Source organism: Humulus lupulus, chromosome 9 (assembly GCF_963169125.1).
Source record: "Humulus lupulus chromosome 9, drHumLupu1.1, whole genome shotgun sequence".
Classification (NCBI taxonomy): Eukaryota; Viridiplantae; Streptophyta; class Magnoliopsida; order Rosales; family Cannabaceae; genus Humulus; species Humulus lupulus.
In genome coordinates, this window is record NC_084801.1 from 178640123 (window position 1) to 178712211 (window position 72089).

At 40.7% G+C, this 72089-nt stretch overlaps 4 protein-coding genes across 6 annotated transcripts in view; 2 read left to right on the forward strand and 2 right to left on the reverse strand.

The window, feature by feature from the left end:
• Positions 1–20016: 20016 nt before the first annotated feature.
• LOC133801329 (CASP-like protein 5B2) lies at positions 20017–22729 on the forward strand. The gene is made up of 3 exons (XM_062239497.1): positions 20017–20366; positions 21436–21568; positions 22101–22729. The coding sequence occupies exons 1-3, from the start codon at positions 20236–20238 to the stop codon at positions 22302–22304; spliced, it is 468 nt and encodes a 155-aa protein (XP_062095481.1). The 5' UTR covers positions 20017–20235; the 3' UTR covers positions 22305–22729.
• Positions 22730–22966: 237 nt separating this feature from the next.
• LOC133801327 (mannose-1-phosphate guanylyltransferase 1-like) lies at positions 22967–25506 on the reverse strand. 3 transcript variants are annotated; one of them, XM_062239494.1, is made up of 5 exons: positions 25353–25506; positions 24742–24892; positions 24270–24332; positions 23926–24165; positions 22967–23837 (listed from the first exon to the last, which is right to left on the reverse strand). In XM_062239494.1, exons 2-5 carry the CDS (start codon positions 24850–24852, stop codon positions 23166–23168), a joined length of 1086 nt encoding a protein of 361 aa, XP_062095478.1. In that variant the 5' UTR covers positions 24853–24892; positions 25353–25506; the 3' UTR covers positions 22967–23165. The 3 variants fall into 3 exon arrangements, with proteins under 3 accessions (XP_062095478.1, XP_062095479.1, XP_062095480.1); XM_062239495.1 differs by having other exon boundaries at positions 24742–24935; positions 25353–25503; XM_062239496.1 differs by having other exon boundaries at positions 24742–24900; positions 25353–25495.
• An 18494-nt stretch (positions 25507–44000) lies between these two features.
• LOC133801330 (inorganic pyrophosphatase 1-like) lies at positions 44001–45736 on the forward strand. The gene is made up of 4 exons (XM_062239499.1): positions 44001–44265; positions 44382–44503; positions 44606–44813; positions 45116–45736. The coding sequence occupies exons 1-4, from the start codon at positions 44125–44127 to the stop codon at positions 45464–45466; spliced, it is 822 nt and encodes a 273-aa protein (XP_062095483.1). The 5' UTR covers positions 44001–44124; the 3' UTR covers positions 45467–45736.
• A 22237-nt stretch (positions 45737–67973) lies between these two features.
• LOC133800366 (wall-associated receptor kinase-like 20) overlaps positions 67974–72089 on the reverse strand; it is a 4203-nt gene continuing 87 nt past the window's right edge. The window contains exons 1-3 of the mRNA XM_062238325.1: positions 71355–72089; positions 70650–70719; positions 67974–69238 (exon numbers count right to left, since the gene is read on the reverse strand). The exon at positions 71355–72089 is cut by the window's right edge and continues 87 nt beyond it. Coding sequence (XP_062094309.1) covers positions 68124–69238; positions 70650–70719; positions 71355–72089 — 1920 coding nt within the window. The 3' untranslated portion in view covers positions 67974–68123. The remainder of the gene's footprint in view (positions 69239–70649; positions 70720–71354) is intronic.

Here is a 72089-nt window from a genome sequence, read left to right on the forward strand (position 1 = left end):
CTCTTCGAGGACGCCCTACCAAACACGGGGACTCCCGGGGCTAGCGTATCGGGGCGAGGTAACTCCCCTTTAATCTTGACTTATGCTCCCCAAGTCGGGGACTTAGCTAAGGATAGGCTAGTACTCCGAGGCCCCGCGTTTGGGGCTGACGGGGAGACGAGACCTTCGTCTCCCGTCCCCGTAGGCTTGGAGGTTCTTATGTTCTTATCCGGGTTCCTTTAGTACGGGAATTTCCTGAACCCGGATGACATGGGGGATCGAGTCCATTCCTTCGCTTTAGAGGAGTTGAGTCGCGCCCGGGGCATAGATGAGGGTTCGTCCCGGGTCATTATTTTTTTTATGTTGATTATTTTGGTTTGCCATACTAATTCTCTTTTCTGTGCTTTTGCAGGAGACTCCGTCATGTCTACCCCCGCAAGCGAAATGAAGCAGCTCCTCAAGGACAGGGCGGCCAGGAAAGCTGCCAGAAAGGCAAACGAGGCAGCGGGCCCGGACCCAAACCTCAACAAGGAAGCACCCGGGGTGGAACTTCGACCCGGCGAGGGAGCCCTTGCCGTGGTCCCCATTCAGGCCGTGGACCCGGCTGCAATCTCCGGCTCCGCCCAACACCCAGTGATTGACTTGAAGACGGGTGCAGCGACCAGCCAAAGTTCTGGGAAAAGAGGCTTGGACGCTGGCGCCGAGGAGGCCAACACCGGGAAGAAGAGGCCCCGGACGAGGTGGGCTGGCTCGGCCGACGAGTCGCACAGCGAGAGTCGGCTTGTCGCGAAAGAGATTCCCGCACCGCCGGTTCTCCCCATACGACCGGCACTACTCGAGGAGGGGGAAGCCGTTGTGCGGAATGAGCAGTCTCGGCTGATTAACCAGATCTGGGAGAATGGTCGGGACTGGAGAGACGAAACATACAAGGCCCTGACGATCCGCCGTCAGGTCGAGTTCGCGGAGCATCCAGCAGCATTCAGCGCCCCTCAGCCGATCGTGGATCGGCCAGCTGCCGAGACGGGCTTCCGTCCTAAGCTTGGGCAGGACACGGCCCCCCTGGCGGCGGACCTGTTGGACCAGGTGGGGAACACCATGTCCAACCTCCAACTCAAACGGTACGCCACAATAGCCAATCCGGACGTGCTGTTTATCTCCCAGGCTCTCCGTCACCAGGCCACCGCGGTAAGTTTTACTTGTCTTTTTCTTCCCTCTTCTTATTTGTCAATAAGGATTTCTCCTAACTTTTCCTTGCTCCAGGTTGATTTGCTGTCTCATCGGAGTGCCGATCTGGTGGCCGAGCTGGCCATGAAGATGGAAACAGTTAAGCTGGAGCTGGAGGCAGCTGTGAACCAGAGGGAGGCCTCCAAGGAGGCCCTTACCAGGGAGACGGCCCAGGCTCGGGTGGACCGTGAGGAGTTCGACCGTGTCAAGGCCGGGCTGGAAGAGGCTTTGTCCCGGAAGGGAAACAAGGCCAATGAGAGGGCAACCCTTCTGGAGGCGGCCGCGGCTCAGTCTGCCCGGGACAAGGAGGAGATCTAGACCTTGACGGCACGGGTCCGTGAACTGGACGATTCTCTCCGCGAGGAGAAGATGGCACATGAAGAGGCCCGCTGCGAGAAGGAGGAGGCGGACGGCATGCTGGAGGTCACCTTCGAGGAGGCCATTTACATGGCTTGGCGTAAGGACAAGAGCATGAACCTCCTGGTCTTCCCTGATCCGGAATCGAAGAGAGCTAACTTCGAGGCCAAGGAAAAGGAAGACGCGGAGCTTCTGGCGGATGAAGCCTAGGCCCGGATCTTCACCTTGTCTCTTCTCTATCTTTTTGTTGTAATTTTGTAATAACTTTTCCGGACGCGTAATCATCCAAAACACTTTATATTACTTTCTCCGGTATCTATATATATATATTTGTTATTCCTTGAGTAGAAATTTCATTTTATTACCGTGTCTGACTGATTCAGAGGGTTTGGTCCCGGTTCCAACGGCTTGGACTAGACCAACTGACTAGCTTGTCGAGTTTCCAATCCCGGCTCCAACGGCCCGGGCCAATCGTGGTTGAAATAGTTTATTTTGGAACCTTGTTCTCCCTTTACCAGTTGTAGGCCACGACTTTGCCCTGGGGCATACCGGATGCTTCTCTCTCCCGAACATTGCTCGTCCGGAGTGGGACCAGCCTTGGGCTCGGTCCTTTTAACTTATACCCCTGGACATCGTTCGTCCGGGGTGGGACCAGCCTTGGGCTCGGTCCTATTTACTTTATACCCCCAGACATCGCTCGTCCGGGGTGGGACCGGACTTGGGCTCGGTCCTCTTTACTTTATACCCCCGGACATCGCTCGTCCGGGGTGGGACCAGCCTTGGGCTTGGTCCTCTTTAATGTATACCCCCGGACATCGCTCGTCCGGGGTGGGACCAGCCTTGGGCTTGGTCATCTTTAATGTATACCCCCGGACATCGCTCGTCCGGGGTAGGACCAGCCTTGGGCTTGGTCCTCTTTAATGTATACCTTCGAACATCGTTCGTCCGGGGTGGGACCGGCCTTAGGCTCGGTCCGCATTGATTTATACCCCCGGACATCGTTCGTCTCGGGTGGGACCGGCCTTAGGCTCGGTCCTCTTTAATTTATACCCCCGGACATCGCTCATCCGGGGTGGGACCAGCCTTGGGCTCGGTCCTCATTAATTTATACCCCCGGACATCGCTCGTCCGGGGTGGGACTAGCCTTAGGCTTGGTCCCACGGGGTTTGTATCACCCTGACATCGTTGGTCCGAGCCGGGACTAGCCTAAGCTTGCGCCCCGCCAGGTATTTGCTCATACCCAAGATACCCCCCGCAAGTGAGCGGAGACTGGTCTGGGGTCACTTGAGGAAGATTCTCACTGTTCGACAATATTTTTTTATGACATTTTGTACACGCCATTTTTATTATTCGAAGGGGGTCGCCCTAAGGCATTCATTGTTTACAATGAAAATACAAAATTGGAACACGCTCTTCTGACTACTGATAGTATTAACAGAGATGTTCCATGTTCCAGGCTCGCGGGACTTCCGAGCCATCGAGCCGCTTCAGGCGGTATGTCCCGGGGCACACTTCATGCTGGATTTCGTACGACCTTTCCCAATTCGGGCCCAGAACCCCCACTCCCGGATCTTGAGTAGCAGGGAAGACTCTGCGCAAAACCAAGTCATCGGTTCCAAACTTTCGGCTTTTTACTTTGGAGTTGAAATGCCGTGCAATCTTGCCTTGGTACATCTTCAGCTGCACTTGCGACTCCTCCCGGATCTCCTCGATGAGATCCAGTGATTCCTGGAGTAAGGCGTGGTTCTGGGCGGGGTCATATGTGTCTCTTCGGTGAGACGTGATGGTCGTTTCGATGGGGATGACGGCTTCGCATCCATAGACCATGGAGTAAGGAGTATGGCCGATTGATGTCCTCTCGGTCGTCCGATAAGCCCACAGCACGCGGGGCAGCTCTTCGGGCCATTTTCTCTTGCAGGCCTGGAGCTTTTTCTTTAGCGTCCCTTTTAGGATTTTGTTCACGGCTTCTGCCTGCCCGTTTGCTTAGGGCCTGGCGACCGTGGAGAAGCTCTTGACGATACCATGTCTCTCACAAAAATCCGTGAAGTGGACGCTGTCGAACTGCTTCCCGTTATCAGATACAATTTTGTAGGGGAGCCCATACCGACACACTATGTTGTTGATGACGAAATCCAAGGCCTTCTTCGAAGTGATTGTGTTCATGGGCTCCGCCTCAACCCACTTGGTGTAGTAGCCAACGGTCACGATGGCATACTTCACTCCTCCTTTCCCGGTTGGGAGCGATCCTACCAGATTGATCCCCCACACCGAGAAGGTCCAGGGGTTAGTCATCAAGGTTATTTATGTCGGGGGGGCCTGTGGGACCTTTGCGTATCTCTAGCACTTGCGGACGTAATCGATGCAATCTTTTTTCATGGTCGGCCAGAAGTATCCTTGGCGCAGGATCTTTTTGGATAGACTGGGCCCGGCTGTATGATCTCCGCAAAAGCCTTCGTGCACTTCATGCATGATGGCGCTTAGCTTGGTCCCGGACACACACCTGAGGTAAGGCATGGACAACCCCCGGCGATAGATTTTTCTGTCCATCATGACATATCGGTGGACCTGGTATTGAAGCTTCTTGGCCGCGACCCTGTCTGCTGGCACTTCCCCGGCTGTCAGATAGCGGATAAGTGGTCCCATCCAAGACGTGGAGTGGTCGACGGTGTGGACCGCGGGGGCCCTGATGCTTGGGACGGGGAGATGGTTGACGGGGACTAGCCTAGCCAGTTCTGCTTCGGCGTCGGTGGCCAGCTTTGCTAGTGTGTCTGCAAAGACATTTTGCTCTCTGGGGATCTGGCAGATGGAGTGCTTTGTGAACGCCTGCAACATCTCTCTCGCCTGGGTCACGTAAGCCGCCATTCTCTCTCCTTTAGTTTGATATTCCCCCGAGATTTTCCTGACAACCAACTGGGAATCGCTGTAGATTTCCAGGTTCGCTGCCCCTACTTCCTGGGCCAAACGCAACCCGGCTAAGACAGCTTCATGCTCTGCTTCGTTGTTCGATGCCTTGAACTGGAAACGAAGGGAATTTTGTAACTGGTGTCCCTGTGGTGATACCAAGATGATCCCGGCCCCGGCCCTGTTCTCATTCGAGGCCCCGTCCACGAAGACCTTCCATACGGGCGCCGCGGGGATCTTGGGATCATCGTCTTCCTAAGATACCCTGGAACACTCAACGATGAAATTGGCCAGGGCTTGCCCCTTGATGGACACTCTAGGGACGTAGGATATATCGAACTGACTTAGTTCCATGGCCCACTTTAGGAGTCTTCCCGAGGACTCGAGATTATGTAACACTTGCCGCAGGGGGTGGTTGGTCAGGACCTTTATGGCGTGGGCCTGGAAGTAAGGCCGGAGCTTCTGGGATGCCATCAGCAGGCAAAAGGTCAGCTTCTCGATTAGTGGATACCGAGACTCAGTGTCCAACAATTGCTTACTCACGTAGTACACCGGGAGCTGCGTCCTCTCCTCCTCCCGTACCAGCGCGGCGCTGATCGCGTGCTCGGTCACTGCCAGATAGAGGTACAGAGGCTCCCCGTCCACCGACTTTGCTAGGATCGGAGCTAGGGCCAGGCGTTCTTTCAGTTTACGAAAGGCTTCTTCGCACTCGACTGACTATTCAAACCGCTGGCTTCCCCGAAGGACGTTAAAGAACGGGATGCACTTGTCCGTGGCTTTGGAAACGAAACGGCTTAAGGCGGCTATCCGCCCGGTCAAGCTTTGCACGTCCTTATGCTTCCGGGGAGAGGCATATCAATCAGTGCCTTGATCTTATCCGGATTGTCCACTATTCCCCGGAAGCTCACTATGAAGCCCAAGAACTTCCCGGAGGCCACGCCAAAAGTGCATTTCTTGGGATTCAGCTTCATCCCGTACTTCCGAATAACTGTGAAAGCTTCAGCCAGGTCGTCTGAATGCTTCCTGGACGTCTTGGACTTGACCAGCATGTCATCAATATAGACTTCCATGTTTCGTCCTAGCTGGGCCCGTAACATTCGATTGACAAGCCTTTGATAGGTTGCCCCGGCATTTTTCAGTCCGAAGGGCATGACTTCTAGCTGTATACCCCTTTGTCGGTTTGGAAACTGGTGTGCTCCTGATCTGCCACATGCATAAAGATCTGATTGTAGCCGGAGTAAGCGTCCATGAAGCTTAAGATCTTGTACCCGGACGTAGCATCCACCATTTGGTCGATCCTGGGCAGCGGAAAGCAATCCTTCGGACAATCTTTGTTGAGATCCGTGAAGTCGATGCACGTTCTCCATGTCCCGTTTGGTTTTGGCACCAGAACGGGATTGGCCAGCCACATGGGGTATACAGCCTCACGTATGAAGTTGATTGAAGACAGCTTCTCAACTTCCAGCTTAAGAGCCTCGGCCCTCTTCGTCCCCAAAGGCCTGCGTTTCTGGCGGACCAGGGTCGTGTTTGGGTCAATACTCACCGCATGGCAGATGATGTTGCGGTCGATCCCCATCATGTCCGAGTGAGACCAGGCTAGGATATCCTGGTTCTCCTTAACTTGGGCGATGATGGCGGCCCGAACATCTGCCGACAGATTTTTCCCGACTTGGATGACCCGGGTCGGATTGGTGTCTTTGATGCACACCTCCTCTATCTCGTCCATTGGCTCTAGGATGCGGTCGTCCCCTATCCTTGGGTCTAGGTCATCTTCTTCCTGGATCACCATCTCAGCAGGTGGGGGAGGAATCGGGTCGATGAAGTCCTCAACTGGCTCGTCCCGGACCATATATATTGGCCGGGCGGACACATGGTAGCACTTTCGGGCGCTCTTCTGATCTCCCCGGATAGTCCCCACCCCTCCGTTATCGTAAGGGAACTTCATGCAAAGATGACGGATAAAGGTGATGGCCCCGAATTCTACTAATGCGGGCCGACCAAAAATGACATTGTAAGCGGTGGGGCAGTCCACCACTACAAAGGTGCAGAACTTGAACGTCACTTCCCAACGTAACGGGCAACTGGACCTTCCCCATGGGGAGTAGTGTATCTCTGTTGAAGCCGTAAATCTGGGTCGGGCACGATGCCAGATCCGCTTCGGTCAAGCCAATGACAGTGAAGGCGGGCTTGAATAAGAGGTTGATGGAGCTCCCGTCATCCACCAACACGTGGGACACCAACTTGTTGGCGATTTGCACACCTATGACCAGCGGGTCATGGTGCGGGAAATGGACGTTGCGGGCGTCGTCCTCCATGAAGGTGATGGGGAGGTTCATCAACTTCGGGCGCTGAGTCGGGGCCTGAACAAGGGCGCATACCTCCTGATCATGGTCCAATACGCTCAGATAGCGCTTTTGGTCGTTCCTAGACGGTCCTCCCAGGTGAGGTCCGCTCGAGATGGTGGCCACATGCCCGTCCACTTTAGGGGGTGCGGCCCCAGATGGGTAAGGCATTTTAGGGCTGGGAGCTGGTGCGACGGGGGCCCCCTGAAGGGCCTGTGCCATCGGTCCCTGTGCATACCCTCCCTGAGGCGGGTATGCCCTGGGTGCTCCCGGGACCGTGGGTTGTCCGGGGCCTGCTGACAGGCCTGGGACTCCCACGGGCATCCTAACCCATTGGTGGAGATGCCCCAGCTTGATGAGATTTTTGATCTTGTCTTTGAGCTGCCGACATTCTTTGGTAGTGTGGCCTACATCCTTATGATAGGCGCGCCTCTTGATGGTATCCCTCAGATTCCTTCCCCCCTTGAACATGGGGCCAGGCTTCCGGTAGTGAACCGCCCCTTCTGTGGCCAAGTAGATGTTCTCCCTGGTGTCCACTAGATTGATGTATTCTAAATATTGGGGCTCGTAGCCCCTTTTTCCCTTCTTGACCGGCTCGGGCCGGTTCTGGCCTTTGCCAGATCGCTTCCCCCGGGAGGGGTTCACGCTCGCTTCTGTCACTCCCGCCTGTGACTGCTGGGCCCCGACGGGGGCGACGCTGTGACCCGCCGGCGCGGCCCCATATCCGGAGAAGTGGGCGGATTGGGCCGGGACATATCCCGAAGAGGCAGGACCATACACCGTAGGGGTGTAGCTGATTCCAGGAGTAACGGCCGGTCCCAGGGCTACTGGGGGCGCGACGTAGGACTGCGCTGGGAACGAGGCCCCGTACCCCGGGAACGCTTGGGCGCTGGGCTGTGGTGTCGGAGGCCACCCGAAAGCCTGGATCTGGGCCTCTTCCCAATTGATAAATCCTTGGGCCCTCCTGATGAACTCTTCCAGGGTAGTCGCCTTGTTACGCTGCATGTCGTCCCAGAGAGGAGACCTAGCTCGGATTCCAGATTGCAACGCAACCAAGCGCTGTCCGTCGTCCACCTATGTCTTGGAGGCTTCTTCAGTGAAGCGTTGGATGTAGGCCCTCAGTGTCTCCGTGGGGAGCTGTTTGATATTTGCGAGGGCGCTGATCTGCATGTCCATCCTCATGGCGACCACAAACTGCTTGTGAAACGCTGACTGCAGTCCGGACCAGGATTGGATGGATCCCGGCTTAAGTCTTTTCCACCACTCCTCGGCGGGACCACCTAGAGTGATCGAGAAACAAAGGCACTTGTCGTCGTCATTGACGTGGGCCACTGTCAGGAGCCGGTTGTATCGGGACAGATGGTCCCTGATGTCGATGTTTCCAGTATAGGCGGTGAGGCTTGGCATCTTGAACCCCTTGGGGAGTACAGCGTCCAGGATGTGCCTCGTGCAAGGCTTTTTATCCTCTTCATCGGAGTCAGTATCCGCTCATTCTTGCTTGCGGACCAAACGGTCCGTGACCTTTTTCAAAGCAGCCAGCTGCTCCATGAGCTGCCTGGCCGTGCCGTCCTCCAGGGGGATTCTCTCGTTCCTCCTGTTATTGATGTTGTTCCTAAGGTCGCCACCTCGGGGGAGAATCTTTTCCTTATGGGCCCGCTCTTTCCGAGCGTTCAGTCCGTTGTGTAGGTCTATCCGGGACGTGTCATCCCCTGAACTAAAGGCATGACGCTCTTCGCTACGCAGCCGCTCCCGACAGTTTTTGTTTACCGAGGCACTTGGGTGCAAAGACCTTTCCCGTTCGTCTCGCCCTGGGGCGTGCCGGGGCCGTGCGTTCCGCAGCCGTGTCCCCTGCGGATCGATTAGGTGGCCTCGTCCTGGGACGGGGCGCACCTTCTCTTTCCTAGGGAGTGGCCGGGAACGGGTCCCGACTTTCGTGGCGAGGGTGCTCTTTTCTCGGGTCTTTCCACTGGCCTTATTTTTCTCCTTGTCCGGGTTTCCAGGGGCTGGCTCAGGAAACTGCTCTGGGGGAGAGGTCGGCCTTGCTTCTTCGTGGACCCCGGCTCGGGCTTGCGGAGCGGGCTGTTGCGCTCCCGGAAGTGAGCCAGCCGGGGGATGGGTCGCCGGACCCTGTGCGGCTATGAACGCCTCCAGGGCTTGGAGAGACTCTTGCATCCGCCGGTGCGCCTCTACCTGCTCAACAATCCTGGCTTCCTGGTCCAGGACTTGCTGCCTCAATCTAGTCACCTTCAGGTCCTGCTGGTTGAGCTCTCCTTCTGGGATCTCGGGATCCGCAGCTTCGTCGTGGTACTCCCCCTCGTTTTCCTCTTCATAATATTCCTCCTCGTTCTCCTCTTCCTACTCTGTCCCACCCTCATAGTCTTGTGACTCGTCAAGGTGAGATGTTTGAGGAGGAGCGTTCCCAGGCGGATTCTGAGGAAGATGCTGGGAAGGCAATGGATCTCCATTGCCCTGCTCTGGATTACTAGGGTCAAATGTTGTGTGTCGTGTGTTCACCATTGTAGTAAAGGCTTGGTTTAGCACTAGCTTTCTCAGGCTCTCAATGAAAGCACCAAAATGTTTACCGAGATTTTCGGAAACTACACTAATGAATATTAGCTAAGACTAATGACATGGATTTTAGAAGATTAACACAGGATTTTTACGTGGTTGGGGCGTTAATAAGCCTTAGTCCACGAGTTAGTTGTATTAGAGCTTGGAAAGTCTTTTACAATGGAGTTTCTCTCTATGTTTTTACAGTATACCAGTCGAAGAGAGATCCATTTTTCCAGTGCTCTATCGCCTGTATTTATAGGCTCATAGGAACACTGGACCTGGGCCGGGTATGACCCGGGCCCATCAAAGATGTGGATACTCTTGGCTTCTCTGGCGGAAGCCTAATACAAAAGATAAAAATACACAGGTCCAAGAATAATTAAGGCCCAATAGGGTGGCCCAAGAACTATATTTTGCCCGAAAAAATGGTGCTTTTGGTCTGGGCACTTCGAGTTACGAGGCAGATTCAGGGGACAAAGCCAGTCAGAGTACTTGGCAGCGCAGGTCTAAAACAGCGGCGTGCAATCCCTAGGTGGCCTTTTCCGCAGGTGAAAAGTGGGGACAACTAGGGCTGTGTAGAAATTTTTACAACCCGCCCAACCCGAATAATCCGCCCAAACCAACCCGAAAAAACCGCCAAAAAACGCAACCCGAATAAACCGACCAAAATTTAAACCGCCCAATTGTTTCATTGGGCGGGTTGAAAATATAACCCAACCCGCCCAATATAACCCAACCCGCCCAATTAAGCATTATATATATAAATTAATTAAGTTTTGTTTTATTTTTTTACTATAAATTTAAAATATTGTTTTAAGTTAAAAAAGATAAACTTCACACTATTAGTATTAGTATTTAAAAGAAAAAAATTACAAAAATTTAAAAAAATTAAAAAATAATAATAATTTGTTTGGGCGGGTTGACCCGCCCAACCCGACCAACCCGACCCTCGCCCAACCCGCCCCAAAAAATCCCATTTCGGTTTGGGCGGGTTAACCCGACCAACCCGCCCAAATTATTGGACGGTTTAAAAAAAAAAATTCTTAATTGGGCAAGTTACGGGTCATTTTTGCTAACCCGATTATGACATTGGACGGGTAAAAATACCTTGTAACCCGACCAACTCGCCCAATGCTCACCCCTAGGGACAACCCCCATGCGTCGTGGGGCGGCTTCAGGGTCACGGATGCCTTTCCTTGCCAAACCAGGAGAACCTGATCCGGGTTCGTTTACCTCTGTCCCTCTTCGTTTACCATAGGCCCGGACCGTTAACCAGGCTCTGGGATTGTTCTACGTATACTTCAACTGTAATCCCAACTGTCCATACGTCTCCTAGACGTTTGTCCTGGATCACCATCCCGGACACCATCCGGGTCCAGAATCACGCTTGGGCCATAGCCCTTGGGTACTCTTGTACCAAGCGAGCTTAGGCAGGGCCCATATCCGAACGCCCAGACCATGGGCCTGGACCATCGTCCTGGGCCCACGACAGGAAATGGGGATAACACTTCCCATTGATGGGAGATGACTCATTTGAACTGGTTGAGGCCGGCCTATATCCCATAGTCCTAGTCCCTTGGTTGAATGTAGAATGACTCCTTCATTGCTACTCCAGGCAATTGGTGTTTAAAATAGGAGTGGTTGTAAGGGAAGTCCAACATCACAATAATTTTAATAGTCCTATTTGTACAATCAAACAATTTAATGAAACTATCTTCTTTATTTCCATATAGCAGTAGATGATGACTTGGGACATGGCAGTAGTATGTTTCATTCTCTTTTTGTTCTTGTTATTTAGTGCTTTTGTGCACGTGTGATGACAGGCATTGAAACATATGGTATTCCCAGCTGAAAATTCCTCCAAATTTGTGGAAACCATTGGTGTACATTGTGACAAGTTTATATCGATCTAAGTATCCATTTGTTGTGATCGTAACTCGATTCCAAATTCCAAATGGAGGAATTTTACCAGTGTAATACCGTTTTGAAATAAGCTATATTTTGCAACATTAAATTGGCAAACAATTTATAAGTTATTAATCATATAGTAAAACGATAATAAATTAACTTTGTAACTAGCATTGTATAAATGATTAGGTAGATTTGAATTAAAAATTTAGAAGTTCAATTAATCATTTGGATTAATTTACGAATTTAAGGACTTACTGAACGTGTGAGAATATCGTATATACCACATTGTCCTTTGTCAAAAACAAAAATGGCAAGGTTTCCATCTGCATTTGTAAATTTTGAATATCTTCCTAATGGAAATGGGAGCGGTATTGGTTCTATATAACGCCTTGCAAGTGAAACATGTCGTAACAGGTGTGTTGGAATCTTGTTTTTCTGTGGGTCATAAGCACAATTCTTAGTTTTGATATTGGCAACTATTTCAATATTTTTTGTTTCCAATTCTATGTCTTGTGACTCCACCATTCGGGAGGAGAGATTGAGATTATAAACACCCTTCAAAGTTTCATTTAATGGAGTAAATGATGTAGGCAAACTACAAGCATATAATAAGGTTAATGTTAGTATTTTGAATTTTGATATTATACTTGTTGTCCATATTTTTCACCACCGACATGTGGCAACCCCCAGTGGTTGGCTAGGATGTTTGTGGACATCCTCGTGGCATGTTACTGCCTGAGGCCTATAGTCAGAGCAAGGATCTTCCTAGATGAGGCCTTATCCTTGAAGGGGACCGTAGGTGTCTTGATGAGTTACTCCCCGATGTTCGGTCTCGAAGATGGAGGTTCTCCAGCACGGACAGTTAAGGCGAGGGATCCTGTCTCTCAATCGCCTCCTAGGTCTGAGGTTCTAGTTCTCGGACCTAGGACAACGAGCAACGTGTCAATAGGTACAGGTTTTCAGAGTCAGAGGATCGTCTGACAACCTTGTGGGCGAACCGTCAACAGTGTTGTCAAGTGTACAACTCGACAATTCGCACACCCACTACGCCGCCTGACACGAAAGTACGTACATCGTGCCCTGACAGTCCAAGGGGCATGTTCCCCGTAAAGTGGTTACCTTTCTGCAGTGGGCCCCGTAAATCTCGCCTAGGTCGTGGTCTCTATTCAATGCAACCCAATGCATTGAAGTTTATTAATCCTACAAATGTAGGAATAGTGTGTATTAATTACTGATGATTAATATTAATGACCCCAGCCTCTATAAATAGGGATGGAAGTCTCATTGTAAAGGGGCAGTTTTTTGGAGAGAAAACTACTTGTACTCAGAGCAATCTAAACGCTGCCTGAGAATACATTGTAAAAGCTTGCAATGACAAGCTTGCAATCCTCATAATACTAAAGATTCGTGGACTAGGGTTCTTTTATAACTTAAACCACGTCCCGCGCCCTGAATAGATGACTATTAAGTTACTCTGGGGTCCTGTGCCCTGAATAGATGACTATTAAGTCGCTTTGGGGTCCTGTGCCCTGAATAGATGACTATTAAGTCTCTATGGGGTCATGCGCCCTTAATAGATGACTAATAAGTCTCTTTGGGGTCCTGCACCTTGAATAGATGACTATTAAGTCTCTATGGGGTCCTGCGCCTTGAATAGATGACTACGAAGTCTCTCTGGGGTCCTGCGCCCTGAATAGATGACTAATAAGTCAGTGCGTAGCTCAGATAAACAATGTATTCCAGCATTCACAATGCAACATATATTCAAATATAGAGCACTCGACATGCTTCATCAACAATCACCAACATAATTATGACCATGCACATTTACAGAGACTCAAGCTCTTATCAATTCCATATTCCACATTCTTGCCATACCATAATCACATGCATCACATATTAGGTGCAGTTTTCTTACCTTTGGTCCAAGCACAAGTTACCATTTAACGACCCTCAAGCACGATCTTGTTTTCAAGCCCCTAGCGATCACCTAGTCACAACCATAATATAGAATCTCGTCAAAACGAGTAAATAAATACTTCTGGACCAAGTCCTAGCCTCCGGGACGTCGAATCCTACCAAACCGGGTAGTAGGATTGATCCAAGCCCTTAAAGTTAAGTTCCCATGACTAAAAACTCACTTTGGCCAAAACTGTCTTTAAGCGTCGCAGCCCCCCAGCCCTAAGCCGCGACGCGCCTCCAAACAAAGGCCAAGCCCCCTCTCTGCCTACGCCTGGCACCGTGGCTTGAAACAACAGGCCTCCTCCTTCATCAAGCCTGGGCCGCGGCCCCACCACGAACCCAGCCAAAACTTTCGTTTTCCTCATTTAAAAATCTTCCAAAAACCTATCCAAACATATCCAAATCTCAAAAACAAAGTTCCCAAACATCCCAATGGTCCAAAACCATCAAAACCCAAATCTCAAACCATCAAAAAACTCATCAAAACATAAAATCCATCAAAGCTTAAAACTCAAAACTTGGATTACCTCTGATTAAGTCGTTTCCCAGCTAAATCCTCTGGCTAATAAGCTTCTAATATTCCTTAGAATCGCTATGACTCGATCCTTTCTTGAATCCGAGTCCTAAAACTCAAGTTTCCTTCGAAAATGCGAACAGTGTCAAAAAGGGGACAAAAGAGAGAGAGAGAGAGAGAGAGAGAGAGAGAGAGAGAATGTTTTGAACAATCTTTTTATGTTTCTAACAGGTTACTTCGAGCTTAAGTAACCTTAAACAAATCCTAATGCTCGGGGTCCCAAAAACGCCCCGGGGATAAAATAGTCAAAATTCCCAGAATTCCCTCCTGATCTCACTAACTCCTAATATATCATCAAATAATCATTCTCATTACCCAATATCCCAATAATGTGCTAAATACCCAAAATACCCCTTGACTCACTCCGAGTCAAATATGGGTCTCGTTGTGACTTTCCCATTAGCTTACTCCCTAGGATCGTCTCGTGTCGAGTAACCCAAACATAACCACATAGTAAGGTAGTACCACACATATACCACATATATGACAAATATACTCATAACGGGCCAAATTACGAAAATTACCCAATTAATCATAAATAAGCCTACATGCATAATTAATACACAAAACACATGCATATCAAGTCATATTGTAATATAACTGTTAGAGAATATATTTTTATACTCAATGGAAATATGGAAAAACCAAAATACAAATCTATGCAAAAAATACAACAGACAAGATAATTGATTAGATAAATATTATAACTCAATTGCTCAAAATACAAGTAAATAGAAAGATGTAGAAGAAGAAGGTTACAAACTCAAAACAATAAGAATACAAGTAAATAAGATCAACAAGATCAAAAGAATGAAAATAAAACCAATAAAAAGAACATACTCTCACACAACCAAGGTGTAGAGTAGTGGGGATCACCAACTTGAACAATGTTCAAAACCTTTGTCTAAAAGCTTATTTCCCCCTATTCTCTAAGCACTAAGGGATATCTCTAGGATATAGCTCTCTGGAATAATCAAGCATCTATGGTGTATTTTCCAGTCAAGTGCTTTGTGGATGGAAAATAGTGTGTCTTACAAGTGAGCATTAGGCTCCTATTTATAGAGTTTTGAGACACCCTTTGAATTTCAAATTCCACCAACCCCTATGGCTGTTACCAATGATTAATTGGATGTTTATGGAATTAAAATAGAGATTTGGGAGTTACTTGGCTGTTGGAAACGTTCAAAATTGGATAAAACCGAAGTTTGGAAAATGTTGTCAGTTGCTCAAGCCGCAGCCTAAAAAACATGAGCCGCGACCCACGATGTGTTTCTGCCTCTTGGGCCGCGGCCTGAAAAACATTGGCAGCGGCCCAAGTCATTTTTTCAGCAACCAATTTTCCAAATTTGCCAAAACGTTCCAAATTCATTCCCACTTGATTTTGTAACTTCCATACACTTTATGGGAGTTAAAATCACATCTCTAACAACCATATCTCTTATGGCTTTGAGAAATTCAAATCAAAATGTGTAATATCAAATCTACACATTATTGGGTAATATTTTGAGAGTTACAATTTTGTAATTGTTTTTGTAACTCCAAAATATGTCACATTTGGGCATATACATGTGTCCAATTTTGTGACTCTCAATAATATGTTACAAGGTGTGACTAATCACATTCTGTCACATTATTTAATCTAACATTATATTATTTAAAATAAGATAACAATAACTCACATAATTACATATTGATACACATATATATATATCACATAATCACATAATTTCCATAATTTTCCATCCTGACCCCATAATCAAGGCCCTAAGCCTTATTAGGAAATTTGGGATGTTACACTCAAGCTCTGATCAATTCTATATTCAACATTCAGGCCAAACCATAATCACATGTAGCACATACTGGGTGCAATTTTCTTATCTTTAGTCCAAGCACAGGTTACCAATAAACGACCATCGAGCACAATCCCGTTTTCGAGCCCCTGGCGATAACCTAGTCACAACCATAATATAGAATCTTGTCAAAACGCGTAAATAAAGGCTTTTGAACCGAGTCCTAGCCTCTGGGACGTCGAACTCTAATAAACCGAGTAGTAGGATCGATTTCGAGCCCTTAGGTTTAAGTTCCCATCACTAAAAACTCATTTTGGTCATTTTTCCCCTTTTGGGCCGCGACCCTAAAAACCCGAGCCGCGACCTGCTCAAGAACAGGGGCTAACCCCTTCTCTGTTTGCGTCACGGGCCGCGGTTTTCCTAAATAGTGTCGCGGCCCAAGGTGCCCCAACATCCAAATCCACTTGCTTCTTCAAGCCTGGGCCGCGACACACACAAAAAGGGTCGCGGCCCAACCACGAACACAGACAAGAAATGTAACGCCCTGGTTACCCCAGAACCATTACGATGAACGGTGAATCGGAAATTTGACTCGCTACCCGAGTCCTTTGGTTAAAAACGTGCTCTAATTGTTATTAATAGGCTAAGGTGGAAAACTAATAAAAAGGAAATGATATATTTTATTAAATGCATAAAATTGTACATGGACCCATAAAAACAATATTTACAACTCAAAAAGGTCACTACTATTTCAAAATTACAAACCCACCGACCTAAGCGGCAAAAATAGGGTAAACCCCCTAGTTTCTCTGAGAACTCCTTGGCCGCGGTGGTCAAGCGGCCTCATATGTACACATCACCACCTAAGCTCTCCACTCAAGGCTGGGTGAGCTTTTCTTTCCCTTTACCTGCACCACATAGCACCCATGAGCCAAGGCCTAGCAAGAAAACACAATATAGCATGATATAATATCAACAATGATCATAATAATCATTCAGGAATTTCAGTCCAAAACAGGGGAGTGACAGTCGCAAAAGTCACTAAGGTGGGTTCCGTTCCCAATAGCCATGTGACGATAGGGTCACCGGGGATATAGATAAGTGATCCTTTCACTAGCTTAAACAGATTAGGTGCATGATGACTGGTCACCAACATAACCTACCTCATGACCATAGAGTCATAACCATGGGATTCCGCTCCCTAGCCATATGACAAACAGTCACCTAGGCCTTTGGCCCTGGCTTTGAGTAACTAGTCTTAGGGTCGGTCCAACATTAATGTCTTGGAGTCATTCAACGCTGATATCGATTAGATCTAATCTTCATTCGGCCCCGCGTTCAAGACGCTTATACCATTTCTGACTCTTAGGTCAGTGATACGCGACTAGTGCCGTCCCTGACTAGTCAGTGCCATACACAAGTAAACAACATCCGCTAGCACTTAATATGCAATCAATGTCCACATATATCAACAAACATGCCTCAACAACAATCATGCATGTCATATGTATACAGGGTGCAATTTTCTTACCTCAGGTTTGAGCAAAAATAAAACAAAAACAACTCTTGAGAACGATCGACCTTTGATTCCTTAGTGGTTACCTAATCATAACCAATTATAACCTCCATTAATGAAAATCAACAAGGAAAGGGTCTTAACCTAAACCCCACTCTTGGGCCCTCGAAACATGCCCACACGGTGAGTAGATTCGATCCTGGGCCTTAAGGATTGAAACCCCGAGCCAAAAACCCTTAAAAACACTCAAAACGGGACTTTGGAGGAACAAAGAAGCGCTACAACGCTACTCCCTAGCGCCCTAGTGCTAAACTCAGAACCCCCAAACTGCCCACATAAATCCTGTGTAGCGCTATAGCGCCCTAGGATGGGCGTTGTAGCGCTACCCCCATATTAGCACTCCCCTGAAACCTTCTTCTTCGACTCCTTCGATTCTAACCTATTTCCAATGCTTCCAAATCCCATCTTTGGTGCCAAATGAACCCAAAAACCATCCTCACATACCCCAATCATCATAACCATAAGAACCCTAGCCAAAACTCCCAACAAAACCAAGTATTCAACCTAGAAATCACAACTGAAAACCAGAACTAAAACATGGCAAACTAGAGAATTCAATGGCTAGAAACTTACCCCAAGCTCAGCTTATGATACTCTTCAATGGTGGAACACACTCCCAAACTCCCAAGGCTTACTTCCCAAGCTTGAATCCTCAAGAATGGCTCAAAAATCACAAAGGAAACTGAAGGAGAAAAGGTACGGGAAAACTCTTGAACTTATGCTTTGTTTTCACTACCTTTCTACAGCCTTCAATGGCTTAAGTCTATTCTAGGGGTAAAAATACCAAAATACCCCTAGGTCTAATAAGGGTTTCTAAAGGCTCCCGAGGGCAAAATTGGTATTTCTCACCTATCTCGTTAATCATAATTAACGCTATCCAATTCCCGCTATTCTCGATAATCTCAAACACCAATAATTCATATTCCGTTACCCTTTATTTCCCAGTAACGCTCTAATCATTAAAATCACCCCAAGATTCATCCCGAGCCCCGAACTTAAACATGTTATGACTAGACCGCTAATAAATATTCCAAGATCGTCTCATGCCGAAAGCTCGAACAAAACCACATTATAATGTGGTCCCAATAATAGGTCACCGACATGCATACAAATATACAATTACGCCTTCAATGGGCCAAATTACCAAAACATCCCTGAAATAAAATGTGGACCCACATGCATGCATTTAACATCACATTATAATATAATTCACATAAACATGCATATTATCATTTAATGGCATAATTAAATAGTTATGGCCTTCCCAGCCTACTAATCCAGCCATTAAACTGCATTAGGGAATCCGGGGCATTACAAGAAAACTCCATTTTCCCATTTTAAATCCAAAAACCTATCCAAACACCCCTAAATCTCAAAATCAAAGTTTCCAATCATCTCAATGGTACAAAATCCTTAAAACCCAAGCTTCAAATAATTCAAAAACTTCTCAAAACATAAAATCCAAATTCAAAACTTAAGAAATTTCAGGAAACGGAAACTCGGAAATTCAAAGCTTAAATTACCTCTATTTATGTCGTTTCTCACTAAATCCTCCGGTTAATAAGCTTATAATCATTCCTATAATCGTTATGACTCTATCCTTGCTTGAATCCGAGTCCTAAAACTCGAGTTTCCTTCGAAAATGCAACGAACGATAAAAAGAGATAACATGAGAGAGAGAAACAGTGTTTTGAACATATATTTTTTTCTGTCAGGTTACTTCGAGCTTAAGTAACCTTCAAGGCTTGGGGTTCCAAACACGTCCCTGGGGCCAAATAGTCAAATTCCCTAAAATTTGCTCGTGATCTCACTAACTCTCAATATTTCATCAAATAATCATTCCCTTTACCCAATATCCTGGTAATGTAATAAATACCTAAAATACCATTTGATTCATACCGAGTTAAATATGAGTCCTGTTGTGACTTTCCTACTAACTTGCTTCCTAGGATCGTCTCGTGCCAAGTAATCAAAATATACTCACATAATAATGTAGTCTCACACATATATCACATACACTCATAACAGGTCAAATTACAAAAATTGCCAATTTAATCAGAAATGGACCTACATGTATATTTAATTCATCTGAACATGCATATCAAGTCATATTATAATATAACTCAAATAATCATATAAAGATACACACATATGTATCATATAATAATATAATTTCTATAATTTATCATCCCAACCCCCTAATCAAGACCCTAAATCTTATTAAATAATTTAGGACGTTTCAGTTTTTTATAAAGCATGCGGAAAATGAAAGAGCTGCTAGAGCACTCTTTTATCATAAATTATTTATATTTTAAAGATTTCTCTATTTTACAACAGCTGGAAAAAGAAAAGAAAAAATGCTTCGGATGCTAAAATTGTCAAATTCAATTTTTCCTAGAAACTTTGTCCCGCCCAACCAATTTTATCAAATTGAATTTTGTATCATGAAAAAATCCTTGTTACATTGAATATTTTATTTGTAGGTCCCGTGCGCTATTGAATGTGATATGCGTCTTTTCTTGCATGTGAAGTACTTGCTTTAAAAGGAATGTACTTCAAATGAATGAGTTAAATCATTTTTATTGTTGATTTTTCTTTTAATAATTATTAATTAAATATATGTGCCTGGACACCACTCAGAAATTATTAAATTTAAAAAATCCACGTAGGAATGGACTATTAATAAAAAGAGATTTTCAGACAGTAATTAACAACAGCAGTCCCTCCCTAGTCCAACCGAAATCTTTACTTTACGTACAAAAAAAATTACAACTTTAATTTATTTTATTTTTTAGTCCCTAATTTATTGTTATTTAAACAAATGACCCAACAAATAAAGCTCACCAGCTAATCTTCTTTGTCTCTTTTTCCCTTTTTCTGTACTCAAAACTCTGATTTCAGCTCCGAAGATCTTCTTTCCTTGGGGATTTCGGCTGAAAATGGAGGAAGTTGGGGTTTTGGAACTCAAAATCTAGGGTTTTAGTTAGGGCATTTGTCTGGGACGAAGTGCCTTCTACTCTGTTTTGGTTAATATATTTGTAATTTTGTTGAGATTGATAGGAGGAGATGAAGCAGTTGGTAGGGAGACCGGGTTCTGGGAGTGGGTTAGTACTCCGATTAGGGCAAGTTGCTTGTGCTGCTGCTTCCATCGGAATCATGGTCTCTGCTAATGGCTTCGCTACTTTTACTGCTTTTTGGTATTTTTCTAATATTTTTTAATTATTTTAATTTGTTTGAATTTATCTGGTTCTGGGAATTTTTTCTTCTTGAGCTGTTTGTCTTGGATTTTTCTATTATGCGTGGAAGTTGGATATGAATGCGTTTTGGGTTAATCTTCTATGCTAACTAAATTGTAGTCAATATTCATGGTTGATTTCAAAATGGCCAATGCACCAATGTGTTCTATTCTAAGGTGTAATGCTGAAACTTTAGGCACACATAATCATAGTTACAGTTGTGAAAAAAGATTTTTAGTTTAATTGAAATTCATTGCAATTTGTTTGTCATCGATTCCTACTCTATACATGTTCCTAGTTGTCGTTTTAGTTGGGACACTGATGTTTTAAAGAAGTGAAAATGAGAACCCAAAAATTTAAGCATTTGGAAGTCAATTTTATGCTTTTGGACTCTTATTTTGGAGAGTTGAAAGTATACAAACGGGTTTTTTCTACTTTCTTTTCAGATAAGTTTAGTATTCGAGTTAGTGATCCTAGCAGTAGATTTTTTGTAATGACGGTGCTGTTAACTTGTTATATAATAGTTATAAGTTGGTTCATCAAATTGTACTTGCATTGGCACATGTTTTACGGGCTCCTATATATCTACCATTATAGTGGAGAAAGTCAACCAGAAAAATGAAAATCATCAAGTCTATGTTCTCTACATTGTCATAAAGGTTGTTTCATTACGGTAAAGTCTTCATAGGTTTCGTTTCATCCATGGATGGGGCACCTAACTTGAGTATTATTGGCGGAATTTTGATAATTTATATAATTTCAGGGCTTGAAGTACAGATATCAAATGCTCTTATATGACCTATTCTGCTGATTGAAAATCAGTATTGCATTTTTATCTTTTATTTCTCTTTCATGATGGCTTTCTGCTGCTTATTTTCAGGATTTAAATTGCTAACTAAACTGCTCGAAGTTAATTTTTTCTCATAGAAATGTTGAACAATGTTCTATTTGTGTGTTTCCCTCTAACTAGACTACCAAGAGCTTTTATGTTTATTGTTGTATTCAATTTTTTTTCCTTCCTTGAATTCAGCTACTTGATTGCATCAATGGGGCTTCAAGTTTTGTGGAGCTTAGGACTGGCATGTCTTGATGTTTATGCTTTGAGGAGAAAGAGGGACCTCCAAAATCCAATCCTAGTCAGCCTGTTTGTTGTTGGAGATTGGGTATCTTACTTATTTCTTACATGTCATAGCATTTCTTACATGACAATGTAGATCATGTCTTAATTTTTGTCTAAAATTTTAGAGATGATTTTGACTGTTCTGTTAAATCCTGCCAGACTTTTTATAATTACATTTGATATCTCCATTACCACAACTTTAGAGTGTTGTGCCCTTTGTTTTCATCCATTATCAGCATCTCAGTGATCATTCTTAAAAATCTGGCATTCATATCCTCACTGTGGATTGGACGACAGCTAGTCTCTACTACTGCTGTGCTTCTGGGAGGATTTTAAAAGAAACTTTTTAATCATTAGTTTGCATCACATACTGGCATTTCATTTTGTTTTCCCCTTTTAGATGGATGAATCGAAACTAGCTTCCTCCTCATTTGTCATTGTATTATTGTTGATGTGTCTCTTTTTCATTGGCTGGTTAACGAACATTGGTTATATGCTTATTTTTATGTTTACTGGCGTCATGCTCTTAAACACATAATAAGAAGGAACAATTTTGGCTATCACAAATGGTGCAGGTTACAGCTACACTATCACTGGCTGCTGCAAGCTCATCAGCAGGGATTGTAGTTCTATATGCAAAAGACATGAATTTCTGCACGTCTAAGTTTCACCTCCCATGCAATAACTTTCAGATTTCTGTTGCCTTGGCCTTCCTCACATGGGCCCTAATTGCCTTATCATCTTATGTGATGTTTTGGATCTTATTAACCTCAGTTTAAAAGATCTTTGCATACCTTCCTCACTATCAAGACTCGTACTACAGTTATCATTGATTTTCATTTGTAAGTGGTATTGTTCTATAGCAAGCAATTACTGGCTTCAACAGCCTTTGGGGATCTCTCATTCAGTTGCATCATCATTGTGTGCAAGCGCAACCTGCTGACCACACCTGAGCCGCACCCTCGTTTCATAGGGTTCCATCCCTTTATTATCAATCTCATCATTGGAGCTAGGCATGTGAATTCAAGTTGTGGCTTGCTATAGACTCTAAATTTTATATTGTTATATACTTGTTATGAAACAAAGAGGGTGAGGGAATCAAAATTTTGTCTGTAACTCTCCCAAATGTTTGCAGAAGTTGTATCCTCGCTTGAAAAGATGTATAATCAACTTGCAAATGAAATATCATTAATACTTTGTCAAACTCTCCATGAAGGCATGGAAATTAGTACAAGTTCTCCGTTCTGAAATTGTTTTATCATATTCTAGGGCCATTTGGCTTTGACTTGGCCAAAGGTGGTGGCCATTCCTTTAAGATTTAGCATTAATGTACACACCCAAAACCTCCTCTTACATAATAATAATCTTATTTACACATTAGTTCCTAAATATTGACATACAAAATTGTACGCTAATTTCTGAGTGTATAAAATTCCAGTAAAAAAAATTCCATATTATTAAGTTTATGTGAAATTACATTTGCATTATATTATTTTCTACTCACCAATAACAAATGACATAAATAAATTATTCTGGTCAACCTGGATCTAATACATACAGTCAAAAAGAAAGGAAACTAAACAAGTTGTTGCTACATGAAAACCGTTTTTAGATGTCTGTACCAAATGTCATCAGAATCATCACATAACGATCTCTGGCTTCAAAATGCTTGATTTGATCTCTTTGTGGGGGAGCACAACACCTCCATTACTATAAATTTCATCACCTATATGAACATCTTCTCCTAAGATTGTCATGTTCTCTATCCTAGCCCACCTGCCAACAGTCGAATGCCAACCAATGATACTGCCGGAAATGCAAGCATGCTTCTTGACTCGAACTCCACGCATTACGGTACAGTTTGAGAGCCTGACACCTGACTCGATTTTGCATCCTGGACCAATGGCTACATCCGGCCCAATGAGACATCCTTCTCCAATCACAGCACTCTCATGCACCAGAACATTTCCTATAATGTGTGATCCTCTGGCCAACTTAGAGGATGATTTTTTTTGCAAGGAGTCTAAGTATAGTCTTAAACCTGTTATGTAGTCCCTTGGCTGTCCAATGTCCATCCAAAACCCAGTCAGGACCATAGCAAACAGCTTCTTCTCTGCTGCAATCTTAGGGAAGACCTCTTTCTCAATTGAGGTCGGTTTCAGTTCAATCCGATCAAGAACCGATGGGTTAAGCAAGTAGATTCCAGCATTAATCTTGTTGCCTACAAATATCTTTGGTTTCTCTACAAACTTTTCAACTCTCCCTGTAGTTCCCTCCATAACTACCACACCATACTTGGATGGTTCATCTACCTAAAACAAAATGGTACTTTTCCTTTCAGTAGGAGTCAATATGCTTAATGTCAATGACTTGATAGCAGGTAAGTAGGATTTAACTTACCTTGGTTACCATAATGGAAGCCTCCCCACCATGACTCTTGTGGAATTCTATCATTTCTTTTAGCGGGTACTCGCTAATTACATCGCTGTTAAGGACAAAGAAGGGCTCCCCAGAGTCATCTATCAATTTATCCCTGGCAAGAGCCAACGGACCAGCTGTGCCAAGTGGTTCAGTTTCCTGTGAGCAGGTGATCTTGATATCGAGCTTTTCCTCAAAATCTTTCAAAAAATTAAGCATAACCTGAAACAACAGAGCGAAAAGAAGGTACATTTATCCTTCATAATCATCCATAATTGTAGCAACAAAAAATAATTTTGTATAAAATCCAATTTTGCTCATTCTACCTCTGGTTGATAATTGATGGCCAGAACCACTTCAGTTACTCCAATAGCTTTGAGAGCTTCAATCTGGTTACACAAATTCAGCAAGATGTTGAATGAGTTTATGTATGACAAGGGAACTGAATACAAGCAAACATCAGGATTTGAGCCCTGCATCACACACTCATAACTCACATACCCAACTACTTGAGTTAGCCTCAATCAGCACATTTGTCAACTCATATTTGTAGAAAGGAGAAAACAAAGAAAATCAACTTTCAAATCGTCCCCTTGACTCATATTTGTGAATTGAATGGCTCCATTGTTACAAGGACAGTGACTTACAACATAATAGCATATAATTTGGATAACAAACAACGTTGGGTAAAGATGGTCCCCTACTCTGACTAGTAAGTGCACATATTGACATAATTTAATCCCCACCCCACAAAAATAAATAAATAAGTATACAAAAATGGATAATTTAAAGTAAAACCTGATGCAATATCATGGGTTTGTTGGCAAAATCAACCAGTGGCTTTGGTACACTGAGAGTTAATGGCCGCAACCGGGTCCCAAACCCTCCAACAAGTATAAGTGCCTTCATGGATAACAGACCCCCCAAAGAAAAACCCCTCTTTTGCTGCCTGCAATGCTGTAAAAGTAAATTACCAAGGTCCACCACAGCATCTTGAAGCAAAACCAAAATCAAACACTTCAAAACATTACAAAAAAAAAAAAAAAAAAAAAAAACCCAACAATAAAAATGAGTTTGTAATTAAATTTCAACAGCATGCAACTCCTTATTGATGAGAAAAAGACACACATACACACATATTCCTGTCAAATCATTTTGGATTTTGATAATTTGGCACCATAAGAATATGCAATTATGACTAGCTACAAGAACGATAATGAAAAGAAAAATTAATGAGAACACACACTTAATTTGAAAAATAAGATGGTGAAGAAAATGGCCCAAGCCCAACACTGGATCACAATGACTAAATCAATATTATAATTGAAATTAAATTTGCAGTGAGGATATTGAACAGATCTGAATATATATATACACACACATACACAAGACGAATAACCAAAACTTACAGGCGTTAAAGCAAGAAAGTAGCTTCTCTTGCAGTTAAGCTAAGATTTTGAATGAGTCCCTTTTGAAGGCCAGAGACCTGAGACGCTCTTTATGTATTTCTTTCATTCGAACGGGTTTGGCCAATTCGATTGCTTTAGTCTTCGTCACCTTGAGTCCTTGATTGACAATACAAAAACGCCTTTTTTTTTCCTTTTTCAAATTAACGACATCAAAATATACGTCGTTTTAGTTGACAAAAGTAAAAAACGCTCTATTTTATTTTGGATAAACGACAATTTTGCAATACTTCTTTTTAATTCTTGACTGAAAATGTTTGTTTTGATTTATATATTTTAATAAATGAGATATATATTTTGGAGATTATATGAAATTGAGTTCTGTTTAATATACAGCTAAAACTAATTCATTACTTTCTCTCTCTCTGCTTCTCCTTTTTCTTTTATTGGTAGGTATTTGTATTTTTACAAAATATCATTTTGATATCTTATATTTACAAATAATGCTCATTTGATATCTGCATTTTAAAATCGTATATATTTGGTATCCTAAACTTAAATTTAATTAATAAAGTTTTACCAATTTAATTAAATTACTATCAATCATATATGCTACAAATTATATATAACTACTGACAATTTTGTCATATTGATAAAATTTTATCAATTAGGATATCAAATGTCTATATTTTCAAAATACGGGTACCATATAAGCATTATTAAAAACAGAAGGTACTGAAACGATACTTTGCAAAAACAAAGGATACCAAATAAATAAATTCCCTTCTTTTTTATAATAATTAAGTTAAACATAATGTTTATTTTATGTGTATATGTTTTCTAGCCTCTTTCGATAATTAGAAAAAAAAAAAAAAGACTACATTTTCCTATATAAATAAACTTTAAAAAGGGGAGATTTTCTTTTTAAAGATGAAACTACATGTCTTGACTTCTAAATAAACTTTTAATTATAGTGAATTATATGTACACATTCCACTAATATTATACAAACTTAAGGTGGTTAACATCATAATGAAGTTGTATTATTATTATTTTTGTTTTGAAAATGAATCTCTTTTGTTATAATTTAATGTTAGGTACACTAAACCAAACATAAAATATGTCATCTAATCTAATGTGGTATTGGACATTTATCTTGTTTATTTCGGTATTATTACTATAATTTGGTTCTCCTTTAGGTGGGGAATTAGATGTAGAGGAGTTTACGTTTTTATAGATAAACAAACTAGTGATTATGATTGTTTTAATCTTTTCTCCTTTGTTTGTATTGATAATTTATTTGCAAAAGAAAGAAAATTAGTCACGAATAGAGGATCCATGAAAATAAATGTATAATACCATTTTAATAAGAAAAATGCTGAATCATAGGATGATTAATTTTTTACGGGAAATTACTAGTTTAGTTACTGTGTTTTTCGTAAATACACGATCGATACTGTGTTTTGTTATAATAATTATTTGCGGTATAAATATCTTATGTTTTTTATTTATACTTTATATACTCAAACTTTTTTTTGTCGGCAAATATACCAAACGTTACTATTTTGTTGCATCCATCACTACGAGTAGTCAATGTGTTTTCGTAAATACACGATCGGTTACTGTGTTTTGTTATAATAATTCAGATTCTGTATTTGCGGCATAAATATCTTATGTTTTTTTATTTATACTTTATATACCCAATTTCTTTTTTTGTCGACAAATATACTAAACATTACTATTTTGTTGCATTCATCGCTGCGAGCACTGTTAAGTGCCGATTGGGATAATTAGGAGGACACGTGTCGAGTTTCTATTGGTCCACATCATATTTTATAAAAAAGAAATCTTATTAATTAATTTTAAAATGAAAAAGCTAATTAAAATATATTTTAATAATATAACAAAACAAAAATTAATTTTTTTTCATAAATATAAAAGAATATTAAAAATAGTAAAACAAATTTTCTTTTCTTTTTTCTTTCTTTCTCCCCCGGCTTCTTCTGGTATGCCTATAATCTCAAATCTCTAATATTTATCTTCCCCTTCTTCTCCTTGTTCACTTTGGAGTGGGAGTGCAGTGGATCTCCATTGAGAACCAGAAGGCTTCAGGGACGACAATGGCGGGGTTGGGCTTCAGGGACAATGACTGCTGGGCTTCAAGGACGACAACGGCGGGACGACATCTGCATATAGACGAGTTTTTCTTCTTTGTTTTTCTATTTTGATGAAATTGCATCTTGGTTATTTGCTTCAGATCTGCAAGGTTGAACATATCTGATGGACCCAAAACGGGTATGTTTTAAATATTTATACTCGCAAGTACACGAATCGTATATGGAATATAGTGTTTGTGTAAGCACGAGATCGAACCCAAAAGAGTTGTCTAAAATCGAAAAGGAAACTATTTTAAACCAAAATGAATAAATTCTAACCTAGCTCCAAAGATCGATGAGTTTTAATATTATGAATATAAAATAAAAGATTGAAAAATAAAGCTATTTAAGATAATAAAAATAAACCAATAATGATTTGAAAATAAGTGTTAAGAGAAAAGATTATTAAGATACTAGAATCCACAAAATGGAAGTTTAATAATATTTATTAGTATATTGATTCCCAAGTTTTAGTGATAGTTAAACTAAATCAAACTATCATTTTCCAAATAAATTTATAATTTTAAGCACAAATTACTTCTAAAAAGATAAGATTTTTCTTCACTTTTCAAAATTATAATTTCAAAGCATTTAGTGTAAATCAATCTAATGAAATAACAAATAAATCAATGAACATTATTTATAAGGAAAAACATAATATTTTTGTTCTAAGCATGGATGTGTACAATTTAATGACACATCTTACACAAAGAATATTATGTTTTTGCACTAATGAAGAACAAAGTGTAAATATGTTCTAACAATCTAAAATACAAGATATTTAAGATGAAAGAAATATATGAAGAAGAAAAATCCATAAACTTTGTTGCATTACAAGGGAAATCAACATACAACATAAATATTACCTAGTTACAAGTTGCTTCATCATGATCTTAATAATCTTATGAAAAAGATTAGAAGCACATAACTAGAGTAGAAATTACAAAATAAATGACATACATACTTGCAAAATGCTCTTGAAAGACCCAAAATGGAAGAGAGAATGGTAGAGAGAAAATGGGAGAAAAGAAGATGGTAACCAAAAATTAAGCACCCTAAAATGGTCTTGAAACTCCATATTTATAGCCATAGTGAGGTTATTAAAATAATCAATTTAAATTAATTAAATAAAATAAATATGGTATGTAGAGGTAAATTATAGGGTGTAATGATAATGTTGTGGTGAAAAATGTGTAGAAAAATTGGTAAAAAGTTGGCATTTTAGACAAGGGGACAATATGCAAATTTATGGGCTCAAGAGGTGGCTGATGGCAGCACTTTGGCTGCTGGCTGCTTTAGGGCCGAATTGGGCTGGGCCGAATTGGCTTGGGCCTGCAAGGGAAGTGCTGATGCTGGGAGAGCTCGGTTGTGGCATTTGGGGAAAGCTGGGTGAAGGAAATGGAAGATGTTTTGGTGCTTCGGCTGGGGCATGTGAAGGCTGAATGGTGAGAAAATTTGGGACAGGTGGCGGCTGGATGGAGGGCACGTGGGACTGCTGAAGAGGTGGTGATGCTGAGAAGTGCTGGGCCGTATGGCTGCAGGGAGGAGAGGAGATTGCTTCGTGGGCCTGGGCTAGGCGATGGAGGAAATGGTGGGTCGGCTGGGCAGGCCTCCTTGGGCCTAAGAAAAATGCCATTTTTCTTGTTATTTTCTTTCAAAACTGCCACCTTTCCTTTGATTTCCTTGCTTTTCAAGAGCCACAAATGAAATAATTTTCCTACAAAATAAATTATAAACTAAATTAAAATTAAATATTTTCATTAATAAAATATATCATATAACTCTCATGAAAACATTAATTAAAATTTAATTTACATAACATTTAATTTCAATAAAATCATATTTTTAGCATTCAAACTAACAATCCTAATTTTAAATAATTCAATTACAACATAACACAATAAAATATCTATAAAAACATATAAAAATCTAGAAAATTACATTAAGACTAATAAATATAAAATTACTTAAAAACTTAATAAATCAATTAAGAACTCAAGAACTAAGCAACAATTAGCACATAAAAAGTGGTAAAATAACTCTATTTTGTAAAGTTATCAATATGTATTGGGGAAAAATAGGTAGATGATTGTTGCTTTAGATCTGATTTGTTGCTTTGTTGGTAATTTTTTGTTGATGAAGGGGAGGAAAAAGGAATGAAGAAAGTTTAGTTTTTGTTTTTAATTAATTATATTTTTGTATTTTAAAAAAAATCAATAATTAGACTTGTTTCAGTTTTTTATTTTTATTTATTAATTGAGTTTGATTAATTACATTTTATTTTTTATTATTTAAATTTTATTTTTAACAATTTTCTTATTCTCTTATCAATTAATAAGTGTTTTTTTAAAAAAAAAATATAAGGTAGACCACTAATATGTTGACAGGTGGTATTTTAATTAGTGTGTGCTATATTTAACGAAGATGTAGTGATAGAAGTGTGTAAAAGGTAATATTTGGTATTTTTGTCGACGATTTTTTTTTTTTGGTATATAAGTGTATAAACTTGAAAACATAAGATATTAATGTTGCAAATACCTCTTTAGAAAATGAATCACACCTTAGACCTGGTTTTTTGTAAAATATTTTCAAATATAATATTTCATTCTCAATTCCTTGACTATATTCTCCAATTTTTTAAACATATCACATCGCTAAATATCTAAGAATTAATTTTATAATTGAAAATATTTTGATTAAAATCAAGTGTAGGTACTATTTTGATCAATTTTGTAAAATACACAGACCAAATATTCGAGAAAAATGCAAGAGCTAAAATAATTTTTTTTTTCATTTTTTTAATGTTACTAAGTGGTGTGAATGTGTCTAAATTAAACCAATCTGCAATACTGTTTAACGTCCAAACATGACTTCTACTTAGCGGTAGGCGTAGTATAGATCGGGCGGTCGATTCCACAAGGAGGCAAAGAAATAAAGTTAATCAATAAATAAAGTTTAAGAAATAAATAATATAAGGAAAATAGAACAAGTGATATTTTTGTTGTTTTTGAGATTTAAATATTAGAAATAAAGATAGATTAAAGTGTGATGTAACAACAAGTGTTACACCCAGATTTCGAGAGTTGAGGTTGTGACCTCGAAAGCTGGATTCGTCAGGTGTGAGTTCGCGATAGCTAAAATATATGTTCTTAATCTAGACGCCGAATCTTCAAAGCAGGTGGCAACCTCGAAGATGGGTAGCCTCGAAGTCCTTATAAGCTCGAAAAACAGAACAATCGGAGTATATCCATTGTCGGGCAGCCTCGAATCAAGTGGACCGAGCTTGGCATGAGTGTGAGCTCGGAGTAAGGCGGCCTCGGTGGTATTTACCCACTCCGAGCTGGTCTTGGGAAAATAATGCAACTCATAATTTACTCAGAGAATTAGACTGGCATGATGCTGATTGCTGATCTCGAACGGCTTAATAGGTCACTTGAGGAGACGCAGTGCATGCATTCAAGAGATATTTATTGTTGTAACTTCCCTACAATAAATAGATATTAACTAGTCAGTTATACGCCCCCTGGTCTTCAGGGGACGTTTCCTTGTATATAGGAGTTACAGGCTTTAAAGCCATTAAATTTATTAATATACAGAATAACTTCCCGAAACGTGTGGGATAGTATTCTGAGATCTCCTCTATAAATAGAGAAGTCATGTACCATTGTAAATGACCGAAATTTTGTGATCTTGAGAGAACCTCTGGAGAATTCATCCCTAAAGAATTTCCAGAAATTTCCTAAGTTCTAATAACAAAGACTCGTGGACTAGGCAGAGTTAACTGCTGAACCACGTAAAAAGCTCTCCTTGTTTTATTGTGTTATTCTTGCCATAGTTTTTACTGTTTACGTGCTCTACATTTTAAGTTGATGAAAAACGGCGTCAACAGTTTGGTGATTTCATTGAGAGCCTTAAGCAGTACGATCCCTGAACAGTTTTGGCCGCGAATGATCAAAACATTCCTGAAGGAAACTATCCAAGACGCCCTGGGAAGTAGCTAATGGTAAATCCAGAGACTGAAGAGAGAAGCGAGTCCTCCGATTCTCGGGGACCTCCAGCACCTCCAGCCCCAAGGGATGAGGACATGTACTATAATCTTGAATGGTACGTCCCCATTGTGGAACTTGAAAACCTACAGCTGAAAAAACAGTTGGCCGAGGCCAATAAGCGGAACGAGGAGTTGGCTAGGTTAGCCACAGAGGCCCAGGCGGCTCAGCCCCCACCTCCGCGTGAGAACCAAGCCCCACCTCCGAGGAATGTGCATGTTCCTCCCTGCAGGCCTCGTGGACGGCCTCAAAAAAATGCTGCCACAAGGAGACCAGAGCAACCTCTGGCACCAGCAGAGCAACCTCCGGCACCAGCAGAGCAATTCGCTCCCTTGAGACCCCGAAGAAGTACTCGAGCTAGGGCTCCAGTTAATTCAATTGCGAAGCTACCAGCGGGAACTGGGAATAATCGAGCCCCTACAGAGGCTCGGACTCAAATCCCTGGTAACACGCAGAATGTTACCGACCCAACACGGGTGAACTCAGGACCATCTAGGCCTCAAAATGGGTGGTAGCCACCGTCACCCATACGATTCCCTCCATCGCCTATAAGATACCCTTCACCGCCTCGCAGGAACGCTCAACCAGTTCAAGGTGATGAGGAAAGGCGTGCAGGGAGGAAACAAGGAAATAGAGAAGCCTTCATGGAATGGAGAGGCGCCCAGCCTACAAGAAGTCAAATGTCTCGGTCTCGCACTGCGGAGACGAGATAGCATGAAAGAGATCCGTCTAGAAATAATCATGCAACGAGCCTTGCCAGTGATGACTCGGGAGATACTAGATCAGTCAGTATGTATGATCGATGTTGAAAAAATACTGGGAACCACAGGAACCGCTTCGACCTGCGGGAACACTTGAATCAGAATCGGGATAATGGTAACCCATCGAACCCGGACCTAAGAGATCGCCTAAATGGGCGCAAAGATCCCCTGCGAAGGCGCGAACCTAGAATTGTGATCAATGATAGCCAATTTCAGGCAAGAACCCCTGCGGACCCGGTTTAAGAAAGAATTGATCAGTTGGAAAAGGCCTTTAGGCTTTTGCAAAATGAGCGAGGTCGAAGTCAGGATGAGGATTCTGACGAGGAGCTCGAACCGTTCGCTCCCCATATTTCCAACACTCCATTTCCCCAAGGGTTTTGGATCCCTCATGTCCCACCTTTTGAGGGGAAGTTCGACCCGTACAACCATCTGAGTACATTCAATACCATAATGAGAGCAAGTAATGTGGGTTACGAGCTCAGATGCATGTTATTTCCAGCATCGCTTATGGGACCAACAAAAAGATGGTTTGAAAAATATAAAAGACATTCGATCACTTCTTGGGATCAGCTATCAAAGGATTTCAAGAAACAGTTCAGAGCCATGATCGGGGTAAGACCCGAGGCATCAACCCTGACCAACATTCGACAACAGCCAGGCGAGACGTTGAAAAGCTACCTTACGAGGTTTAATTTGGAAGTTGCCCGAGCTCGAAATGTGGATGACAGTGGTCATCTAATGGCTATCCAAGCTGGAGTAATGCCGGGAAGTCCTCTCTGGGACGATATGCAGAGAAAACCGGTGAGGTCCTTAACCGAGTTTAAAAGCGAGCTCAGAGGTTTGTCAATGTAGAGGAGGCGAGGTCAACACTGAATATGACTTCTCAGCCCGTAACTACAACGATAAACGTAAACTCTGCCTCAACCTCAGTGGACCCACCAGTTTCAAAGCCTAGTGCGGAAAACCCTTCCAAAAGAAAGAAGAACGAAGGGAGTAACCCCGAGGCAAAAGGGGGAAAGAAGAAGAAGGGGGAAAGGTATTTCTCTGTGTACAAAGTGTACACTGAGCTCAACAAGTCTCGGGAGAACATATACCTGGCTAATGAAAACCAGGTCCCTTTCAGGCGTCTAGACCCCATGAGAAATCAGAAGTCCAAGAGGGACTCCAGCAAGTACGGTCGATTTCACTGAGACACTGGGCTCACTACTGATGAATGCAGGCAGTTGAAGGACGAGATCGAAGGATTGATCTCGAGAGGTTATTTCAGATAGTATGTCAAAAACCAAAGTAATAATCAGGCTTCTACCAGCCAGAGGGCAGCTGCACCGCAACCTGCCCAAAACAACAATTCCCGAGCAAGGGAAGATGATAGGTCCCTTCCAATTGATGGAGAAGACCTGATAACCATCTCAAGCAGGCCTCATCTCACAGGGATGGGCAGGAATGCCCAAAAACGATATGTGAACGAGGTAAAATCTGGGGACGGGTCTCCTTATGAACCCAAACCTAGAGCTCCAAAAAACCAGAAGATTGAATCTCAGCCGATAACCTTTACCGAGGATGACACGTCCCATGTTCAGTTTCCTCACCATGACCCACTGGTCATCACTCTCCAGCTCGCAAATAAGAGAGTTCACCGAGTTCTCATAGACAATGGGAGCTCAGTGAACATTCTCTATAAGGCCACCTTAGAAAAGATGGGACTCGCGCTTCGAGACCTAAAATCCTGTGCAACGACCTTGTACGGTTTTTCAGGAGAGAGGATTGCCTGTATGGGGTCCATCGAACTCCCGGTAACCTTGGGAGACTATCCGGTCTCGGTAACCAAGATGATGGAGTTTGTAGTAGTGGATCTGCCATCGGCCTACAACGTGCTTCTCGGGAGACCTGCCCTGGTAGGACTGGGGGTAGTCTCGTCTGTAAGGCATCTGGCCATCAAGTTCCCAACTTCTAGTGGCATCGGGACGCTGAAGGGAGACCAGTTAGCTAGAAGGGAATGCTATAGCATTTCCGTAAGAGGAAAGAAACAGGCAAGCGAACAAGCACTCGTCGTTATTCAGAATAAGGACGGGACGGTCTTGGAGATAGATGAAGAGATCAACCCGAGAGTGGAAGAAAAAGCTGATCTCGAACCATTAGAGGAGCTCGAAGAGTCAGATCCCTCGAGAACGGTAAAGGTCGGGAAACATCTACGCGAAGAAACTAAATAGCAATTAATTTGCTTTTTAAAGAGAAACCAGGATGTCTTTGCGTGGTCACATTCGGACATGGTAGGAATAAGTCCGAATATAGTGAGCCACGTGCTAAATATCGATAAAAGCTTCCCACCGAAGCAACAAAAGCGATGACAACTCGACGACGATAGAAAAAATGCACTGAAAGAAGAAGTCGATAGGTTAAAAGCAAACCGATTCATTAGGGATGCTTTTTACCCCGATTGGGTCGCCAATCCGGTACTGGTCCCGAAGCCCAATGGGACATGGCGAACCTGCATTGACTATTCAGTCCTCAACAAGGCCTGCCCAAAGGATTGCTTTCCTTTACCCCCAGACAAGATCCAGGCCCTGATTGATATGCCCTCACCTCGAAAACACAAAGATGTCCAGAGTTTGACCAGCAGAATGGCGACACTAAGTAGGTTTATCTCGAAATCTACAGACCATTGTCTTTCGTTTTTCAACCTGTTGAGGGGAGGCAAGAAATTTGAGTGGACGGAAGAATGCGAGTTGGCCTTCCAGGAGCTTAAAAAACACCTCGCAGAGCCCCCTATCTTATCAAAACCTATTACGGGAGAAGTGCTATACTTATATTTTGCCACTACCGAGCACGCCATAAGTGCAGTGCTCGTACGAGAGGAAGAAAAGGTGCAAAGGCCCGTATATTATGTCAGTAAAATGTTACTGGGGCCAGATTCGAGATACCCCTTGATGGAAAAACTAACTCTCAGCTTAATTCACTCATCTCGGAAACTTCGACCCTACTTTCAAGCGCACCCCATCCATGTACTAACTGATCAACCATTAAGACAAGTCTTGTCTAAGCTAGAAGCTTCAGGTCGACTTCTTAAATGGGCAGTTGAACTCGGGCAATTCGAGATCACCTATCATCCAAGGACGACCATTAGGGCACAAGCCTTGGCAGAATTTATAGTGGAATGTACTGGCATGACCAACGATGAAGTTATAACCCCGGCCCACGAGCTGTGGAAACTTTACGTTGATGGGTCATCTAATGAAAATGGATCGGGGGCAGGAGTAATTTTGATCACTCCTGCAGGAAGCAGATTTCATTCTGCCTTGAGATTTGACTTCAACGCATCAAATAACAAGGCCGAATACGAGGCTTTACTGGCGAGACTTCTTATAGCCAAGGAGCTCAATGCTAAAGCAATACATTGTTACAGCGACTCCCAACTAGTGGTTAACCAAATTTTGGGAGAATACCAGGCTCGTGGCACGAAAATGGCAACTTACTTAGAAAAAGCAAGGTCAGCATTGGAACATTTCAAGTTTTACGCGATCGAACAGATCCCCCGAGAACAAAACTCGAATGCAGATGCCTTAGCTCGGCTCGCTACTTCCACCGAGAATGATGAGCTAAAAGTCGTACCAATTGAACATCTCTCGGCACCTAGTATTAACGAGCCCGAGCAGGTTGATGTGTGTATGATTGATTCTGAGCCTACCTGGATGACCCCGATAGTCAAATATATCGAGACCGGCGTCCTTCCAAAGATCGGAACCAGGCTCGAAAGTTGATGTATCAAGTCCCCCATTACACCATTATGGATGGAAGGCTGTATAGAAGAGGATATTCCATGCCATTACTTCGGTGTGTGACTCCACTCGAAGCCAAGAAAATCATTGAAGAAATTCACGAAGGGTTCTGCGGAGACCATACTGGGGGGCATAGCCTGTCTAAGAAAATCATACGCCAAGGTTATTTTTGGCCTACCATCAAGTCAGATTCTTTTGAGTACGTAAAGAAGTGTGATAAGTGCCAGCGATTCGCCATGATTCCTCGAGCTCCACCGTCCGAGCTGACTATGATGACCTCCCCATGGCCATTTGCGGTATGGGGAATCGACCTCATAGGCTCTCTCCCAACTGGCAAGGGCGGAGTGAAGTACGCGATAGTCGCCGTAGACTACTTCACGAAGTGGACAGAAGCAGAACCGTTAGCAACTATAACCTCCAAAAAAGTCCTTGACTTTGTAGTGAAGAACATCATATGTCGATATGGGATACCAAGGAAAATTGTATCCGACAACGGAACCCAATTCGACAGCGATCTGTTCACTAACTTTTGTGAAAAAAATGGAAAAATAAAGAGTTTTTCGTCAGTAGCCCATCCCTAGGCGAATGGCCAGGTCAAAGTTGTAAACAAAACTCTAAAGAGTTTGCTGAAGAAAAAGTTGGAAGAAGCAAAAGGACGATGTCCCAAAGAATTGCCCCAAGTTCTATGGGGATATAGGGCTACGGTCCGAACATTGACGGGACATACCCCGTTCTCTTTGGCGTATGGTTGCGAGGCTATGTTGCCGGTTGAGGTCGAAATTCCCACAATTCGAGCCCTTGCTTACGATCAAGCCTCGAACCACACCCAGCTCGAAGAAACTCTTGACCTGATCGAAGAACGAAGGAATGAAGCTTAGCTAAAAAATGCTGCATACCAACAGCGAGCTACCAGGTACTTCAACAAGAGGGTTCGGAATCGAAAATTCGGTGTGGGAGATTTAGTGCTAAGGCGTGTATTCTTGGCAACATGAGATCCAGCAGCTGGCGTGCTTGGGCCAAATTAGGAAGGACCCTACCAGATAGAGTCAATCATCCGACCCAGTGTTTACAAGTTGACGATATTGGATGGGAGTCTAGTACCGCGAGCATGGAATGGCGAACGCCTACGACCTTACAATCAATAGTGTAGGAAGGATGTTCCTGTAACCATGTTTGTTTATTTGTATTGTTTTGTCTACCTTTGGATTTTGTCAAGTAAAGATTCATTTCGTTTAATATGATTTATTTTTGCAATCTCTCTTAATATAATAACCTATGGTCACATTCATAGGATATTAAGGGGGCATCATTGGTATATAGACCATCAACTTGAAAAATAAAATAACAAACTATCAAAAACATATAAGTGTTTGGACGTAACCAAATGCGCGAGCTAAGAAAGTTTGGACATAACCAAATTATCAAAAAACATACAAGTGTTTGGACGTAACCAAATACGCGAGCTAAGACAGTGTGGATATAACCAAACTGTCAAAAGTACACAAGTATTTGGAAATAACCAAATGCGCGAAATAAGATAAGTTTAACAATTTTCTTATTCTCTTATCAATTAATAAGTGTTTTTTTTAAAAAAAAAATTATAAGGTGGACCACTAATATGTTGATAGGTGGTGTTTAATTAGTGTGTGCTATATTTAACGAAGATGTAGTGATAGAAGTGTGTAAAAGGTAATATTTGGTATTTTTGCCGACGAATTTTTTTTTGGGTATATAAGTGTATAAACTCGAAAACATAAGATATTAATGTCGCAAATACCTCTTTAGAAAATGAATCACACCTTAGACCCAGTATTTTGTAAAATATTTTCAAATATAATATTTCATTCTCAATTCCTTGACTACATTCTCCAATTTTTTAAACATATCACATCGCTAAAGATCTAAGAATTAATTTTATAATTGAAAATATTTTGATTAAAATCAAGTGTAGGTACTATTTTGATCAATTTTGTAAAATACACAGATCGAATATTCGAGAGAAATGCAAGAGCTAAAATAATTTTTTTTTTCATTTTTTAATGTTACTAAGTGGTATGAATGTGTCTAAATTAAACCAATCTGCAATACTGTTTAACGTCCAAACGTGACTTCCACTTAGCGGTAGGCGTAGTATAGATCGGGCGGTCGATTCCACAAGGAGGCAAATAAATAAAGTTAATCAATAAATAAAGTTTAAGAAATAAATAATATGAGGAAAATAGAACAAGTGATATTTTTGTTGTTTTTGAGATTTAAAGATTAGAAATAAAGATAGATTAAAGTGTGATGTAACAATAGGTAACAAGTAGGAAGGATCAAGAGTCACCAATATGCATACTTATTTATTTGGATCTTTGATTCACAAAAATTACACAAATGGATAGTTCACATCCCAACTATTCATTTTGAAGATTTAACATTGATGCATAAATATATTTTACAAAAATGTATTCAAGTGATTATTATTCTTTACCATGGAAGGATGAGATAAATCTTATGAGAAATCTAAAAATGACATTATACCATTGGCAATAATGCAATAAAAGATTGGACTTAAAACCTAACACAAATATTACTTTTACCATTTATAAAATACATAGAAAGAGTATGACTAATTCTATATAGATTTAGCAAAAGTAAATATATATGAATGAGATGGAGAAAATGATAAAGATATTATCTATATTATTTTTACTAATTTGATAATACGTAGAAAGTGCTTGACAAAATCTATATACTATTAGTAAACATAAATAAAAATAGTAAGATGAAGAAATAGAGATGAAAGAAAATAAATCACTCAAATATATAAATTTTAAGCACATGGTGAATCAAAAATACCAAACAAAGTCATAGTGCATATAGGATCATCCTAACCTTCCTAAGAAGGTTAGCCTATTATGCTAGACATTCTCATGAAATTCTAGAGAGAAAATATGAGAAATGAGACTAAAATTTGGTAGAGTTTTGCTACTTAAAAATTACATACAAATTGTGAAGAAAGAGTCCCTATTTATAGAGGGAGAAAATGACTAAAAAGAAATTAAACAACAAAATTGTGTTTACAAAATAAATCTGAAATATTAATAATAAAATATGATTTTGAAAAATCAAATCTTATTATAAATATTAACCTAGTTATTTTGGTGTATGGTCAAAATACCCTTTTTCAAAAACACCAAAAAAAATGAGCATTAAAGCTCAAAATGACAATTTGCATGGCCCAAGGTGCATAAAAGGTTGGGCCAAATGTGGCTTGTGGCAGCTGGGCCATTGACCAATCCCAGCCAATCAGAGGAGGCCACGTAAGCAGCTGAAGTTGGGATTGAGGTTGCTGCTAGTGTTGGGCCTGGAGCTTGGGCGTATGGCTAGTGTTGGGCTGGAAGAACTGGGCCTGCGGAGGAAGCTTTGGATGGGCTTTCTGCTGGTCATGTGTTTCCTTCAGCTATGTTAAAGGAAAAAGGCTGAAGGTTGGCTTTGGGCGTGACTGTTGGAGCTATGCGAGTCAAGAAGCTGGGGTGAAGCAACTGCTTGGGACGCGTGGCAGGCGTGGAGTGCGCCATGTGGAGCTTGGGCTTCGGTGGGCTTGGGGAGGAGACAAGCTGGGCTTCTCCTCAACAAAATGCCATTTTTTCCTTTTGTTTTTCAAATTTAACTCTTTCTTTTTCTTTATGCCAAAATATCAATTAATTCCTACAAAATAAAAATAAATTAAATCATGATCAAATATTTTCATCCATAAAATATATCATATTAATTAAATGAAAATAATAATCAAAACTTAATTTATTTTGACATTTAAGATCAATAAAGGTGCACTTTTCACCTCTAATCACAACCTCTAACTAGCTTATTGCTAGTCCCTAGCAATTCAAGCGGATAAAAATTATTACCAAGATGAATTAGTGGGCTAAATTATGCAAAATCATTTAACAAAATGTTTAGTGAGAATTTAGAAAATGCTATTTAAAACTATCAAAGTTGTAATTCAAGAGTTTTGTGTGTGTGCACCAAACCATATCGTTTCTTTCCAAAATTAACACAAACAATATTGAAAAAATCACCAAAGAATAAAGTCTCAACTCCAAATCCTCACAAGGGTATTGAAAGTATTTTTATGGAAGATGGTTGACACTCTTGGAGTTGGAAATTAATCAATTAACACTCAAAAGTGGATGTTATCGTTTTAGGACAAACAATGTTAAAGAATATTGATCAAAAGATAGACTAATAAATTAATTGGAATCTAGATGACATAAGAACCTTCGAGATTTTACATAATGATATTAATAGCCAAAATAAAGAACAAAAATAAAATACACAAACTTTTTTTTTCTTTTTATGACATAAATTGAAAATAAATGTAGTAATGTTGATTTTTTTTATTTGACAATTTTTTTCCTTCAACAAAACTTCAAAAGATGAAGATGAAAAATATTGCTCTTGTTCTCCCTTTTTTTAATATATTTCTTCTTTTTTTCTTTTTTTTTTATAATTTTTTTTTATAAGAGACAACATAAGAATAAAATTACAATAAATTAAAAGGAAAATTAAAATACAACAAAGGCTCTTTAAAACAAAAATCTATCCCTCTAGTAATTGTTATGTTTTAAATCCAAAAATTAATTTTACCAACTCAAATGATCAATAGAAGTTTTCAAAGATGTTTTCTCATTCTCACATCTCACAAGAATTAAAAGTTTTAGACTTTAGGATTTTTCTCAATTGAATGTGTGAATTTTTTTTCAATGTTTGGTTGCGCATGAAATTACTCTAAAAAAAATTACTTCCCAATAGTAAAAATAACAAAAACTATCTCACCAAGATTTTGTTGTCATGAATTTTGCAAAAAATTAACTCAAAATTTCAAAATGGAGGTAATGAAAATATATTTTAACGCATGAATATGCATACTACCCCCAACTTTAAATGAGACATTGTCCTCAATGTCTAACGTTAAGCTCATTGTGCGAGAAAAATGGAATATGATAACCAACAACAAAACCCCAAAAAGTAAAATTCGTAACATAAAATAAAGACACAAATTAAAATAAAGCATACTAAAAAGAAAGATAAAACCTGATCAGTCTTTGGTAGTCAAAAGCATCGCTCTCAGGTAAGTCTACCAACTGCATATTTGCGTACTATCCTGTATCAAAAATGAATTTTCTTTGATCATGCGTCTCAAAAATAGAAGCGTTAGTAATATTTTCAGGATAAAGAAAATGTTCGGTTTCAAAATCGTGGAGGAAATTTGGTGAATGTTTCATGGAAAATATGTTTATGATTTCCTCAACGATTAAATCTATCACATCAGTATGATAACTTCCATTTTTCTTTGGAGTGGTTGGAAGAATTTCGGTATGGGAAAGAGTTTCACTCCAAATGGTAATAGCATCATCCTCATCAGATTTAGAACGGAGAGTAGGGGATGGTGTTATAACACTAAGTGGACGTAGGTCATTACCATTCTTTGGGGTCGAACCACTATAAATCCTTGCTGTTTTCTTCTTTTACATTTGTTATACCCAGATTTCGAGCCATGTTAAATGTGACCTCGAAAGTTGGATTCGCAACGAATGGACTCGTAAAGTTTGAAGTATGCTCCAGGACTAAATATCGAGCCTGCAAGACTGAGACGACCTCGAATGCGGTGGCCTCGAAATATTCACGATCTCGAAGGGTAGCTCCCAAGACGCATCTATCCTCAGGGAAGACCTCGAATCAAGGGTGCCGAGCCTGACGCGCGTATAATCTCGAAGCCATGTGACCTCGGGAGATGTCATTAGCTCGAAAGCTGATGAGAAACCTGGAAAAATAAGGGCTTGGAGATATATGATAATGACCTTGAATATCTACAAGTGTTGTCTATAAGGGACGTGTTCTGCATTTATTATTGTAAATCCCATAAAATCATGGGATATTATTTGATTAGTTATACGTCCCCTGGTCTTCAGGGGACGTTTCCTTTTATATCGGATTGCAGGCATTTAAAGCCATTTAATTTATTTACACAAAAATAGTAACTACCCAGAATATGTGGGATAGTATTTTGCATCATTCTCTATAAATAGAGAAGTCATGCACCATTGTAAAGGACCGAAATTCTGAACCTGGAGAGAAAACTCTGAAGAATTCATGCTTAAGAATTTTCAGAGATAATCTTGAGTTTAATAACAGAGACTCGTGGACTAGGCAGATTTAACTGCTGAATCACGTAAAAAATCGTGCTTTGTATTGTCATATTTTAATTGGCCATTACTAGTAATTGTTTACGTGCACTTCTTTCACTGTTGACGAAAAATGACGTCAACAACATTAGATTAAATTCTTAATTGTCGTTTTATCTTTTTTCGTATATTTGACTCTGTGTTGTTGGTCAAATCGAGGGTGAACAAGATATTTTACAATGATAATTATTTATAAATAATAAAATCATATGTTTTATAACTTAAATAAAATTGAATTAAACTTAAACTCACTTATTAGAATAATATCTTATTAAACATATAATATAATCTACTGTGAATTAGCAACAAATTGTTTTCTTTCAAAAAAACTACCAAGAAACTTAAATTTAAAATTCACGTATAATATTTAATATTACATTAAACATATAATATATAATCTCTTGTTGTCACTCCCAAATTCAAAATCTAGAACAAACATAAACTTAAACAAACATAAATAAATTATTTAATTAAAATAAGATATTCATTTCAAAATTTATATGACATTAATATAATTTAATAAAAATAATTCATAAATTGTATAAATAGAACTAAGCAAACATGCATATATTACACATTGTTTATATCTAGTATATATATATATCATTCATATAAACAAAGATGTGTATTTAACCCTTTTTTATTGATTTTAACAATTTTTTTATTAATTTTAACAGAATATTACAAATATTTATCGAAATATGCTTTTAAAATCAATTAAAAATACATATTTATTAATTATATTAATATAAATTTAATATTATAAAATATCATTATTATATTAATATTTAATACGATATTAGATATTTAATAATTAGATTAATATAAATTCAAATGTTACAAAATATAATTAGCATAATAATATATAATATATAATCTTAATTTTTATAAATTTTGGTAGAATAAATATTTAGTAATTATATTAATATAAATTTAAATATTATAAAATATAATTATTATAATAATATTAAATACAAAAGTAAATATTTAATAGTTATATTAATATAAATTTAAATGTTATAAAATATTATTATATTAATACAAATAGTACAAAAAATTAGAATAATATTTCTCAAGCTTTTTGTGATTGAAATATAATTTGAATGATATTTATATTTTAGTTTTATTATTATTTAAAAGTTAACATAAATAATAAATAATGTTTTGGTTTAATTTGTATTATAATATATTTATGTTATTCGGTTGCATGCTGGACAAAATAGTTCAGTGAACCTTTTGGAAGGTGAAAAAGAAAAAAAAAACTCGATTATCATTTAATTAAAAGAAACTTGAATTAGTCCTAATTAGAATAAGGGAGCAGGCACAGAATCATGCTCCGGACCTTCCTCCGAATATTCCTATTTCCTACCTCCTCTTCTGTCTTCTTGGGTTCAATTCAATTCTATACCTCTCGAATATTATTTTATGCCCGCGTTTTTTGCTATTCCTAACCCAACTATTAATAATAATAATAATAATAATAATACATTTCAACACATGGTCAACCTTTTCAAACTCAAAACAGTCATCAAATCTGACGACTGTACGTACATTTTTATACGAACATTGTTGGAACGTGACATTCAAAAACCTTTATTTATTCATATAATAAAATCATTCCTCTTCCAAAATACAAACCCAAATCCGTGACTATATAAACCAGTCTCCTCTACTGTTTTTTGTTCACATCTCACAAACCAAACCAACAGAGAAAAAATTCTCTATTCTTACTGTTCTTCTGCACTTTATTCTTAATTAGTTTTCTAGTCATCGTTTATCCGCAAGGTTAGTCGTTTTCTCATAAGAATGGCCAGAAATACCATTGTGATTTTTGACTTTGACAAGACCATCATCGAATGTGACAGCGATAACTGGGTCGTCGATGAATTGGGTGCCACAGATCTCTTCAATCAGCTTCTCCCAACCATGCCATGGAACTCTCTCATGGTAATAATTACACTATTTTTGTTATTGCATTTTTCTTTTGTTCTACTTTGTTTAATGTATTATTATTATTATTTGTTCTCTGAACGTTTAAAAACTTGAAAATAAAATAATTTCAGGATTGGATGATGATGGAGCTTCATGAGCAAGGAAAAACCATTGAGGATATTGCTCAAGTTCTTAATAGGATCCCCATACATCCCAGAGTTGTTCCTGCCATTAAGGCCGCTCACGCTCTTGGGTACGTATAAGAATTGTTTTTTTTTTTTCTTTCCTTAGTTTTCTCTGTTTTCGTTTTTCACATATGAATTTGTTTTCTTATTATATTTTTGATATATTTCAGGTGTGAATTGAGGATTGTGAGTGATGCAAATCTGTTCTTCATTGAGACAATGTTGAAGCATCTTGGGCTGAGGGAGTACTTTTCCGAGATCAACACAAATCCCAGCTTTGTTGATGAACAAGGAAGACTTCGGATTCAACCTTTTCATGATTTCAAAAACTCCTCACATGGCTGCACTACTGGCACCTGCCCTCCTAATATGTGCAAGGTATAAATTTTATCTAATTATGTTCAAGGCATTAAGCTTCTTAATAAGCAGTAGGTTCTTACAATTTCCTGAAATTTTTATTTAAAATACAAAGGAACAAGAAAATTTAGTTAATTTGGGTCCACTAATGCTGGAACATATTGCTCAGTTTGTTAAAATACATGTTAAACCAAACCAGCCAATTAACCTTGAATTTTGACCACTAGCTATGTGACTACGACCCCACATAATATTATGAATATATATTTTCTTAATAATTTTCCAAATCGCAATTATTGATCATATACTTTTCCAATTTGCAGGGTGCGATTATAGAAAGAATACAGGCCTCTGTGGCAGCTGAAGGCAACAAAAGAATCATCTACTTGGGTGATGGAGCTGGTGACTATTGCCCAAGCCTGAAGCTGAAAGAGAGTGACTTTGTGATGCCAAGGAAGAATTTCCCAGTATGGGACTTAATTTCCAAGAACCCACTTCTCATCAAGGCCAAAATCCATGAATGGACTGATGGTGAGGAGTTTGAGAATGTTCTACTCAGCCTTATTGACACCATTTCCATTGATGAGAAGTCTGCTTTCACTAGAACTTACTTCAAAATGCCAAGCAATATTGATGTTTCAGCCATACCTAAAGTACTCCCAGTTCAGCAGTAGACCAATACCATATATTAGATTTATAACATAATTATTATCCCAATAATGTAATCCCTATAGCCCAGATTCGGAAGCATTGATTTTTTTTATTCTTTAATTATTTTTCCCTTTTTCTTTTGGGATTTAGAGACAAAAGTTCTTACTGTTCTGTGCTGAAATTACTGACCATATTACAATCAATGTTTTAGACTTCTAAGAATTCTGTCTTTTCTTCCATCTCTCCTTTATTTAATACAACATTCCTACGGTAGAACTAACTTGACCATGATTTATTCACCTCACATCCCATGTTCATTGTTGGCTCTTTGTTAAAAATCTCGGTAATAAACTCAACTTTAGTGATTGAGTTCAAAAAGTAAGAAGGAAGAGTTAAGAGCACACCTTCTTTTTTCCAATATACAAAAAGAAAGATTTAATTGTTTGAAAGAAGAGTCCAACTATTATTAAAAAGGGATTTATTTTCTTAAGTAACCAAATACCATTAAAAAAACAAGATTTACTATTACAGTGCAATAATAACTTTTGTACGGCACACACACATTTTTTTTTTACAAAATTACTATTTGTTCTCTCCTTCACAGGCGGCAAGATGCCTCCTTCTTAGGCGACCACGACGCTAACGAGAAGCTTTGCTCCGTAATCAGCCACCACAAACCCAACAAGGAGAGAACTCCATGAACGTCGACGAGAAACCTCCATGGACGCTGACGCGAACTACTTGCTCTCTCCTTCGTAGGTGGCAAGACCACTCCTTCTTAGGCGACCCACGACGCCGATTACAACCAATCTCGACCTGAAACAACACGGCAACTACAACCGATCTCGATCTGGTTTCACTTATATGTTTGTTTGTTGATGTGCAGTCAACGTAAGCTCACCACAAAAGGCAACGATAAATCAATAGTGATCTCTGATGTCATGTTGTTTTTGTGTTGCGGCCACTAATGACGTGTTGTTTTTATGTTGCAGTCTCTGATGTCGTGTTGTTTTTGTGTTGCAAGATCACCACAAAATCAACAGTGGTCTTGGATTGTTGTGTTGTTGATAAAATCCGAAGAAGAAGACGATGAATAAAATAAATAAAAAAAGAATGAAAGAAAGATATAGAGAGAGAGATGTGTTGGGCACAAAAAAAGAAAAAAGAAAGATAATGAGTACTAAGCATCGAAAAAGAAAAAAAAAAGATAAGAAGAAATAAAGTAAAAAAAAAAAACACAAGTTCTTAAAAACTCATAAATGCCTAACAAACTTTATGCAACTTGTTTTTATTGAAAGAAACAAATATTAATAATACTTTTTAACTGTACCACCCATCTCCCACTTTTTTAAAAAAAAATCGAACTTTTATCTCTCTTTTTATTTGCATCACGCACTTCCATTTCCTCAATATTATATTATTATTTTACAATCATTTACAGTTGTTTGCAAGTACTCCTCGAGACTTATAATTAGTTTTTAAATTTTTAAATCATTTCTCATATAGTTTATGCCTTGTTGTTGTACCGTTTCCGTCACTTATAAATATCATCTACATTTCGTTCTATTATGTTGCTCTTAAGATGCTTTGGTGTTGTTTTTATATATAAAAAAAACATTACTAATTTGTTTTTTAAAAACAACTTAACGTTGATAATAAAACTTGTCTACAATCACGTATGCATTACCTAACTAAAAGATTAATATATATATATATTTATATATTCTTACATAATCCATAATTTAAAAACACAAAAACAAAAAATGCATTCATATGATGCATATCACTATAAACAAAATTAAAAAAAACACACACAACAAAACAAAATTCAACAAATACACTACAATAACAGACAAACTACAAAACAACTCCAACATTTGAAGATTCACAGTCATTCCTGAAATGTGACTTCAAAGCTACTCCATGCTTGGTACTCCTCTTTTCAATATTAGGAGTAACTATAATCTCAGGAACAAATCGGACAACATCTAACTCAGGAACATCAATACCCATCACAACTTGACTGCAACATCCAAACAACTAATAAATAAAAACACCACAATCACTATCAACATTACCACTTGCTTCTTCAACAAAAGTACTTGTAGTGGCCAAAAATTTCACCAGGCCCAAATCATTCATGTCATCAGCCCACAACCCATTAAACATTAAAAATCCCGTCAAGTCCAGTCTGTAAGAAGCTACTTTGAACAACTAGGCCAAACCTCAGCACCAAACAAACTTGGGCCCACATGTCAAGAATAACGTTGAGCTATGACCATGCCCTAAGCCCAAAAATACTATTCAAACATACCCCCAGAACATGTCAAACATGTGGGAGAAATGCTATCAGCTGAAGCAGTCTCTAACTCGCCCAAAAGAATCGGTCTTCCTCCTAAAAAGGAGGAGGATCACTTCTCACATCCATCCTTCAGGAGCTAGGCAACTGACCACTAAGGCTTCTATAAATAAAAAGGACGAGTTGACTAACAGTGGTCCCAGGAAACATTCATTAAAAAGCTCTCAATCTCTCTCTGATACTATCGGACCGATCACTTAGATCATCCCCTCACCGCCACTCTACGGTGTATTTGTTTACTTATTTTTTACTTTCTTTACATTTCTTTAGTCTATACTTGAATTTCTTACTGACTTGACCGTTGGAGTCCCTTCGACTGGCACCACCCCGGTGTCCCAAGGCTTTCACGGTCTTTCTTCCTTTGTTCTACAGGTTGTTAGTGCTCGCGATCCATCCTTTCCGATCATTGTAGATTTCCCCCTCTACAATTTGACGCCCACTGTGGGACCCTCATACTGAATGAGGAGTAAGGGACGCACATCCATCACCATGGAAAACTTGGAAGAAGGAGAGATCAACGTTCAAGCTCAGCTAGCTGCCCTGATGGCCCAGATGAGAGATAATAACGAAAGCCTCAGAACGGTGCAACAAGAGAACATAACAATCAGGGAGGAGAATGCCTTGTTGAAGTAAAAAATGGAGATGTTGGAATCCGCTCAACGTAGCGCAGATGAGTCCCAGATAAGGTTCCCAACTCCAATTCCACCCATGCAACCGTTCGATGCTACCCCAAGAGCGACGTCCAACCAAGCCTCAGGCCAGCAATCGACGATCATAGAAAGACCACAAGATCAGACAACAAGCCAGCAGTCGACCCCAATGTTTAACGCCCAAACGTGACTTCCACTTAGCGGTTGTCGTAGTATAGATCGGGCGGTCGATTCCACAAGGAGGCAAATAAATAAAGTTAATCAATAAATAAATGTTAGAGATAAATAATGTGAGGAAAATAGAACAAGTGATATTTTTGTTGTTTTTGAAATTTAAAGATTAGAAATAAAGATAGAATAAAGTGTTAACATGTAATATCCAACATTTTCATAATACATTTATTTATTATAAATCAGAGTTTTAATACATAAAATGTATAAGTTTATAAATTTAAGAAATAGTAATGGAAAAATAGTGTTTAAAATATGATTTTATGTTTTTAATGAGATTAAAGAGAGAGAAACTTGAGTAGTCAAGTATTGGACCCAAATGTCATATAATTTTAATTGTGGATTTTTATAAAATTAAGAAAGTTTTGCTAAAGGGCTTATTTGAAAAGAATTTTAGTATTTTGGGTCCAAGTGTAATTTTTAAAAATAAATTTAAAAAAAAAGAAAAGAAAAGGCTTCAGCCTTTCTTTTTTTACCCGAACCCCTCTCTCTCTCTCCTCAGAAAATCTCTCTCTCTCTCTCTCTCTCTCTCTCTCTCTCTCTCTCTCTCTCGCGTGCGTGCGTCTGCCCGACCACCGAACGTCCACCGGCGGTCACCGTTTATAGCCACGCGCTGGACCGTTGGATTCATAGGCCTCCGAACTATCGACCTACGCGGGAATCTAGAGCTCACTCGCCGATTAAACACCTCAACTGGTCGATTTAAGTTCGGCCACCCCGCGACTTCAAAGTTGCGATTCAGCCACCTCGGGCATCCGTTTGCCGATCCGTCACCACCATCGTGTTCCTCGTGTTGTGGGCTTCAAAACCCAATAACTGGTTCCTACATCTACCATAGTTGGGTGGTGGGCCCACCACGAGCCACCGCGATCCACCGTAGACCGACGGTCGAAACTTAGTGTTCGAGGTTCCGAAGTACGTTTTGACTTGTTGTGGAACCCGATCACTTTGGTATAATTTCTTTGACCTATATATTGTGATTTAATTGTGATTGATTAGAATAATTGTTATTATGTGTATTTATAGTATATAATTATATATTCTTGATATATGGAATATTTTTCTGTAATTATACTGGCTGTCTGGGATTATATGTATTTTTGATACAGGTTTTGATTTTGGAATTGTCCACTTTATAGCCGTTGTGCTGTCCAATTTTCTAGAAAATATTAGATATTAAATAAAGTATAAAAATACATATTTAATTGATTTTATATTAATATGGAAATTATTATGATTAAGTAATTTTAATTAATATTGTTATTATTTTGTTAAATAAATCAAGAATACAGATTCATGTATATATATATGAAAAGTGTGATTTATAGTAAACCTATTATTTAACCATTATTATTGTATATTAATATTTTTATTAATATTTGAATATTAAGATAATATCAAATATTAGTTTCTTACAGTTATTGATATTTGTAAGACCAGTGAATTTTGGAGAAAGTATATTTATTATATCACTGGAATTGATATTATGACTAATTAATAATAATATAAATATTTATATTTATATTATTATCATTATATTGATTATTACAACTTTATGTTAAAAATATGATTTCTTTTATGAAATGACTATTTCAATATGTTGACGCCGTTTTTCGTCAACAGATAAAAGAAGAGAGCACGTAAACAATTAAAGACAATGGCTAAAACAAACAAACGAATCAGACACGCGGTTTTTACGTGGTTCAGCAGTTAAATCTGCCTAGTCCACGAGTCTCTGTTATTAATCTCAAGATTATCTCTGAACAATCCTTTAGCATGAATTCTCCAGAGTTTTCTCTCAAGAATCAGAAATTCGGTCCTTTACAATGGTGCATCACTTCTCTATTTATAGAGAAGGATGCAGAATACTATCCCACATATTTTGGGTAGTTACTCTTTTGTGAATAAAATTAAATGGCCTTAAATGCCAATAATCAGATATAGAAGGAAACGTTCCCCAAAGATCAGGAAACGCATAACTGACTAAATAATATCCCACGATTTTTGGGGATTTACATCAATAAATGAGGATCATATCCCATATCTACAACACTTGTAGATATTCAAGGTAGTCATTGCGTATCTCCAAGGCTTCACGTCATTGTGCGAGCCACTGACACTTCCCGAGCTGACATTTCTTTCGAGATGGCATATCGAGCTCTAGATCCCTGCTCCGAAGTTGTTTCTGAAGATGAGGGGCTCACAGAGCTATCCTTCGAGATCGAGATCATTTCGAGGTCACCATATTCGAGGTCTGTACCATACTTTGCAGGCTCCGATTTACAATCGTAGAGCATACCCTAACCCTCACGAGACCATTTAATGCGAACTCAGCTTTCGAGGTCATATTTGCTACGGCTCGAAATCTGGGTATAACATTTTGCCCCCTCAAAAGTATTTGTTCGAATCCTAAGAGAAGGAAACTTTTGAACTACTCTTTTCGGGAACCATACCGTCACACTCTTAAAAACGGACACGTGCCAGATGGGTATTGCTCACTTTAGGTACTTGAGTACCTTGGGAACATGCCCACGATCGTTCGTCTAACAGCTTTTCGGCGCTATCTTATCATTGACTCCCCTCCATTCGATCTGTTGAGGATTTCAATCAACGCTCCTGATTAATTCAGTTTTCCCACCTATTTATGCAAGACTCCCTCTTCGTCTTCTTCACATTTTCTCATCACAGACCAGAAAAAAGAAACACTCCCTAAACCTCTTACCACAGTTTATGCTCATTGCATGTTTTCCAGGCCGAAGAAACAAAAGAATCCTGGTTTGTACGAGTCAGTGAGTTCTTTCCTGCAACCTCTTCTCCACTCGACGATTTCGCTGCACTCCCCATTACTGTGTAATTACGCCATTTTTGTTGTTCCTTTTATACTGTGCTTGCTGTGTATGTTAGTTTACGTTATTAGCATGATGCGATAGGAGGGTTTGAACCGATAGGTTTTTAGGCTTTCTGGATTTTCACTCTGGAAGTTCGTCTCTGGTTTATATCCAGATTCAACGTTTGAATGTGGTTTCAACTTTCTGGGTTTTGAAAATTTTAGGCTATGTTTCTTGCACACCAAGTTTTCGGGTAAAAACCCTTATTCTTGACAATTACACGAAACCCGAAAAAGCCCTTTCCTGGCTAACCGCCACCTTTCTTTCCCTTGAACTTCGGGATTTTCAAAAAATCATCCACGTTCTTTTTCTTCCCTGTGGGACACGCGCCCTGATCCCTTAGCGAGCGTCTAAATCCTTAGTTTCTTGCCCTTAAATCTCCGAGCTCATTCTTTCGAGCTCGTGATCCTTGCATGCATGGCCCTCACCATTTTTTCTTTCTCGTTAGATGTCACAGAATCCGGAAAGACGGTGGGGGTCACTACGAGCAATTCCTTACGAGCCCAAATCTCCGAGCCCGGAATCGATCTTTGCCCGGAACCAGCGTCGGATTAAAGAATACGAGATCGCACGGGAGCAAGAAGACATTCGAGCCCACTATCGTCGCCAGATAGACGAGGTCATCGAAAAGAAGAGAAGGGTCCTTCGAGAAGCCATCTATCCGGAGCCAAACCCCGGACCTAGGCCAGTTCCCCTCGACCCCGCGTTAAAAGTCACGGTAGCATACCATCCGGGGGAACTTCAGTTTTCCTTAATGGCGGAGCCTTCATCTTCGCAGCCTAGGAGGGAGATGTTTGAAGCCGAATTCTACCAGAGCTCGGTTACCACCTCCGACCAGATAACTGACATCCTGGCCATCCATGGCCTTAGCTCGCTAGACACACTGAAGTGTCGAGCTCCGACAAGGCATGAACGGAGCTGCTTCGCTCCTGGGGGTCGCGACTCTAGTGTGAAATACGCGGCCTGGAGCCAGGAACACCTAAAGGCAGGAGCTTTGCTGCCCCTGAAGTCCTTTTTCAGGGACTTTATCGATTTCGTTGGGTTGGCTCCATTCCAACTCAACACCAATTCATACAGGGTGCTGTCTGCCCTGAGGTCCTTGTTTCACGAGCAGGGGTGGACAGGTCCTTCACCCCAAGAGATTTTATATCTCTTTTGCTTGAAGAGTAATCCCTCCCGAGCTCGGGGAGGAGATGGTTTCTACTATCTTTCGAGCTACCCCAAAGAGACAAAAATCTTTGAAGATCTTCCAAACCATCCTCCTGACTTCAAGAAGGCTTTTTTCTGGACAGACGGTCTATTCCCATCTCGACATCGTTCGTTTAGGCGAATTCGTAAGTATTCCCGTCACTTTCTACTTTTGAGCTCGAATTTTTAGCCCTTGAATCCATGTTTAGTTGAAGTGTATCTCGCCTTTCAGCTAACTTTCAGCGTCCCACCCCTGACGAGACAATGAAGGAGCATAGAGAGAGCCTGCTCCGACTCCCTTATGGCAGGAGGTCTCTCTCATATCTGCTACATGAGGACAAGCTTCGAGCTTGTGGCTTGTTGGGACAGAGCCAGTCGACCTCTGACTGGTCCAGTAACAAATATGAACGCTGGGAGGAAGTGCCTCTGCCCATAGGCATCCTTCCTCCGAGGAGGGAAAGGAAAGCACCTCTCCCAATTCGCTCGAGAAGTCTGCGGTCAGGGAACGAGGCAAATGATGAAGCCTCGGGTTCGGACTCCGATGGAGGTAAAACCCTTCCTACTTCGCGAATGTGGTCTCCCACTTTATTAAAACATAGGCCCAATAGACTAGTCTCGTGCCCACAGGATAGATATCACTTCTACATATGGAGTTGGGTAGATGACTGTGTCCATAGGTTTGATAGTGGGCTCGGGAAATACGACACTATGTATACCACAGACGAGATGTGGAATGGGATAGCTGTGCAGTATGGGACCAATGATTATAGGGACCTTTCGAGGTTATCACCAACTTATAGGGAAGGCCCTCCCCCCGCCTCTTCTGAAGACGGGGGAATTTCATGGTCCCCAAGCTCGAGCTCGGGGGAAAGTTCCAGTTAGGTTTTTTCTTTCACCACTCTATATAGTGTTGGAGTAACTTGTATTTCTTTTACTAACTCACTGTGATGACTTGTGCAGGCAACATGGACTCTGACCTCGACGCCCTCATCGACAATGCGGGTGCCAAGAGGAGCAAGCGCCCCAGGGCAAGGGGACTGACAACCAGTCAGCCTGGGAAAAGCTCCAAGAGATCTATGAAAACGCCTCCTCCTCCCCCGCCGGCTTCGAGCTCTGCTGCTGCGTCGACTGGCCAGACTAACGTCCCCACGACGATACCACCCTCGCAGGCCGTCGTCTCTGTGGTGGCGCCGGCCTCGCAGACTGATATCGCTGCCGTGGTTGAATCCCAACCTCCTGTGGCGGGTCAAATGCCTTCTACCCAGCTCGTCAAAAGACCTTCTGCTTCCCGAGCTCAGAAGCTAACTATTTCCACCCATATGGATTCGTATGTGGTGGATAATGCTGCCGGTCCTCACGGGTCTACGCTGATCTCGGATGTAATGTCCCGGATTTGCCAGAGCTACGGCAATTTCGAGGCTCCTCAGTGGCAGTGTCTAACTGGCACTCGGGACCGCACTGTCCTGTACGAGAAGAGTATCGAGCACACTGCCGCGGTAAGTATCCTATATATTCCCTTTGCTTACATTCATGCTGTCTCGAGGCTAATGATGGTTCCTTTTTTCAGGCTCTTGCTTTCACTGCCCAGCTTAATTACGAGCTGAACGACGAGGTCCATTCGAGCAGGACCCTCGCCCAAGAGGAGAGGGACCTCCACCTTAAAGCGAATGATGACCTGAAGGCAGCGAATACTAAGCTCGAGGCAGTGGTTAAGGAGCGTGAGGAAATGGCCAAGGAGCTCGGAAAGCTGAAAAACGAACTCGAGGAGCAGAAGAAAGACAACATCCAGCTTCGGGAGACCAATAAGAAGCTTGAGGAAGACAAGGCCGTCACCCTCGACCTCATGGAGGATATCAAAACCCACCTTACTGCCGAGTTTAAAGAAAAGAAGGAAACGACGGTCGATTCAGCCATGTACCGGATGTGGGCCTATAACGAAGAACTGGACACCAGTTTTTTGGGTCCCCTCGAGGCGTCCTTCCTCGAACGATGGAATGCTCGGCTCGAGAAGGAAGAGGCTGAGCAGCTCGAGAAGGATAAAGCTGCTCCGAGTACCGTTTCGGAGGGAGCTCAGGAGGATAGTCATGCTATTCGTCCTGAGGGGTCCGGTGCCACTGATGCTGAGAAGGCCAAGGAGACTCCTCTTCTTTGAATCTGACCTCGGGGAGATCAGTTTTCGGGGCTGCGTCCCATTATTTCTGTAATTATTTTAACTTATGCCCACGGGGCTGATACAATTCCCTTTATTATTCTTTTATATGCTTACATTTCTTGGCTCGAAATACTTTGCATATTTTTATAATTGATGGACCGGTTATGTTTATTTATGCATACAAACATAGTTTGGATTTAGGCTCGAAATTCGATGCATTCATGCATAGTTTATTCGAATTATCATTTTCCAACCTCGTTATTTATCAAGGTCGGACATTACTGTAACCATGAACTGAAAAGTACTTATATGGCATGTAATATGAATGATTTGGTTAATCTTTTTAGTCACTTTTCCTCATCCTTAGTGTCTTAGCTTCGAGGTTATGAGTTCGAAACTATTTTAAGATGTTCCAGCCTCGATCTCGACATATTTTGTGACGGGTTTAGGCTCCCATTCATCATTGATCGATAATTTGACTGGTTTGTTCCAAACCTGTTATGCTTGCACATCTGGTTAACTCCAAACGTTTTTGGTTTCTGGTAGCTCGGTAATGTCCGAACTATCTAAGCCCGCGTACTTGGTTATTTCCAAATACTTAATGTTTTTTATAATTCGGTTAAGTCCGAACTATCTAAGCTCGCTCGGTTAAGTCCGAACTATCTAAGCTCGCGTATTTGGTTATATCCAAATACTTTTTTGTTTTTGATAACTCGGTTAAGTCCGAACTATCTAAGCTCGCGTATTTGGTTGTATCCAAATACTTTTTGTATTTTTTATTTTTTTAAGCTGGAGGTATGTATACCAATGTTGCCCCCTTAATATCCTATGAGTGTGACCATAGGTTATTAAATTAAGAGAGATTGCAAAAATAAAAATAAATTACATGTGAAACAAAGTAGACCCTTTATTTGAAATTCAAAAACAAACTAAGTACAGAAAATCATGGTTACGGGCGACACTTCCTACACTATTGATAATATGGTCTAAGGTGTTCGCCATTCCATGCTCGTGGTATGAGGTTCCCATCTAATCTCGCAAGTTTGTATACGCCAGGGCGAATGACTGATTCTATCTGGTATGGTCCTTCCCAGTTTGGCCCGAGTACTCCTGCTGCTGGATCTCGGGTTGCTAAGAATACTCGTCTCAAAATCAGGTCTCCTACTCCGAACTTTCGACTTCGAACCCTTTTATTGAAATATCTTGTTGTTCGTTGCTGGTAAGCAGCATTTCTCAGCTGAGCCTCCTCCCTTTTTTCTTCGATCAAGTCTAGGGTTTCTTCGAGCTGAGTATGATTGGAACTTTGGTCGTAAATCTGAGTTCGAATCGTTGGAATTTCGACCTCAATGGGCAACATTGCCTCGCAGCCGTATGCTAGAGAAAATGGGGTATGTCCAGTTGATGTCCGAGCTGTAGTTCTATATCCCCAAAGGACTTGGGGTAATTCCTCAGGCCACCGTCCCTTTGCTTCTTCCAACTTTTTCTTCAAGGAACTCTTGAGAGTTTTATTAACGGCTTCGACCTGACCGTTCGCCTGAGGGTGAGCCACTGACGAAAAGCTCTTGATTATGCCGTTCTTGTTACAAAAGTTGGTAAATAAGTCGCAGTCAAACTGGGTTCCGTTGTCAGACACAATCTTTCTTGGCACTCCATATCGGAATACGATGTTCTTTACCACGAAATCTAGGATCTTCTTTGAAGTTATGGTCGCTAGTGGTTCAGCCTCTGTCCATTTTGTGAAGTAATCAACCGCGACCACAGCATACTTTACTCCTCCTTTGCCAGTTGGGAGTGAGCCTATGAGGTCGATGCCCCATACCGCAAAAGGCCATGGGGACGTCAACATGGTTAGTTCGGAAGGTGGAGCTCGGGGTATCGTGGCGAATCTCTGGCACTTGTCGCACTTTTTCACGAACTCGAAAGAATCCGTTTTAATGGTTGGCCAGAAATATCCTTGGCGTATAATCTTCTTGGATAGGCTGTGCCCCCCGGTATGATCTCCGCAGAACCCTTCATGAATTTCTTCAATAATCTTCTTTGCCTCGGGGGGAGTCACGCATCTGAGCAATGGCATGGAATACCCTCTTCTGTATAGTCTTCCATCCAGGATGGTGTAACGAGGAAGTTGATACATTAGTTTTCGAGCCTGACTTCGATCTTTTGGAAGAATTCCATTTTCGAGGTATTCAACGATCGGACTCATCCAGGTCGGTTCTGTCTCGATCATGCACACATCTTCCTTGTCTGACTCAGTAATGCTGGGTGCTGACAAATGTTCTATGGGTACAACATTCAGCTCCTCATTTTCAGTGGAAGTGGCAAGCCGAGCTAAGGCATCTGCATTTGAGTTTTGCTCTCGGGGAACTTGTTCGATTGCATAAAACTCAAAAAACTCCAATGCGTACTTTGCCTTCTCCAGATAAGCTGCCATTTTTGTGCCACGAGCCTGATACTCTCCCAAGATTTGATTAACTATGAGCTGAGAGTCGTTGTAGCAATGTATAGCTCTGGCCTTGAGTTCCTTTGCTATTCGTAGTCCCGCCAGTAAAGCCTCGTACTCAGCTTCATTATTAGATGCTTTAAAGCCGAACCTTAATGCAGAGTGAAATTTGCTCCCTGCAGGGGTGATCAGAATAACTCCTGCCCCCGCTCCATTTTCATTTGACGACCCGTCGACGTAAAGTTTCCACAGCTCGTGGGCCGTGGTTGTTACCTCGTCGTCGGCTGTACCGGTGCACTCTACTATAAAATATGCCAACGCTTGTGCCTTAATGGTTGTTCTCGGATGGTAGGTGATCTCGAATTGTCCGAGCTCAACAGCCCACATAAGGAGTCGACCAGATGCCTCTGGTTTGGACAAGACTTGCCTTAATGGCCGATCTGTCAGTACATGGATAGGATGTGCCTGAAAGTAAGGGCGGAGCTTTTGAGATGAGTGGATCAGACTGAGGGCGAGTTTCTCCATCAGTGGATACCTTGACTCTGCCCCCAGTAATCTTTTACTGATGTAGTAGACGGGTTTCTGTATTCTCTCTTCCTCTCGGACGAGCACCGCGCTTATCGCGTGTTCAGTTGTTGAGAGACATAAGAACAGTACTTCTCCCGTCTCAGGTTTCGATAGGATAGGTGGTTCGGCCAAGTGCCTTTTTAGCTCTTGAAAGGCTAGCTCGCACTCGTCTGTCCATTCGAACTTTTTACTTCCTTTCAATAAGTTGAAGAACGGGAGACCGCGGTCCGTTGACTTCGAAATGAACCTGCCCAGAGCTGCCATCCTGCCAGTCAAGCTTTGAACATCTTTATGCTTCCGAGGTGAAGGCATATCGATCAAGGCCTTTATTTTATCGGGATTAGCCTCGATTCCACGAGAGTTGACAATGAAACCCAGAAATTTCCCTGAAGACACCCCAAAAGTGCACTTCTGAGGATTCAACTTCATGTTGTACTTTCTGAGCACGCCAAAGCACTCTTCGAGGTCATCAACATGGTTCTTGTTAAGTTGAGACTTTACGAGCATGTCGTCAACATAAACTTCCATGTTGTTCCCTATTTGCTCTGAGAACATCATGTTTACGAGCCGCTGGTACGTGGCTCCGGCATTCTTGAGTCCGAATGGCATGACATTGTAGCAGTAGAGCCCTTTATCCGTAATGAAGCTCGTATGCTCTTGGTCGGGGGCATGAATGGGAATCTGGTTATAGCCAGAATAGGCATCAATGAACGACATCAGACCATGCCCCGCCGTGGCATCCACGAGCTGATCAATTCTCGGTAGGGGAAAACAGTCTTTCGGGCAGGCCTTGTTGAGGTCTGAGTAGTCAATGCACGTCCTCCATGTCCCATTGGGTTTCGGGACCAACACTGGATTGGCCACCCAATCAGGGTAAAAAGCGTCCCTTATAAAATTATTTGCTTTCAGCCTGTCCACCTCCTCCTTTAGTGCTTTCTTTCTGTCTTCATCCAGCTGCCTTCGCTTTTGCTGCTTCGGAGGGAAGCTTTTGTCTATATTCAATGCGTGGCTCGCTACATTAGGGCTTATTCCCACCATGTCAGAGTGGGACCACGCGAAGACATCCTGGTTTTTCTTCAGAAAGCAAATTAATTGCTATTTTGATTCGTCTAGGAGGTGTTTCCCGACCTTCACCTTTTTCGAGGGATCAGATTCATCGAGCTGAACCTCTTCGAGCTCCTCCAAAGGTTGGAGGTCAATCTTCTCTTCAATCCTTGGATCGATCTCCTCATCAATTTCTAAAACTGTCCCATCTTTATACTGTATGACAACAAGTGCTTGCGCGCTTGTCTGTTTCTTTCCCCTTAAGGAAATGCTGTAGCACTCCCTTCCTGCCAATTGATCTCCTTTCAATGTTCCGACCCCGCTTGGAGTTGGGAACTTAAGGGCTAGATGCCTTACAGATGAGACTGCCCCCAGCCCGACCAGGGCGGGTCTCCCGAGCAATACATTGTAGGCAGATGGTAACTCTACTACCACGAACTCCATTATCTTGGTCACCGAGACTGGATAATCTCCCAAGGTCACAGGGAGTTCAATGGACCCCATACAGGCGGTTCCTTCTCCAGAAAAGCCGTACAAAGTGGTTGCACAAGCCCTCAGGTCGCGAAGGGAGAGTCCCATTTTTTCTAGGGTTGCTTTATAAAGAATGTTAACTGAGCTCCCATTGTCTATGAGAACTCGGCGCACTCTTTTGTTGGCAAGCTGTAGGGTGATGACGAGCGGATCATGATGAGGGAACTGGACGTGAGAGGCATCCTCCTCGGTGAAGGTTATAGGCTGAGTCTCAACCCTTTGGCTTTTTGGTGCCCTTGGTTCGGGTTCATATGGAGACCCGTCCCCAGTCTTCAGCTCATTCACATATCGTTTTTGAGCATTTCTGCCCCCTCCTGCGAGATGAGGACCTCCCGAGATGGTTATTACGTCCTCTCCATCTATCGGCGGAGGCCTATCCTCATCCCGAGATCGGGAGTTATTATTCTGTGTTGCCGGAAGCGCGGCTACTCTCTGGCTGGCAGTAGCCTGTCCAGTATTCTGGTTTTTGACATACTGTCGGAAATAACCTCTCGAGATCAATCCTTCGATCTCGTCCTTCAGCTGTCGGCACTCATCAGTTGTGTGGCCGGTGTCCCTATGAAATCGACAATACTTGCTGGAGTCCCTCTTGGACTTTTGATTCCTCATTGGATCCGGACGCCTGAAGGGGACCTGGTTTTCATTAGCCAGGTATATGTTTTCCCGAGACTCGTTGAGCTCGGTATGCACTTTATATACGGAGAAATATCTTTCTCCTTTTTTCTTCTTTCCTCCATCAGCCTCAGGATTATTTCCCTCGCTTTTTTTTCTCTTGGAAGGATTCTCCGAGGTAGGCTGTGTAACTAGAGGGTCAACCGAGGTTGAGGCGGAGTTAATGTTTATCGTTGTAGTTTCGGTCTGCGAGGTCGCTTTGAGTGTTGACCTCGCTTCCTCTACATTGACGAATTTCTGCGCCCGTCTGTTAAACTCGGTTATCGACCTCACCGGTTTCCCTTGTATGTCATCCCAAAGTGCACTCCCGGGTAAAACACCAGCTCGGATGGCCATCAAGTACCCGCTGTCATCCACGTCACGAGCTCGGGCAACCTCTAGATTAAATCTTGTCAGGTAGCTCTTTAGTGTTTCGCCTGGTTGTTGTCGGACGTTAGTCAAAGTGGATGCTTCGGGTCTGACTCCCACCATAGCCCGGAACTGCTTCTTGAAGTCTCTAGACAATTGATCCCACGAAGTTATAGAATGTCTCTTGTACTTCTCGAACCAACTCTTGGCAGGCCCGGCCAATGATGTTGGAAACAACATACATCTGAGCTCGTAACCCACGTTACTAGCTCTCATGATAGTGTTGAATGTACTCAGATGGCTGCATGGGTCGGTTTTTCCTTCAAACGCTGGGACGTGAGGAATCCGGAACCCTTGGGGGAACTGAGTGTTAGAAATATTGGGAGCAAACGGCTCGAGCTCCTCATCGGAGTCTTCATATCGAACGTTTCCTCGCTCATTCTTCAAAAGCCTAAAGGCTTTTTCGAGCTGATCGATCCTTTCTTGTACTGGGTCCTTAGGCGGTGTTTGGAATTGATAGTCATTAATCGCGATCCCAGGCTCGCGTCTCCGTGAGGGATCTCTACGCCCATTCAGATGATTCCTAAGATCCGGGTTTGTCTGATCTCCCTTTCCCCTGCTCTGATTCAAGTGATTGCGCAGGTCGGGATGGCTCTTGTGATTCCCAGTATTTTTACGACCCCGGTCGTGTTTACTGACAGACCTTGTTTCTCCGGACTCATCGCTAGTGAAACTCATCGATCGGTCATTTCGTGGTGGATCCTTTCTACGTCGCCTCGTCACTGCAGTGCGAGATCGGGACGTCTGACTTCTCTCGGATGGCGCGCCTTTCCGCCCCTGGAACGTCTCCCCGTCTCCTTGTCTCTCCCCTGTACGCCCTTGATCTTGATCTCGACCCGGTTGAGCGTTCCTACGGGGAGGTGAAGGATATCTTATGGGAGACGGAGGAAACCGTATAGGTGACGGTGGTTGCCGTCCTTGTCTCGGCCTGGAAGGTCCAGAATTTGCCCGAGATGGGCCGGTTGCGTTTGGTGCGCTACCAGGAACCTGAGTCCGAGCCTCGACAGGAGCTTGGTTGTTCTCAGTTCCTGCAGGCACTTCCACAGGTGGATTAGGCGGGACCCGAGCTCGGGTACTCCTCTGAGGCCTAGAAGGAGCAGATGGCTCTGTTGGTGCTGGAGGCTGAGCTGGCCTCCTTGTGTTAGCATTTTTTCGTGGACGCCCACGGGGCCTCCGGGGAGGAACGTGCACGTCCCTTGGAGGAGGGGCTCGGTCTTCGCGCGGAGGTGGGGCCTGAGCCACCTGCGCCTCCGCGGCTATCCTAGTCAACTCCTCGTTACGTTTGTTGGCATTTGCCAGCAGTTGTTTCAGCTGCCGATTCTCCAATTCTACAATAGGGACATAACGCTCAGGGTTATAATACATGTCCTCATCCCTTGGTTGTGGAGGTGGTCCCCGGGAATCAGAGGATCCACTCCTTTCTTCAGCGTCCGGGTTCTCCATTGGTTGTTTTCCAAGACGCCTTGGGTAATTTTCTTCAGGAGTGTTCTGATTGTTTGTAGCCATGAATCTTTCTTGGATGGATGCTTGAGGCTCTCAATGAAAGCACCAAACTGTTGACGCCGTTTTTCGTCAACAGATAAAAGAAGAGAGCACGTAAACAATTAAAGACAATGGCTAAAACAAACAAACGAATCAGACATGCGGTTTTTACGTGGTTCAGCAGTTAAATCTGCCTAGTCCACGAGTCTCTGTTATTAATCTCAAGATTATCTCTGAACAATCCTTTAGCATGAATTCTCCAGAGTTTTCTCTCAAGAATCAGAAATTCGGTCCTTTACAATGGTGCATCACTTCTCTATTTATAGAGAAGGATGCAGAATACTATCCCACATATTTTGGGTAGTTACTCTTTTGTGAATAAAAATAAATGGCCTTAAATGCCAATAATCAAATATAGAAGGAAACGTTCCCCAAAGATCAGGAAACGCATAACTGACTAAATAATATCCCACAATTTTTGGGGATTTACATCAATAAATGAGGATCATATCCCATATCTACAACACTTGTAGATATTCAAGGTAGTCATTGCGTATCTCCAAGGCTTCACGTCATTGTGCGAGCCACTGACACTTCCCGAGCTGACATTTCTTTCGAGATGGCATATCGAGCTCGAGATCCCTGCTCCGAAGTTGTTTCTGAAGATGAGGGGCTCACAGAGCTATCCTTCGAGATCGAGATCATTTCGAGGTCACCATATTCGAGGTCTGTACCATACTTTGCAGGCTCCGATTTACAATCGTAGAGCATACCCTAACCCTCACGAGACCATTTAATGCGAACTCAGCTTTCGAGGTCATATTTGCTACGGCTCGAAATCTGGGTATAACAGAATATATACATTCATATATGTATTGCTATTGAAGTATTTTGTTATTAATATCGAAATAAGTTTATTTATAGACGATAGTTATTATTGTTGTTGGGATTATTATTATTATTATCATAAGAGTACATTATCTTATGAGCAAAGTTTAAAGCATGGTTTTATATGAAGAGTTATTTGCATTACGTTGATAATAATTATTATTATCATTTATATAGTTTCTGGTATTGTTAATATACACTATCAATAGTGTATATTTACGATTTTGATAGAATTTAATAAATGATGTGCCTTGAATATGATTTGTATGGATTTGATTGATTGACTCTTGGCGAGCAATTTTAAAATAAGCTAAGGACCTAAGGTAAGTAAATCTCACCTTTTGTGCTTAAGTGTAAGATGCATGACTACATTGATTGTGTACATCTGATGAGTTAAGTATGGTATGATGATGATGCATATGATAAGTATGTGAAGAATGGTTATATGAACACCATAAGGGTGTTGTGTGATATGTAATTGATGAATTCTATGATATGTGAAAGATGTCTTACTTGGTTAAGAATGATATGAATTATGTGCAAGTATGTGTTCTTATGTTGATGGATATGTGGATTACTTTATGTTCATGGTTTGTTATATGTTATGATATATGAAGCGTTTAAGTTTTTAGGCTGGAAACCTTAGACCTGAGCCATAGCTCTACGTTAAGGTATAACAACGCCACCAACCCAAAGCTTCATGTATTATGACTAAAGATGTTTTGAGTTATATGAGATGTGATACAATGCCTTGATTGAATACCATCAACATGAATCATGAACATGAACATTGGCATTTCAGCATCAGCATGTATGCATGGCATGTACAGTTACGTGATACATTATTATGTGATATAAGACCATGCATATGAATATGAGGAAAATTGTGAAATGCCTTGAAATGTCTTTTGTGAAGTGAACATTTTAATGACACAAGGATTAAGCAAAGTGATAATAAGATGTTTAAAAAGGGTGCCACTGTTTTGATGAAGCAATCAAGTAAGTTCAGTAAAGAAGACGGAGGTCTATAAGGCTTATAGTGGCTGCCCACTAGTGTGGGCTAGGTCAGAGCTGACCATTCAGATATGTTTGCCATGTTCCCGTCTTTCTCCTCCATATGTGTAATAAGTATGGCAGCTATGGCAACGATGAAATGAGTGTTATGATGAGCCTAGCTGCGATGAAGGCTAGCCGGAGGAGAACCTATGGGATTCTATATGATATGAGTAACAAGCCCTGCAGGCATTGGCCGAATCAAACAGTGTGCACAAGTGATATTGGGCCCATAAAAATGTGAAACTAAAAGAAAGAGCATAAAAGTAAAGTTTGAAAGTGCATGAGCAATAAATGAAATGCATAAGTATATAAGTCAGCATATTAGTATATCACGACATTCATGTGTATGTGTATGCATGAGATTTGCTTACTGAGCGTTAGCTCATTATGTTATTTTCCAACATTTTTCCAGGTGTGGCTTTAGCTGTTGAGCAACTTGTGGAGCACGGACTCAGTAGCAATGCAATAATGATTTAGAGTTTTCATATGGCTGCCTTAAATTTAAAGTATTCATACGTGTAATAATTTCTACTAATAAGTTTATATAAAAGTTTTAAATTTTTCTGTATTTCTTCGTATCATTTTATTTAATTATTTTGGTCAAGTGCCTAACATACTCGTAAACTCTAGAATTACGAGTATATGGCGAACGTACCCTACCTTAGGGACGTTTCAAATGGTATCAGAGCTTTGAGTTTGTAGATGTCGTATACTCGTTATGTTATTAAATTTTGGGATCCGAAATGCTACTGAGTTCCGCCACAAGACAAGACAAGCCACACACTAATGGTTAGTATAATCTATCCATATTTTAGTTAATGTATGTTAATGATGTTGTATAATTGTATTAGAAACTCATTTTGTGTTTGAGTTTCCATGATATAAGTATGAGTTTGGATTAAATGAATATTCTCATGCACGGTAGAGAAACTGAAGTTTGTTATTTATCTGAATGCATGCCTTTATTATTGATGTGATAAATAATTGATGATTTATCGATGTCGATGTTTGGATTGTTATTTGATATTCTCAAGCTTTGAAAGTGACCTATCAGTTCAGTTAGTGTGTTAAGGGTTAATATGTCAGGTTAGTGTTTTGGAGAGCAGAGTTTTAGGTTGTCGCTGAGAGCACACACAATAAGAAACTTTAGTGAAATAGTAGTAATATATAGATAAAAAAAAATACATAATACATTAAGGATTGGGGTTTTGGACACGTTCTACCTCGTCGATCAACTTTTGTTGTTCAACTCTAAGGGTCTCCCCAGTAGTTTGCAGTGTTCGAAATTTTTCCTTCATATCGACTGAGTAGTTAGCAAGAAGTTTAGTTAAAGTCCCATTCTCCTTAACCAACTTCTCCTTTTCTCGAGTCAATCCCTTGTTAGCATTTCTAATGGATAACATCTCTTGTTTTTGTGTTTCTATATACCTTTTCAAGTGGTCAACCTCTTGTTCTCTTGCAAGAACCCGTTGGCCTAGGTTTGAGACCGATGCTGCCGCCTGAATGGTAAGAACTAAGGAATCTTTTACAGCTTGTAGGTCCGACCTATGGGATAAAATTGTTTGGTCTTTAGGGGTGAGTATGCTTTGACCTATACTAATGGCCGTTTATCTTATGTTCCATGGCATAATACCATCTATGACATCATACAGATATAGGGAGCTTTTAGTCCCATCACAATCACATAGTAATGCAAACAAATATAGGGAACACTTAGTCCCATCCTATCCACCTAAACGGGTGCAATTTTCTTACCTATAATCTCCAAGCGCTTTATCTAGTAAAGACGACCCCCAAGCACGATCCTACCCCAAGCTTAAGCGCAAACCTAGTCACAACCATAATAAAGGTTGGGCCAAATGTGGCTGGTGGCAGCTGGGCCATTGACCAATCCCAGCCAATCAGAGGAGGCCACGTAAGCGGCTGAAGCTGGGATCGAGGTTGCTGCAAGTGTTGGGCCTGGAGCTTGGGTGTATGGCTAGCGTTGGACTGGAAGAACTGGGCCTGCGGAGGAAGCTTCGAATGGGCTTTCGGCTGGTCAAGTGTTTCCTTCAGCTGTGTTAAAGGAAAAGGGCTGAAGGTTGGCTTTGGGCGTGATTGTTGGAGTTGTGCGGGTCAAGAAGCTGGGGTGAAGCAGCTGCCTGGGACGCGTGGCAGGTGTGGAGTGCGCCAGGTGGCGTGCGGGGGTGATGGGAGCTTGGGCTTCGGTGGGCTTGGGGAGGAGACGGACTGGGCTTCTCCTTAACAAAATCCCATTTTTTTCCTTTTGTTTTTCAGATTTAACTCTTTATTTATTCTTTCTTTTTCTTTATGCCAAAATATCAATTAATTCCTACAAAATAACAATAAATTAAATCATGATCAAATACTTTCATCCATAAAATATATCATATTAATTAAATGAAAGTAATAATCAAAACTTAATTTATTTTGACATTTAAGATCAATAAAGGTCCACTTTTCACCTCTAATCACAACCCCCAACTAGCTTATTGCTAGTCCCTAGCAATTCAAGCGGATAAAAATTATTACCAAGATTACCTCCAATTAAGTCGTTTCCCAACTAAATCCTTCGGCTATCAAGCTTCTAATCTTCCCTAGAATCGTTATGACTCTGACCTTGCTTGAATTTGAGTACTAAAACTCGAGTTTCCTTCGAAAATATTAACGGGCATAAAAAAGACAACGAGAGAGAAAGAGAACTGAACATTCTTTTTATTTATCCTGTTAGGTTACTTTAAGCTTAAGTAACCTTAAGCAAATCTCATTGCTTGGGGTTCCCAAAAACATCCCCGAGGGCCAAATAGTCAAAATTCTCATACTTCCCTCTTGATCTCACTAAATTCAAATATATCATCAAATATATATTCTCATTACCCAATAACCCGGTAATGTACTAAATACCCAATATACCCCTTGACTCACTCCGAGTCAAGTATGGGTCCCATTGTGACTTTCTCACTAGCTTACTCCCTAGGATTGTCTCGTACTGAGTAACCTAAATATATTCACATAATGATGCGGTCTCACACATATATCACATATATGCCAAATATACCCATAACGGGCCAAATTACGAAAATTACCCTTTTTAATCAGAAATGGATCCACATGCATATTTTATACACCTAAACATGTATATCAAATCATATTATAATATAACTCACATAATCATATAATGATACACACATATATATATATCATATAATCACATAATTTCCATAATTTTCCATCCTGGCCCCCTAATCAAGGCTCTAAGTCTTTTCAGGTAATTTGGGACGTTACAAATTGGTTAGGGCTTGTATGGCTCGAGTTTGATGTGGGATGGAGGAATGGTCGGATTGAGTCGCAAATAGATGGGGTTGTGTCCAAAGTTATGGGAGCGACGAGTTGGTGGCTCATTTTCTGGGTAGTCGAAGGCACATGTAGAGATGGGAGGGTCGAGGTTGTGGGTTCCGAGTGCAGGTGAAGTCAAGGTGCGAGGGAGGTGGGTGAACGAGGATGGGCTATGTCGGAGTTGTAGGTGGTCGGTGGTGAAAGAGATAAGGGTGAGGGGTGGGGCTTGAGGGCTAGCGGCGTGAGGAAGGAAGAAGACGAAGGAATTTTATATTTATGAATTAATATAATATTTTTTTGTTTATCATATATTTTTTAAGTAATTTTTTTAATCTATTTTAAATTAAAATATATATTTTATATTTTAAATTAATTTTTTAATTTGAAATAATGATATGACATTAGTTTTAGATGATCAAGTGGTTTTATATTAGCGGTTAATAACATAATCTAATAGAGATTGTAGATTTGTTAACAAAATGGAGGATTGCGAGGTTTAGTCCTAAAAAAAATTAGGGATTAAGTGTAACAAAAAATAAAAATAAAGGTGTTTTGCATAGGGGCCGCCAATTACTTTTTAAAAAATTATGAAGCTTAGATCCTCATCACACTATCTCATTATTTAAATTTATGAACTTTGCATAGGGGAACTTCTTAAATTTAAAAACAGATATCTCAAGAAAAAGTTTTAGTAATATTTTTTTTAATTAGTTAGATAAAGAAGAAGAAGCAAATTGAACAAGATGATGAGTTCATATGTATATATATCATACTAGTTATAACTATAACTAGTCTATAAACTTAGTAGTCTGAGAAACGATAGTGATAAGGTACTCAATCTCATCGGCGACCTCCTTCATCGACGGCCGATTCTGCCGTTGATCGTTCAAACAAGCCGCCGCCAACAACCCCAACGCCTTCATCGTCTCCAACTCAATCTTCGAACTTCCTTCTTTCAGCACCGGATCCACCGCTTCCATCAATCTCTCTTCCTTTATCATCTTCTTCACATATACAACCAAGTTCACGTCCTCCTCTTCTCTGTTGAAATCAATTGCTTTCATGGCCGTCAACATCTCGAGCAACACCACTCCGAAGCTGTACACATCGCTCTTATCGGTTAGCTGAAAGTTCCGATAGTATTCTGGATCTAGATAACCCAACGTCCCTTGAGCACAGGTGAACATATGGCTCTCTTCTGTTTGACTATTAGTATTGTTGTTCTCGCTCTGTTTTTCTTCTACCAATCTCGAGAGTCCGAAATCGGAGACCTTCGCATCAAGCTTGTCGTCGAGTAAGATGTTGCTTGATTTGACATCGCGGTGGTAGATCGGAGGCACGGCGGCGGAATGGAGGTAAGCGAGGCCTTCTGCGGTCTGGTGAGCGATCCGGAGGCGGAGGATCCACCCGATCGGTGAAAATTTCTTGGAGCTATGGCGGTGGAGGTGGTCGAAGAGAGTACCGTTGGGGACGAATTCGGAGATCAGGAGAGGAAGATCGAGATCGACGCAACAGCCGAGGAGGCGCACCAATCTACGGTGGTTCACCTGGCAGAGGATCCGGACCTCGTTCAGGATCTGATCGGTTCCTTTGGTGTTTCCGAGCTTGGCACGTTTGATGGCCGTGACGGTTCCGTCGTCGAAGACTCCTTTGAAGACTTCGCCGAAGCCGCCGGAGCCGATGAGATTGGACTTGCAGAAGTTGTTAGTGGCTTTGACGATCTCTTTTCCGGTGAAGATTCTGGCGGATTTGCCACTGGTTTTGGAGTGGAGACTGAGTTCTCGTTCTTTGACTAGGGTTTTCATTGCCTCTTTCTTCGAATTCGAGCGGTTTAGGTGTTTGTACAACAAAATTCCGATCACTATTGCAACTGGTACTATTCCACCAACAGCACCCGCCAAAACTGTTTTAAACCAAAAAAAAAACTTATAAGCAAAAACATAAAATTAAAATATATACATATCAGCCTATTAATTTGTATATTTTTTTTACCAAAGTATTAATTTGTAGGTTTAGGTAAATATTTTTATAAACAAAAAAAAAATGTAGTGGAGCTTAACTAATAATAATAATAATCGTCTATATCATTGTAAATCATTTTATAAATTAAATCGTCTATTTGTGTACAAATTTGATAAAATTTTAAAGCTCCCTATGATTATTGAAAAAAAAAACTCACTTTGATGTATGCATGTCTAAGATATTAACTGTCAGGATTAATTTAAGTTGTTGAAATTGAAAATATTAAGGAGTAAAAGGTTTTTTTAATAGTATATATATATCTAGTTTGAATAAATTTCTTATTTTGGTTATATCTAAATTAAAATATTTGATTTATTTTTTTTTAAAAAAAAAAGCTATTTCAAAACATTTGTATAATCACTAAAGAAGTAGATTATGAATTATAGAAATGATTCTAATTTAAGAAAATATCTTCTCAAATTTTTTTTTAATTAAAATAAATATTTTTTTCATCCAAATACTTCTAAATGAATTTTTTAGCTTATAATTTTTTAATATAATTAGTGTTTTAAACATACATGGGTATTCATTAATATTCTCTATACAAATCATCTGAACCTTTCTTTCCCTATTCCCATATCTCTCACCATTAAACAATTGGCACAATGACTTATTTTTATCTATTTTTTATAAATAAATAAATTATTATTTTAAGTGAGGTGTATTTTTAAATGGTGAAACCAACTCTATGTTTGGTAGAGGAGAAAAATGAAAGAAAAAAAAGAGCAAATTTTGAAATTGTTCGGTGAGGAAGAAAAAAGAAGAAAAAAAATATAAATAGAGAGAAGAATACAAGTGCCTCCCACTAAAAATTTTTCTCTCCTAAAAAAGAGAAAAGCGAATAGGGCTTTTTTTTAATTTTTAATTTTTTGTAAAAGTAAGATAGTGAAAATTATGTAAAACAACCTTTATTTGAAACAAAATAAGATCAATTGGTAGGTAAAAAATATAAATACACAACTTTCTTTTATTTCTTATTATTTTTTCAACTCGACACCAAACAACTTAAATAGAAAATAATTTATCTAACTTTTTCTTCACTACCAAACATAGCGATAAGAGTTAAAAAATAGGGACAGAAGATCTTAAATCTACTCTCATTACGAAATGCGTAGATAAAGGTAAAAACACACATAAAAAATTGGCAAGGGATGGGGTGGTGATAGGACAATTCCTCATTCCATTTATATTTTTAAAACTCAAAAAGAAAATTGAATACAAAAAAATATTTATCACAAAAGTTATACGTATTATTTCTAAAGAGGGGTAAACAAAAAGAAAAAAATAGTTACCAGCAATGTTCTTGGATTTCTTCTTCTTCTTCTTAATTTTGCAACCTTTTCCATGTTGATCATTAGTGCACTTCGCAGCTATATAAATAAAATAGAAAAGAAGATATATAAGTTATGAAATTATTGTATATATTAATTCTTATAACATGTTCGTATATAAATTTTGTAATAATGTATAAGACAATAAGTAGTAGTAAGAAAATTAGGAAAGAAAAAAAAAGTTTATATATAATTATTAATATCCTAACTTCAAATATAGATTTTGATAGTGTTTCTTCACACAAAGTTACCGTGAGAAAATGTTCCTTACTCACCTAAAATGTAATCTTAAAATATCTTTAATAAATGAGAATAAAAAGACGTAAAAATGTGTGAAAATTAAGTAATTAATAAAAAAATTTGAGTAGATATATAGGTTATTATTTAATTAAGACCGAACCACCATTATAAATCTTGTATTTTTTTCTTCATGATCAATTTTATTTCAATAAAACATTTTCCTTGTTTAATCTAGTTAAACAGATCCCATGCTATAATCAAATAACAAAATTATGTACTCATTATTTTGTTTTACATTCTATATCACACTGCAATATAACTTGTTATGTTTCTATTTTCCACCATTATTAATTGCAAAACTAATAAATAAATTAATTAATCATTTATGGTTTAATATACATATTTATATATGAACTTACTCTGAACTTTAGTACACAGTCCAGTGATAGGATCCCACTCGAATCCAATATCACAAAAACATCTCTTCTGTCCCACTTTAACCGAATCAACCAAACACTTCGAATTCAACAAGCTCTTACAGTCCAGTGGGCTTTTACAAATGGGCTCACTCGGCAAAGCCCACTCCAACTCCATCTCCGATTCGGACCACTTCTCCGCCCCCTTCGCCGTCGTGGCCGGCCCAGGCTTCACGAAGCTCTGGTACGCCGAGCACTCATCTCCCCCAACTCTCACCCCAACCCCATATTCCACAACGTTCGAACCCCCAACCTTAAACGAACAACACGATGCCGTTTTCATGCATGGAACAACCAAATTATCCTTCACGTAACGATGGCAAATGCTGTTCGCCGTACAATCCACCGGCGGACGATTCCGGCGCACATATAAATCCGTACAGTTCAGAAGCAAGATAGTATTGCCGGCGGCGACTCTGAACGATGCATTGAGGTCGAGCTGAATACCCCGGCTGCGAAAATCGGCGGAGACACAAGCGTTGGCGGCAATACCCGCGGGTCGAATCGTTAACCGGCGGATTACCGGGTTGACCGAGGTGATCGGGTAAGCCGACCCATTAACGGCGTCGAGCCATAGAGCCCCGGCGGTGCAACGTATCTTGTAGAGAGCGTAGTCACCGCAGCCGGGTCGGGTACTGAGCGGGTACGGAACCGGAGTCCGGCCGCAGTTCTCGCATTGGCGTGA

Excerpts from the sequence above, each read along its gene's own strand:
- LOC133801329 (XM_062239497.1), top strand. The coding sequence starts at position 20,236 with ATGAAGCAGTTGGTAGGGAGACCGGGTTCTGGGAGTGGGTTAGTACTC. Across the intron at positions 20,367-21,435 it reads GCTACTTTTACTGCTTTTTG|CTACTTGATTGCATCAATGG; the intron begins GTATTTTTCTAA and ends CCTTGAATTCAG. Across the intron at positions 21,569-22,100 it reads TGTTTGTTGTTGGAGATTGG|GTTACAGCTACACTATCACT; the intron begins GTATCTTACTTA and ends CAAATGGTGCAG.
- LOC133801327 (XM_062239494.1), bottom strand. The coding sequence starts at position 24,852 with ATGAAGGCACTTATACTTGTTGGAGGGTTTGGGACCCGGTTGCGGCCA. Across the intron at positions 24,166-24,269 it reads CCATCAATTATCAACCAGAG|GTTATGCTTAATTTTTTGAA; the intron begins GTAGAATGAGCA and ends CTGTTGTTTCAG. Across the intron at positions 23,838-23,925 it reads CTTCCATTATGGTAACCAAG|GTAGATGAACCATCCAAGTA; the intron begins GTAAGTTAAATC and ends ATTTTGTTTTAG.
- LOC133801330 (XM_062239499.1), top strand. The coding sequence starts at position 44,125 with ATGGCCAGAAATACCATTGTGATTTTTGACTTTGACAAGACCATCATC. Across the intron at positions 44,266-44,381 it reads TGCCATGGAACTCTCTCATG|GATTGGATGATGATGGAGCT; the intron begins GTAATAATTACA and ends AAATAATTTCAG. Across the intron at positions 44,504-44,605 it reads AAGGCCGCTCACGCTCTTGG|GTGTGAATTGAGGATTGTGA; the intron begins GTACGTATAAGA and ends GATATATTTCAG.